The sequence below is a fragment of the Nicotiana tomentosiformis genome, chromosome 12 (assembly GCF_000390325.3).
Source record: "Nicotiana tomentosiformis chromosome 12, ASM39032v3, whole genome shotgun sequence".
NCBI classification, from domain to species: domain Eukaryota; kingdom Viridiplantae; phylum Streptophyta; class Magnoliopsida; order Solanales; family Solanaceae; genus Nicotiana; species Nicotiana tomentosiformis.
In genome coordinates this window covers 111596230-111668318 of record NC_090823.1, presented here as the reverse complement: position 1 = coordinate 111668318, position 72089 = coordinate 111596230, and the positions used below count along the sequence as shown (strand labels likewise).

The following is a 72089-nucleotide window of genomic DNA, read 5'->3' as shown; positions in this document are numbered from 1 at the left end:
TTAACGTAAGATTATCCGTATTTGTAACGGATATTTTCCAATCCGTGTATTTGATCATTGGCAGCCGGATAATGGTCTTCCCACCATGAAGTGCTTGCTCCACCATGAAGTGCTTGCTCCACCATGAATGTAATGCTTGCTCCACCATGAAGGGTGGACGTTTGGCTTGCACTCCCTCTTGGTTGCTATAAATAGGAGCAGCAAATGTTGAAGTGAAACACTCGGAACTCAACTGAAATTACCAAGAACTCAACATACAATTGGCTATACATTGCACTCCTTCCTCTCAGAACTTCCATACGTTCTTCTGAGTATATACTCCTTCGTTCTGCATTGTTTTTAACTTCAAACAAAGCAACTGTAAGTGTGATTTGCTACCGAACTTTGTGTTCGCTGAAACACTGGGGTTTGAAGTACCGCTACACCAGTGTGTTATTCGTTCTATCCTGGGAGGAAATAATCCATTACCTTGGGTACTAGGAGGGGATTAAATTCCTTAAGGAAACACTGTGAATTCAGTGGGCTCGAATTATTTACTGTTTTATTACGTAAATTTATATTTTGCAGAATTAGAATTATTATTTACAAATACAGCTATATTGACGGGAAACAACAATCTTTATACGAGCAATCCAGGCCAATCTCATTGGATGGCAATGAAACGAGTTTTGGGATATTTAGAACATACCCAGAACTTTGAATTGCACTACAGTAATTTCCCTGCGGTGATTGAGGGATACTGTGATGCAAATTGGATCACCGGTTCAACTGATTCTAAGTCCACGAGTGGATATGTATTCACTATTGGTGGAGGAGCGGTGTCTTGGCGCGCGCAGCCATTTCTGCGGTTGGGTAACTTCCCAACCATATTCGCTTCTGTTTGCTGGGCTCGCGCAGTTCGCAAACCCACTTGTCGTTGTTCCTCCTTCTCACTCCCCTGTACACTGGGTGCCGAGTTTCTTTGAACTTCTTCCTTCCCGCTCGCTTCTTGGGTTTCCTCAACGCTAATATATTGATATGTTCTTCATCGGAAACTGCCACTCTAATTGAAGTGCTTGAATTATTCATTACTTAATAAGGCGCCAAATTGTTGAGTTTCTTGTAATTATTTGTGGTATGTGCTAAGTACTGCTGAAAGTTTTAGGGTGTACGTTAAATCTAAAGTGTTTTTATAGATTTGGATTATGAGGAGAGAAGAAGGAAATCACGTGAATACATGGACACGCACACGGAAGTGAGTGAGCATGTGAAACGAACTGAAAAATGTTTTATTCGTTGTGGGGCCTGCTTGACTGTTTCAATAAATGGATCTTTACGGATTAAAACATACTTCTGGGGTTTTAGCCCACGTTGCAGTGATTGGATATAGTAGAAGAATGAGTCTTCTTATTGTTTCTAATTTGGTTCGAGGAAATCAAGGTTTGGTCCACGTGTGGAACATATTTATGTAAACACTAGTTTAAAATGATCAAAATGGTCCCAAATGTATGTGCTTTGGATTCATTTGGTCCTCATAAATAACACCTAAGGAAAAGGTCCTTAATATATCATAAAAGCTTATCATTTTGGTTTTTAGCCCTAAAAAGTGATGACATCCCGTAATAATCTGTCAAAATGAACGGAAGCTTCTTCATGTGCAACCCACGTGAGTACAAAAAAGCCCCTTCTTGTCTGACTTTGTTTTCTTTCATCTTCTTCTTCCCTTTTTATTTATTTTTATCTTCCTCCTATATTGGATATATTGTTGCAAGCTTATATGCTCCTTATTCTTTTGTATTCCTGTGAGTAGCATTGAAACGAGATATATAGAAACAGTTGGCTCCTATATTAAATTAATACTCAAAAAGTAAACATAAAGAGGATCATGCCAAAATGAATCTTGCTTTGGCAGTTCTATTTAGATGGATAAATTGTCTAGATTGCATCTTATTTCATAAGAAATTAGAATCTATTGCAATTGTAGGCATCTATCTACCCTCTCTGAAGAGGTAAAAAATAGTAGTAGTTCCCCTTCATTTGTTTATTGTACTAATAAAAATATGGAAGGAAAATAAAATATTTAATTTATTAATGTGCTATGGATATTGGCGATATCTCATATTTCAAATTTTGACATCTAAAAGAGCAACATAATAGATGGTCTGCAGCTTTTATCGCATTGCAGTAAGATCAGTGGTTAATTTTTTAACTCTGGCTTATTGATCTATAGTAGCTATCAACATTGTTACTCAAATTTAATTTGGACTTGTATAATTTCTGTATAAGCTACCTTGGTGAATTCTAACATGATTTTCTTTGTTAGGGCAGAACCGAAGAGATATGCTTTAAGAAAATTGCGTAAAAGAGACTGGGCCCAGCCCTCATCTATTGAAAACAATTGCACATGTCTATTTTGACTGAAACTTCTTTCGTTGACGATGTTTTATAATGTAACTTCTTTTAATTGTTGAGCACAAATACGAGGGAGCCAACATTTTTCAGTAGTGCAAAGTCGTTGCAATACAGTATATGACAGTCGTCAATCAGGAAATGTAAGTCTATTTGTTTATGGCGTAAAGTGTAAACAAGAGTAGAACACATGTGTTTTTTTGATACATTATCATGTATTCCCGTAGTGATTCTATTGGGCCCAGCCCTCATCTAGTATATTTTATAATCAAAATCTGGAAGAGAAAAAAAATATTCATATTTTCAGTACACTATAATGCCTCAGCAACGTCAACAAATAATTTGAGCTTCAGGGACTCCATTTCGAATATTTATTTCCTTGTATTTTGATTTTAGAGGGGGAACTGTGGAGCAACGGTAAAGTTGGGGAAGCAGCCACGCACTAGAGTAAGTTGTTTGTGGTCTATATCACACCCTTTGGGTGCAACCCTTTCTCGGACCCTATATGAATAGGGTATGCCTTATGCATCAAGTTGCTCTTATATTTTAATTTCCCGCCGTCACTTGTATTAAGCATTACTGATTCTGCTAGCTCTAAATGGAAATTAGCTTGATCCACTACTAACGACGCACTAACTTGACGTTCCCTTGCTTTTTTCCTTTTCCAAATTACTTTACTCCACTTAAAATCAAAACCAACACCAAAACAAGCACTTCCTGCATGATTAAATATATTCACACGAGGCCACATTTTTGTTGAGATATATACTATTAACCATGCATTCAGAGGCGTATCTATGTTAGGAAACAAGGGGCACGTGCACCCATTCTCTTGCCAAGTAAAAGCAGATTTTTCTGCATAAATTTTCAATGGTTTAGCCATATAGAGTAAATGGTACCCATGCTCAAATTTTGGCATTGGTGCCTCCAGTCGAGACCCCATTGTCACAACCCAATTTTTTCTCTATGTGACGTCGTGAAGACACCTAGTCTCTACAACTAGATAAGCCTAACATTTTGCGGAATAATGAAATAAAAATAAAAATTTAACCAACTATTCAAAAATAAACAACAAATCCCAAAATTCGGAACATCGTGAATCACAAACCACAGAAGAAAAAATCTAGTGTCTTTATACATCAGAATCTAACAAGGAAAATACAGAAGATAATGGACATGAGAAAGAATAGAAGGGGACTCCGAGGTCTGCGGACGCGTCGGATATACCTTGAAATCTCCAAAGTTGTCCCGACTCACTGATAATGCGGCTGATAAGGTGCACCTGGATCTGCACACGAAAAATATGTGCAGAGAGTAGCATGAGTACACAACAATCGGTACCCAGTAAATGCCAAGCCTAACCTCGGTCGAGTAGTGACGAGGTCAGGTCAGGGCCCTACTGGCAAATATATAATAAAAATAATATAGAGTGTAATGCCGCGATAAAATAAAGGCTGAAATTTAACAACAATGAAATCATAGAAGGTAGCAGCTCAGTACACAGAAATCACAACAGAGGATCTCCCGAGATACCGTCTCGTAGTCCCAAACGTAAATATGCAAGACAGGGGAATCTCCCAGAATACCGTTTCGTAGTCCCAAAGTAAATATCCTGTACAAGGGAGATCTCCCGGAATACCGTTCCGTAGTCTCAAAGTAAATATGCAGTACAGGGGGATCTCCCAGAATACCTTTCCGTAGTCCCAAAGTAAATATGCAAGTATATGGGGATCTCCCGGAATACCGTTATGTAGTCCCTAAGTAAATATGCAGTACATGGGGATCTCCCGGAATATCGTTCCGTAGTCCCAAAGTAAATATGCAGCGCGAATGATAGAAATACAACTACATTACGAAATTCTTACAATTTAGACTAAGTATCAGTCAGGGAAGAAGCAGGAAATTCACTAAGCATGCTGCACAGAATTCACATAAACAATTAAGACACGTAGACATGTTGTATTAGACTAAACATGATAGCTACACATATTGGAATAACTCAATTAAAATTAAAAATAGATTAGTACTCATTAAAATGGTATAACTCAAAATAACAGAAAACAACATGTTGCTGCTCAGTAAGAAAATCGGGTTTTACCACAACTAGCCCGTGTACGTACTCGTCACCTCATGTACATGACGCTTACATATCACAATAGTTCCAAATCTTAAGGGAATTTCCCCCACACAAAGTTAGGCAAGCCACTTACCTCGAACCAAGCTCAATCAATCGGTCACAATGACTTTCCCACGAATATCCGGCTCCGAATGGCCCAAATCTAGCCAAAAGAAATTACATATTATATATACAACCATAATAGACTCATCTAATTAATGAAATCAACACTTTAACAAAAATTTTGAAATTAACTCAAACATCGCCTGTGGGGCCCACGTCTCCGAATCGGGTAAAAGTCACAAATACGAACACCCATTCCGAAATTAACCCATTCATCCAAATCTGAGCTCCCTATCTCAAATTTTTGGTAAAATGGCAAAACCCCCGTCTTTTGAAAACTTTAACACTACCTAGCGATTCCTTAATCACGATCGCGAAAATAGCCTCACGATCGCGAAGAACAACTTTGCTGCCCCAGAAATTACTCTACGCGATAGCGTAAAACACCACACGAATGTGATGCTCTGGCTCCCCTACTCACGCTATCGTGAACATCCGCACGCGTTCGCGAGGAGCAAAGCGCGTGGTCCAGCTTTGGTACACTTAACCCTACGCGATCGCGACCTTGTCTCTGCGTTCGCGAAGCACCACCTCACATCACTACACGTTTGCATGCCCATGTCCATGAACGCGAAGAACAATTCGATCCTGTGCCCAGCTAAGCCTACGCGATCGCGGATAACCCCACGCGATCGCGTATAAGGAAACCAGAAATCAGACACCAGAAAACTTCAGCAACCTCCTAAGTCCAAAAATCGATCCGTTGGGCATCTGAAACTCACCCGAGGCCCCCGGGACCTCGACCAAACATACCAAAAATTCCTAAAACACCATTTAGTCGAGCTCTCAAATCACATCAAACAACGCTAAAATCACGAATCACCCTCCAATTCAAACTTAAAGAACTTGAAACTTCAAAATTCTACAACCGATGCCGAAACCTATCAAATCACGTCCGATTGACCTCAAATTTTGCGCACAAGTCATAATCAACATTACGGACCTACTCCAACTTCCGGAATCAAAAAACGACCCCGATATCAAAAATTCCACTACCGGCCCAAAACTCCAAAATTCGACTTTCGCTATTTCAAGCCTAAATGAGCTACGGACCTCCAAAACACAATCCGTACACGCCCTTAAACCCAAAATCACCTAACAAAGCTATCGAAACCGACAAAATTCCATTCCGGAGTCGTCTTCACACAGTTCTGACTACGGTCTAAATTCTAAGGCTTAAGCTCTTATTTAGGGACTAAGTGTCCCAAAACACTCTGAAACTCAAAACCAATCATCCCGGCAAGTCACAATAGCAGAAATAGATATGGGGAAAGCAGTTAATAGGGGTTCGGGGCTCTAAATCTCAAAACGATCGGCCGGGTCGTTATATCCTCCCCCTCTTAAAACAATAGTTCATCCTCGAACGAGCATAGAGACATACCTAAAGTGGTGAAAAGATGAGGATAACGGCTGCGCATATCCTGCTCGGTCTCCCAAGTCGCCTCCTCGACCGGCTTTCCCCTCCAATGAACCTTCACGGAAGCAATGTTCTTTGATCTTAGCTTTCTGACCTGCCTGTCTAAAATAGCCACTGGCTCCTCAACATAAGATAGATCCTTGTCCAATTGAACTGAGCTGAAATCCAACACATGGGACGAATCGTCGTGATACTTCAGGAGCATAGAAACATGGAATACCGGATGAACTCCTGCTAGACTGGGAGGCATGGCGAGCTCATAAGCAACCTCCCCAACTCGACGCAACACCTCAAATGGACCAATGAACCTTGGGCTCAGCTTACCCTTCTTTCCAAACCTCATAACGCCCTTCATAGGCGAAACCTGGAGCAAGACTCGCTCTCCAACCATGAATGCCACATCGCGAACATTCCGGTCCGCATAACTCTTTTGTCTAGACTGGGCTGTGCGAAGTCTATCCTGAATCACTTTCACCTTTTTCAAGGCATCCTGAACCAAGTCTGTACCCAATAATCTGGCCTCGCCGGGCTCGAACCAACCCACTGGGGACCGACATCGCCTACCGTACAGAGCCTCATATGGTGCCATCTGAATGCTGGAATGATAACTGTTGTTGTAAGCAAACTCTGCAAGTGGCAAGAACTGGTCCCAAGTACCCCCAAAATCTATCACACACGCACGAAGCATATACTCTAATATCTGAATAGTGCGCTCGGACTGCCCGTCCGTCTGAGGGTGAAATGCTGTGCTCAACTCAACCCGAGTACCTAACTCATGCTGTACAGCTCTCCAAAATCGTGATGTAAACTGCGTACCCCGGTCAGATATAATAGATACCGGTACGCCATGAAGCCTGACGATCTCACGGATGTAGATTCGAGCTAGCTACTCAGAAGAATAGCTAGTCATCACAGGAATGAAATTAGCTAACTTGGTCAACCTGTCCACAATCACCCAAACTGCATCAAACTTTTGCTGAGTCCGTGGGAGACCAACAACGAAGTCTATAGTGATCCTCTCTCATTTCCACTCCAGAATCTTTATCTTCTGAAGCAACCCACCCGGTCGTTGATGCTCATACTTCATCTGCTGGCAATTTAGACATCTAGCCACATACTCTACTATGTCTTTCTTCATCCTCCTCTACCAATAATGCTGCCTCATGTCCTGATACATCTTCGCGGCACCTGGATAAATGGAGTACCGTGAGCTTTGAGCCTCTCGAAGAATCAACTCACACAAACCATCTACATTGGGAACACATAGCCTGCCCTGCATCCTCAATACACCATCATCTCCAATAGTGACCTCCTTAGCATCACCGTGCTGGACCATGTCCTTAAGGACAAGCAAATGGGGGTCATTATACTGACGCTCCCTGATACGATCATAAAGAGAAGACCGAGAGACCACACAAGCCAATACTCGACTCGGCTCAGAAATATCCAATCTCACAAACTGGCTGGCTAAGACCTGAACATCCAACGCCAATGGCCTTTCTGCTGCTGGTAGATATGATAGACTCCCCGAACTCTCTGCCCGGCGACTCAAAGCATCGGTCACCACATTGGCCTTCGCAGGGTGGTACAAAATAGTGATATCATAATCCTTAAGCAGTTCCAACCACCTCTGTTGATGTAAGTTAAGATCTTTCTGCTTAAACAGATGCTGCAAACTCCGATGATCGGTATAAATCTCACAAGGAACACCGTACAAATAATGTCGCCATATCTTCAAGGCATGAACAATAGCTGCTAACTCAAGGTCGTGGATAGGATAGTTCTTTTCCTGCACCTTTAGCTGTCTGGACGCGTAGGCAATCACCCTACCGTCCTGCATCAACACCGCGCCAAAACCAATCCGCGATGCATCACAATATACAGTATAAGACCCCGAACCTGTAGGTAATACCAATACTGGGGCTATAGTCAAAGTTGTCTGGGTCAGCCCGGTCATAGGTGCTGCAATAGACGAGAAACCCTCTATAAATCGGCGGTAATACCCCGCCAAACCAAGAAAACTCCAGATCTCTATAACTGAGGACGGTCTGGGCCAACTCTGCACTGCTTCAATCTTCTTCGGATCCACCTGGATCCCCTCACTCGATACTATATGACCCAAGAATGCCACTAAGTCTAGCCAAAACTCAGACTTTGAAAATTTTACATATAACTTCTTTTCTGTCAAGGTCTGAAGTGCAGTCCTCAGGTGCTGCTCATGATCTTCCCGAGTCTGGGAGTACACCAGAATGTCGTCAATAAACACAATGACGAATGAATCAAGATAGGGCTGGAACACACTGTGCATCAAGTGCATAAAAGCTACTGGGACATTGGTCAGCCCAAAAGACATCACAAGAAACTCGTAGTGACTATACCGAGTCCGAAAGGCAGTCTTCGGGGTATCCGGCTCCCGAATCTTTAATTGATGATAGCCGGAACGAAAATCAATATTGGAAAATACTCTGGCACCCTGTAACTAATCAAATAAGTTATCAATACGAGGCAATGGATACATGTTCTTCACTGTGACTTTGTTCAACTGGCGGTTATCAATACACATCCGCATAGAACTATTATTATTCTTCACAAATAAGACATGAGCACCCCAAGGTGACACACTGGGCTGAATGAATCCCTTATCAAGCAACTCCTGTAACTGATCCTTTAACTCCTTCAACTCAGGAGGAGCCATATGATATGGAGGAATAGAGATGGGCTGAGTGCCCGGCAACAAATCAATGCCAAAATCAATATCCCTGTCGGGCGGCATGCCTGGAAGATCAGCTGGAAATACATCTGGAAAGTCCCCCACTACTGGAACTAACTCCACTACAGGGGTATCAATACTGACGTCTCTCACTTAATCTAGATACGCATCACACCCCTTCTCAACCATTCATTGAGCTTTAAGAAATGAAATAACTCTGGTGGGAGTATACTCTAAGGTACCTCTCCACTCTAACCACGGTAAACCTGGCATAGCCAGCATCACTATCTTAGCGTGACAATCAAGAATAGCAAAATGGGGTGAAAACCAGCCCATGCCCAAGATAACATCAAAATCTACCATGCTGAGCAATAATAAGTCAGCTCTGGTCTCAAAACCACTAAGAGCAATCAAACACAACCGATACACGCGGTCCACAATAAGAGAATCTCCCACAGAAGTAGACACATAAACAGGGAAACTCAAAGAATCCCGCGATACGCCCAAATACGGGGCAAAATAAGAGGACACATAGGAATATGTAGAGCCTGGGTAAAATAATACTGACGCATCTCTATGACAAACTGGAACAATATATGTAATGACAGAATTAGAAGCAACTTCCTCTGTACGAGCAGGAAGGGCATAATATCTGGCATGTCCTTCCCCTCTAAGGCGACCTCTACCTCCCCGACCTCCACCTCGAGCTGGTTGAGCAGGTGGGTTGGCAGCTGGGACGGCAGAGCTACTATGACTGGCTCGGGCCAGGTCTGTTGGACTGGCCGCTAGGAACACCCCGTGCAGGAGGCATACTAGATACTGGCAGTGCATAATAAGGCTCTTGGGGTCTAGGAGGAGCTAGAACACCGCTGGAGGCTAGAAGAGCTGAATGAACGGGGCGACTCACATAACCCCTACTATGGCGAGCTGCTGGGGCACAAGCTCCCGAATAATAACCAGCCTCTCGAGACCTCTTAGCCTCCCTCTCCTCTCTATCCCGGGCAAACATATCCTCGAATCTCCTGGCAATACCCATAACCTACAGATAAGAAATATCCATCTCCAATTCCCTGGCCATGCTACTTCGGATGCTGGGATGGAGACCCTCAATAAACCGTCGAACCCTCTCTCGAACTGTGGCAACTAAGGGCGGTGCATGTCGGGCCAAATCACTGAAGCGAACTGCATACTCTAACACTGTTATAGCACCCTGGCGCAGCTGCTCAAACTCCACGCGCCATGAGTCCCTGAGGATTTGAGGGACATACTCTCTCAAAAACATGTCCGATAACTGAGTCCATGTAAGTAAAGTTGCCTCAGCCAGACTACTCAACTCATAAACATGCCACAACTGATAGGCTACTCCTCTAAGCTGGAATGTGGTAAAAGAAACCCCGCTCGTCTCTGCTACGCCCATAGTACGGAGAATACGATGATACTCCTCTAGAAAACCATGAGCATCATCTGTAGCCAATCCTCTGAAAGTAGGTGGGTGGTACTTCTTGTACCTCTCAAGTCTGAGTTGCTCCGCCTCAGAAGCTGCTGCCCTAACCTCGGGCTGAGCAAGAGCTACCGGCTGTGTTGGTACAATCTCTGGAACCTGATCGACCTGAACCCGCTGTTCTGGAGTACCGACGACGGAAGTCTGTGCTCCTCCCCCGGCCTGAGACGTGGCAAGAGCGAGTGGAATTAATGCAGCCTGAGCTAAGGTGCTGAACATGCTCAGAAACTGGGCTAGAGTCTCCTAGAGGGCTTGTGCAGGAACAACTATCTCAGGTGTCTGTCCTCCAGCTTGAGCTACTGGGGCCTCCTCTGTAGCAGCTCGTGCGGGTGCTCTGGCTGCACCATGTGGACGTCCTCGGCCTCTACTCCGGCCCCGGCCTCTTGCGGCTCTAGTAGGGGGCACGAGTGCCTGGTCATCAAATCCGCTTGTACGTGTCCTCACCATCTATGAGAGAATAGAATACATAAGTTTATAATCTTTGAAGTCAACAAAACTTTCGCACGACAAGGAATCAAAGTAGTGAAATTTTCCTAACAGTTTCATAGCCTCCCGAAGATAAGTACAGACGTCTCAGTACTGATCCGCAAGACTCTACTAAACCGAATTGTGACTCACGACACCTATGAACCTAGAGCTTTGATACCAACTTATCACGACCTAATTTTCCCTTTGTATGACGTCGTGACGACACCTAGTCTCTACAACTAGGTAAGCCTAATATTTTGCGAAATAATAAAATAAAAATATAAATTTAACCAACTATTCAAAAATAAACAACAAATCCCAAAACCCGGAACATCGTGAATCACAAACTACAGAAGAAAATATCTAGTGTCTCTATACATCAGAATGTAACAAGGAAAATATAGAAGATAATGGATATGAGAAAGAGTAGAAGGGGACTTTGAGGTCTGCGGACGCGACATATATACCTTGAAGACTCCAAAGCTGTCTCGGCTCACTGATAGTGTGGCTGATAAGGTGCACCTGGATCTGCACACGAAAAATATGTGCAGAGAGTAGCATGAGTACACAACAATCGGTACCCAGTAAGTGCCAAGCCAAACCTCGGTCGAGTAGTGACGAGGTTAGATCATGGTCCTACTGGCAAATATATAATAAAAACAATATAGAGTATAATTACACAATAAAAGAAAGGCTGAAATTTAACAACAATGAAATTATAGAAGGTAACATCTCAGTACACAGAAATCATAACAGGGGATCTCCCGAGATACCGTCTCGTAGTCCCAAATGTAAATATGCAAGACATGAGAATCTCCCGAAATACCGTTTCGTAGTCCCAAAGTAAATATGCAGTACAAGGGGGATCTCCCGGAATACCGTTCCGTAGTCCCAAAGTAAATATGCAGTATAGGGGGATCTCCCGGAATACCGTTACATAGTCCCAAAGTAAATATGCAGTATAGGGGGATCTCCCGGAATACCGTTCCGTAGTCCCAAAGTAAATATGCAGTACAGGAGGATCTCCCAGAATACCGTTCAGTAGTCCCAAAGAAAATATACAGCGCGGATGATAGAAATACAACTACATCACGAAATTCTTACAATTTAGACTAAGTACGAGTCAGGGAACACTACTAGAAATTCGGCAAAAACCGACCAAGGTCGACCGACCAACTTTGGTCGGTTTTCTTTGGCGCAAAAATGCGGGAAACTATATTTGAGTCCCGCGAAATTTATGTTTCAAGAAATCGACCAAAATAAATAAAAATTAATATTAAAAAAACTGACCAAAATTGGTCGGTTAATTCGGCGGATCATTTAACAAAACCGACCAACTTTGGTCGGTAATTTTACTTTTTAATAAAACTGACCAACTTTGGTCGGTTATTTTCGTGCGAAAATACAATTAAAGAGTATAAATCAAATAAAAGACAGTCTTAAAATAAAATGTACCAATGGTCTAGTGGTAGAATAGTATCCTGCCACAGTACAGACCCCAGTTCGATTCCCAGATGGCGAATTTTTTTATTACATAATTAAAAAACCGACCAACTTTGATCGAAAAAATCCGACCAACTTTGATCGGAAAAATCCGACCAACTTTGGTCGTTTTTTTTTGCAATATTTGTTTTTTGAATTTAATTGACTGACCAAAGTTGGTCGGTAATTTCCGACCAACTTTGGTTGGTATTTCTTTTCGACCACAAAAATACCGTCCACACATAAATGGTCGCATTTTGGTCGGTTTTTGACCATTACCTACTAACGTTGGTCGGTTTTTTTGGTCGGTTTTTACCGGATTTCTAGTAGTGGAAGAAGCAGAAAATTCACTAAGTATGCTGCACAGAATTCACATAAACAATTAAGACACATAGACATGTTGTATTAGACTAAATATGGTAGCTACACATATTGCAATAACTCAATTAAAAATAAAAATAGATTAGTACTCATTAAAATGGTATAACTCAAAATAACACAAAGAAACATGTTACTGCTCAGTAAGAAAATCGGGTTTTACCACAACTAGCCCGTGTACGAACTCGTCACCTCACGTACATGGCGCTCATATATCACAATAGTTCCAAATCTTAAGGGGATTTCCCTCACAAAAAGTTAGGCAAGCCAATCATCCCGGCAGTCACAATAGCAAAAATAGATATGGGGAAAGCAGTTAATAGGGGTTCGGAGCTCTAACTCTCAAAACAATCGGCCGGGTCGTTACACCCATGGACACACATAGTATAATACCATGTATTTAGTTTGTATTTCAGAGCTCTTTTTTTGTTTTAATTCTATTTTTATTCCCTTCTTATAGTTTAGATTATCAAGATTATAGTTCATCTCTTTTAATAATGTGCAAAATTATTAATATGTCATAAAACACTAAAAAATATTACATCTCTTGATATCATGACAAGTATCGTGGTGCACCCATGGTCTTAAAATCTTGGATTCCCTCTGCATGGATTTGGTTTGGATATAGTATTTATTGTGAAAAATTTATTTATTCAATTTTAATAAATTTTTAAATAGATCATATATTCCTCTGTGTCCTTTACTTATATAGCTGATGATTTAGTGTATAGACTTTAACTTATACACGAAAGATTAAATCATCGATTCTTTTAAATATAAAGATTATGTTCACAATCTAATGATGGAATTGGACAAACCATCAGGAATAATTGTAGCACAAGATTAAATATAATTTATCTTGATTATGGGAATGGTTTAATTCCTATTTCTTGTGCTAGTATATTTTGTATTTATTGAATGGACCAAATAGAGATAAGTATTTTATACTGACTTAATAAAATAACTTCTCTAGCCACTAAACATACTTATACTCTTAATATTGATATATTTATTATTAGTTTTGTATATTATTTATTATTTTGATTTATTAAAAAGATTCTTTTGTGGATCAATATGCCTGGTAAATTGGACAATAATGATATACATTGGCGAAGTAATAGTTAGTTGATCGAATCCATGTCTCGGTCTAGAGATTGATGATACACATTTATGAAAGATTATAAGTTTTCATGTGTAAACCTTGCAGGTGGATTTTGTATCAGTCACATGAAATAAGTTAATCGAAAGTGTAAAAGAAATAATCAATGAATTAAATTGTCAGTAATTTTTTTATTTGATTAGTATCTGAATCTTAACAAGGGGAGTTAAATAAGGTTTAATGAAAGAATTTTAAAATTGAACTGAGGAGTGCAGTTTCGAATTTTTAGTGGAATAATTCGTAATTTATTATGATAGTATTAATTCGGATATTTCGAATTAAGTCCATAATAGGAAGTCTCGTTAATTAAATTTTGTGTTCCCTGCCGTGCCCGAATAGTTAGGAATTAAATGGAATCGTATTTCTTGGTGGAAAAGGAAGACCCATGTCACGACCCAAAATTCTAACCTGTCGTGATGGCACCTATCTCAATACTAGGGAAGCCGACAACCTCAATAAGCTACATTTTCTCTTAAGTTTGAAATCATAACATTTGAATTTCCATAGAAAAATGTCACAAATTACAGACATAAGATACATTCCCAAAACCCGATGTCACTGAGTACATGAGCATCTAAATGATAATAACGTCTGGCTGATAAAAAAAACACTGTCTGAAAAATGTAGAATAGTACAACAACAGAACAAAAGAGAGTCAAGGTCTGCAGACGCCAAGCAGCTACCTCGATAGTCTCCACAAATAAAGCTCCGAAAATCTAGCAACTGCCATGTTTGGAGTTACCTGGATCTGCACACGAGGTGCAGGGTGTAGTATGAGTACAACAAACTCAGAAAGTAACAATACTAAATAAAGAGCTGAAGATAGTGACGAGCTTCACAACTGAGTCCAATTACATTAATTTCCAACATAAGATTTAGGGCATGCTTTCATGTTCAATATTTAACACTCAACAGTAATTTCATATCAAGTTCGACTAAAAACAATAAGATAATATCTTTCAGAAATTTCCAACACAGTAATATATGACAACTGTAGTGCAATAAGAATGAAATCATATGCATCCTCTTAGGGCCACAGTCACTCAGCCTTTTATTCACTCAACACTCAGCACTCGCACTCAGTAGGTACATGCGCTCACTGGGGGTGTGCACAGACTCCGGAGGGGCTCCTTCAGCCCAAGATTTATAATCTGCACGGACAACTCACGTTCTGTACAGATAACTCACGTGCTATAGTATCAATATCTAGATCTGTACGGACAACTCATGTACTGCACGGACAACTCACGTACTATAATATAATATCAGGATCCGCACGAATAACTCACATGCTATAATATAATATCTGGATCCGCACGGACAACTCACGTGCTATAATATAATATCTGGATCTACACGGACAACTCACTTGCTATAGTATAATATTTCATAATCATGCCCTCGGCCTCACTCAGTCATAAATCTCTCCAGTCTCTCGGGCTCTCAGTAATCATTAAAAATCAGCCCAATCAACAATGATATGATGCATCAATAATGAACAATAGAGACTGAGATAAAATAAAAAGTAAACTGTGACTGAGGTCAAAATAACAATTTTGCAGATAATTCAATATGTACACGACCTTTGTGGGTCCCTACAGTGCCAACACATAATCTAAACATGATTTGTGGTTTAATTTCTATACTACATGGAGAATGTACAAATAACAACAAATTATTCGATTACACAGCTCCATGAAATTTGACCAAGTCACAATTCCTACGGTGCACGCCCACACGCCCATCACCTAGCATGTGCGTCACCTCAAAACCAATTACATATCACAAACTCCGGAGTTTCATACCCTCAGGACCAAATTTAGGTCTATTACTTACCTCAATCCGAGCGATTCTTTATTCCAATAAGCCTTTTCCTCGCGATTCGGCCTCTGAACGTCTCGAATCTTAGTCAAAATAATTCGATACAATCAACACGAGGTATAGGAATCAATTCCATATGAAAATGCTAAATTTCACAATAAAATCCGAAATTAACTCAAAAATCAATAGTGGGGCCCATGCTACATAACCCGACAAAAGTTACAAAATATGAACGCCCATTCAACCACGAGTCCAACCGTACAAAAATTATTAAATTCCGACTCCGATTCGGCCTTCAAACCCTCAAATCAATTTTTTAAAAATTTCTATTCTAATCCCCCAAATCAGGAAATAAGTGCTGGAAATAATGTTAGATTGATGAATAATGGACCAAACCAAGTTAAGATCACTTACCCAGTCCAATTTGTGAAGTTTGCCTCTGAAAATCGCCCAAACCGAGCTCCTCAACTATTTTTATGTAAAGATTAGCCAACCCCCCCTCCCCCCGTTTATAGGGCCTCAGCTATTTCGAGCGCTACATGTAGTGTGTGGCGCCGCTTGTGGCGCAGTTTCCAGTATCCCAAAAATTTCCAGCGCCAGGGCTAGCGCCCCACGCTACCCTGGGCGCTAATGGCGACGGAAAATCGTTCACAATACATAAATAGGCATAACTCTCTCATACAATGTCCGAATTCGACTATTCTTTATGATATGGCTCCGTAATTTCAATACGGATCTAATGATTCAATATAAACTGAATTTGGAGCTCATTTGCTTAATGTGATATGACTTATTATCGAAGAAACGACGTCGGAATATTCTACATTCGATACCGAAACCTAGCAAATCATGTCCGATTGAACTCAAATTTTGCACACAACTTTCAGAATCGGATTCCGACCTCGATATCAAAAAGTCAACCCCTCGGTCAAACTTTCCAAAAATTTGACATTCGCCATTTCAAGTCTAATTCCAGTACGGACCTCCAAATAATTTTCCGGCATGCTCCTAATTAAGTCCAAAATACTGAGCTATTGGAATCATTAGAATTCAAATCCGAGGTCGTTTACACATAAGTCAACATCCGGTAAACTTTTCCAACTTAAGTTTTTAATTATGAGATTAAGTGTCTCATTTCACTCCGAAATCCTTCCGAGCCTGAACCAACTAACCCGGTAAGTCATAAAATAACTGTAAAGCATAACTTGAGCAGTAAATGGGGGAACGGGGTTATAATACTCAAAACGATCGGCCGGGTCGTTGCATTCTCCCCCTTTTAAACAAATGTTCGTCCTCGAACGGGTTTAGAATCATATCTGGAGTCTCCGCAAGGGATCAACTTTAGGTAGAGTAGGAGCAACATGTCGCTCGCCTTTCGAAACTGGATGCCAAAGCTGCTGAGGCTGTTGTATTGGAGTCTAGTTTGCAACAAAGCGAGCAAGAAATAATAACCCTTAGCCAAGAAATTGGCCCACTAAGGGTTAGATTTGACGAAGCCAGGGCCAAATGGACAGAAGTCCACAACGTTATTCTTGCTGCAAACTTTGTACACATGTGTAACTATTACACACAAGAATAAAAAGAAATTTCTATCTTGCGTATAAATAATTTGTCCCTTAAGAATTTCTCTTTTTTTCTTTTCCTCTTAAGGAATTTCTTACATTGGATCCCCTAAAGGTATTGAGCCCATGCGCCGCCTTTATCCGGGTTCAAACGATCACTCCCAATCGGGGGCTGCCATCCAAAAACAAACTCGGACGACTCGGGCTATCGGAGCTCGGGGGCTCGAGACCTATTATGCAGCGCCCGAACCTTAAAGGCTACGGCCATCCCCATTCAGGGATTGTTATATGAAGCAAGCCCTAATAACTCCTGGTAAAAACCCACTGGGAAATACCCGAACTAAAGGCTATAGCCATATTAAAATGACCCGGAGACGTTCGAGACCCGTAACAAAAAAACAAGGCCTCAATTTCATAACCGGTTCTAAAGGCTATTTTCAGCAAACTATAATCTAAAAAATCATAAGTACTTTGGAGAAAAATGTTTTTGGTTATACCGAACCCCCACGATGCCTTAAATAAAATAATGTTAAATGCAAGGCTTGTTCGAACCTCTGAACATGACCTAACTATTTTATGCTAAGGTATTTTGATCTTTGCAAACATAAAGAATAAAGCAAAGGAAAACAAAATTCTTAAACTGTCCAAGGGATAAACATGACTTGTATATTATATACAGTCTATACAAAGGCCAAACGGCCTTAACAAAAAATACTAAAGTACACAAGTACAAAAAACAAAAAAGCAAATGTTTTTTACAAAGGCACCTAAATAGCCTGGTTTTCCACCCCCGGTCGGGTCCATCGGAACCCTCAGAGTCTTCTTCTTTTTCTTCTTCTTCTTCTTCTTCTTCTTCTTCTTCTTCTTCTTCTTCTTCTTAGGCTAACTTCTTGGCCTCGGCCTCGATACCCTTAGCGGTTTCAATCTCGGCCGATAGATCGTAACCCCGTGCATGAATTTCCTCGAGGGCCTCTCTTCGCCACTACATCTTCTCATAATCAACAATGTCCTTCAAGCGGTCCTGGTCCGCCTCGACATCAGCATTATATTAGGCCAACATCTCGTCGGTATCTACTTTAACCACCACGGCTGCCGACTTGGTCGTTTCAAGCTCCTTGGCCATAATTTCTTGCTCAGAGGAGGCCGAGCTTAGCTGGGACTGGAGCTCTTCAACCTTTTTGGCCTGCACCTCGACCTTTTCTTTTGCCGCTTGAAGCTGGGCCTCAACCGAAGCTAGTTGCGCCCGAGCAGTCTCTTTTTCTGAGGCCAGGCGGTCCATGCCACCCCTCCATTCGTCGGTCTTGGCCTTGATAACATTCATTTCATCTCGCAGTTGATCGACCCTGTCGATATTTTGTTGGACCTGCGGATTTCAACCATTAGTCACCAAGTCTAGTTGATCATCACTAACCTCAAAGACTTTTACCTCTTCTACCAGAACGACATGTTCTTTCTGAGTCGCGTCCAACTCATCCCGAAGACTCTTGGCCTCTTCCTCGCGTTGCTCACTGAGAAGTTTATACATATCTCTCTTCTCAATAAGCACTTTGGCTTCATCCTCGAGGAGACTCATCTCTTCTTGATTATCGGAGGAAGGTCTCGTGGTGAAGTACCGAGGCCTGCGAGTACAAGGAAAATTATTGAGATCATTAAGTAACCAAAGCTGGAAAATGAAAAGGTTTGGTAACACCTTACCCGATACAATGCATGTTGTGCTTCATTGAACAAGCATGGAGATTTCAACTCGTTCATCTTTTCCTGGTCTTCTTTAGTCACCAGGCAGCAGAGGTAACTAGCTATCCCAACAGGCGTGGAAAGGACCCGAGCGTCCCCCAGAACAGAGATAATGATCGACCACTTTCGTCCGAGATCGACACTTGGGGCAGGGAATTAATTGACCAATCTCGGGCTCAAGCTAGACCCACTTGTCCCAGAGGGCAGACTTCTTCTTGGTACTTCTAAATCACCCAATCCAGTGACATCCTCCGTGGCAATAGAGTCCACACCATCAAAAAAGCTTGGGGGGGGGGGGAGAGTTTGCTCCTTGGACCTCCCTCATTTGAACGCTCCTTTGCCGCTTGAGCTTCACCAAACATTGAGTCTGTGAACGAAGTCGATCCTGTTATATGGATGTCACCGGGTGGAGCAGAACTGGTGTCTTGAGAGTTCTCGACCTTAACGGATACATCAACCTCTTGAGTTTGGGAGGGATTGGCCTCTATCATTCCCCCTTCAGTTGATGCCCGTTCTTCAGTGACCGATGGCTCCCGGGCCACTAAAATTTCATCCTCTTCAGACTCGTCCCTGAGCTGATAGAGGGAGTCCGAATCAAGTATTCGGGAGTTGGAGGTTTCTTTTGGCTTGCGGATCAGCCTCCTCCTTGGTTTCGTTTTCTCCGAGCTCGGAGAACTTGAATCTCTTCTTCTCTTCACCCTGTTTCGGAGTAGTGGACTCATGGGGAAGTCGTCACTACCGGAGGTGGGCCTCATTTGGACATCATTGGGTAAACCTGCAAAAAGAAATAAAACAAGTAAGGACTTAATCATGTAAAATAGAAACCAATTATTACTCATGAAAGAGATCTCACAGTGCGAACGGGCCTCTCATCGGCCCTTTGAAAGCTTGCGGCACGAGCGCTCGGAATAAGGCCTTTGTGATACGATGCCCTCTACCCACTCCTTGTGTTGAGGAATTATGTTCGGGATCCGAACAACACCTGCACCATCATAGAACACCTGTAAGAAGAAAGGAAAAGTGCGATAAATAAAATCTTGGAAGCAAACTTATATACTTACGTGACATGTTCCACTTCTCAGGGAACGACATGTGCTCGGCCAGGATCAAGTCCGAGGTCCTCACTCACACGAAATGCCCTAGAAAACCTTGATCCTTATCTTCATCGATACTCGAGAATGTGGCCTTACTGGCCCGACAGGCGAACTTGATCAGTCCCCCCGGTAGAGTCAGGGACTGTATAAATGCATGAGGTGGTCGATAGTGAAAGGGTACCCTTCGATCTTGCTTACGAAGAAACAGAGGAGGACTACGATCCTCTAGAAAGAAGTGTGAATTTGACCAAGGTTTACGTCGTATATTTTGCAAAATTCGACGATAACCGGGTCCAAGGGGCCCAACGTGAAGGGATAAGTGTAAATACTTAAAAATCCCTCGACTTGGGTGGTGATGGCTTCGTCCGGTTCGGGAACCACCACATGTTTTTCATCCCAATTACAATCCATTTTGACTTCGGAGAGAATATCCTTGTTGATCAAGCAGATGTACCTCGAGACATCCTCACACCGGCTTGGTACGGAGAAGGGTTTTTCGACTTTAAAATCAGCATTGACCGGGCACCCCATCCCGGATAAAATTTTTTAGAAGAGTTTCCGGTGCGGGTTCCTCGACAGTAGTACGTGAAGCGGTCTCTTCGATAGCCGGCCACGAGGTAGAAGAAGTTTCTTTTTGGGGAACGATTTTGGAAGTTTTTGCCATTTCTTTATGGAGAGGAAATAAGGAAAAAGAGGAAGTTATAAGAGTATACTCGATGATTTGAGATAAAGACGAATGAGAGTTCTTTTAAAAGATCTCAAAGTAACCAGAATATAAGTGTTTGAAAGTGTTGAAATTTCTTAGGAATGGGGGCAGAAAGTTTGAATGAAATAATGAGGGGGTATTTATAGTTTTTTAGCGACGGTTCACATCTAGGAGTGGCTGACCAGCAACTTACAAGCTTTTAATGCCATTAAGACTTGACTGACGAGACGTTTCGACTGTTTTGTTGTTTCTGTCACGGGGTATCGAAGTCAGGATCAGAAGCTCATGTCGTTTCTTGTCATCTACTCTCCGAAAAATAAGGGGACTATCTGTACACAATCAAAATCAAGCTCACTTACTACATGGTAGGTTAGGCTCGGAACATGACAACCAAGGGCTGAAGATCAATCTCGCGAGCATCGAGTCCCACCGAGCTAGGACCCGGGGTCAGAACGCTTGCCTTCGAGAACATCGAGTCCGTGATCTCAAAGTCGACCTTAGCCCCGATTGAGCTCGAAGAAAAATTGTTAGCATGACCAACAAAAGACCAAAATATCCGTGATTGGTCGAATATTACGGCGGAAATCTCGGGGCTTATAAGTAAGGAACCAACAATCAACTAATCAAGAGATTTTTACCTTTTATAAAATTGTACCTAAAATAGAATTCCTCTACTATATAAAGGGGGCCTGGTAATTCATTGGCGATATTATAACATGCATCCCAAAGCAATACATTGTTATTATTTCTCTTTAAGCTCTTGTTCTTCTGTATCCTCACACTAATTGAAGCGTACCTGGCTCGAGGGTGGCTTCCAAGGCTGATATTATTCAATTCGTGTGGTTTGCATATACTTTGTCATTATTTATTTCAATTGCGATCTAATTTATCATTTTGTATCAAGTTAGTTCACGTATCCTTAAAACCACTTACAAATTCAATTGTTATCCGATTTTGAGGATAAATATAACCCTTCCTCGGACCCTACATGAATGCGGTATGCCTTGTGCACCGAGTTGCTCTTATATTTTAATTTTCTTTAGTGAATGTTCTGATGCCATCACTAGTATCAACAACTACCGATTCTACTAGCTCTAAGTGGAAATTAATCCACTACTAGAGAAGCACTAACTTGAGGTTCCCTTTTCCTTTTCCAAATTACTCTACTCCACTTAAAATCAAAACCAATACCAAAACAACCACTTCCTACGTGATTAAATATATCCACACGAGGCTACATCTTTGTAGGGATTAGGGGTGTACATGAGTCGGGTTGATTCATAATTTTTAATTACCAAACCAAACCAATTGTATCAGGTTATTAAATTTAAATACCAAACCAAACCAATAAAAGTCGGGTTTTTTAATCTCGGTTTTTCTATGGTTTTTCTAGGGTTTTTCGAGTTTGTTTTCCATAAAGTCTTCATAGTATAAAACGTAAAATTTGGGCTCTAAATATTTCTTTAATCCTAGTAAGAGAGAACTATGTAAGATATTTTTTAATAAAATAACATAAATATGAGATGAGTCATGGCATTATACTAAAATATTCAACAATAAATATAATAAAATCGCATAAAATAAATATTATTAATAAGCCATAATGAAAACAAACGTAATTTAAAATTATGACTAATAAGTACTATTATTTATATGACTAACCACTAAAAGAAAAATAAGTTATACATTTTACCAATTATATTTTGCAAAAATACTTTTTGAATAAAAGTATTTTTCTAAATAAACCGTGTTTGATAGTTTGGCCAAACAAACTCTTAAGCAAATGCAATGCGGAGAAAATTATCCCCGTTGAATACAAAAGAATATGATCTACGTGCTTATTACAAAAATTGATATACTCCACCTATATATGAGCTACGAGCTATCAAACAGAATAACTCCACAAGGACACCTCAACATCACTTTCCATATCATCATCCCAGCTGAAACAACTCCCTAAACAGCAAGGATTTGGTGATAACAAACTCCTTTCTTCCATGTATGCCTGCCATTCTTGCGTCCCTAGCATTCCCACTTCACTGCATGAGTTGCTATACAAAACATTTTCTGCAGTCACAATATTCTGCGTGCAATTATACGCTGCGTTCTCTTCTTGTGATGCCACCTTCATTTCCTCATTGCCATTGCCAGTATTAGCGGCTCCTCTAGAATTAACATCAGCTTCCTCTCCTGGCCAGAACACCTCTGCTGCTTTTGCAGCCGCTTGGCGCAAGTCCTTGGGATCCTTTGATGCCGGCACTTGCAACCGCCAAGCGGAGTCTGCGAAGTTTAAAGTGGCCAGCTGTCCTCTAAGTGCCAATGCAGCTACGTCATGAGCGCGCGCAGCCATTTCTGCGGTTGGGTAACTTCCCAACCATATTCGCTTCTGTTTGCTGGGCTCGCGCAGTTCGCAAACCCACTTGTCGTTGTTCCTCCTTCTCACTCCCCTGTACACTGGGTGCCGAGTTTCTTTGAACTTCTTCCTTCCCGCTCGCTTCTTGGGTTTCCTCAACGCTAATATATTGATATGTTCTTCATCGGAAACTGCCACTCTAATTGAAGTGCTTGAATTATTCATTACTTAATAAGGCGCCAAATTGTTGAGTTTCTTGTAATTATTTGTGGTATGTGCTAAGTACTGCTGAAAGTTTTAGGGTGTACGTTAAATCTAAAGTGTTTTTATAGATTTGGATTATGAGGAGAGAAGAAGGAAATCACGTGAATACATGGACACGCACACGGAAGTGAGTGAGCATGTGAAACGAACTGAAAAATGTTTTATTCGTTGTGGGGCCTGCTTGACTGTTTCAATAAATGGATCTTTACGGATTAAAACATACTTCTGGGGTTTTAGCCCACGTTGCAGTGATTGGATATAGTAGAAGAATGAGTCTTCTTATTGTTTCTAATTTGGTTCGAGGAAATCAAGGTTTGGTCCACGTGTGGAACATATTTATGTAAACACTAGTTTAAAATGATCAAAATGGTCCCAAATGTATGTGCTTTGGATTCATTTGGTCCTCATAAATAACACCTAAGGAAAAGGTCCTTAATATATCATAAAAGCTTATCATTTTGGTTTTTAGCCCACGTTGCAGTGATTGGATATAGTAGAAGAATGAGTCTTCTTATTGTTTCTAATTTGGTTCGAGGAAATCAAGGTTTGGTCCACGTGTGGAACACATATATGTAAACACTAGTTTAAAATGATCAAAATGGTCCCAAATGTATGTGCTTTGGATTCATTTGGTCCTCATATATAACACGAACTGGTCCTTAATATATCATAAAAGCTTATCATTTTGGTTTTTAGCCCTAAAAAGTGATGACATCCAATAATAATCTGTCAAAATGAACGGAAGCTTCATGTGCAACCAACGTGAGTACAAAAAAGCCCCTTCTTGTCTGACTTTATTTTCTTTCATCTTCTTCTTCCCTTTTTATTTATTTTTATCTTCCTTCTATATTGGATATATTGTTGGAAGCTTATATGCTCCTTGTTCTTTTGTATTCTCGTGAATAGCATTGAAAGACGATATATAGAAACAGTTGACTCCTGTAGTAAATTAATACTCAAGATCTATTGAAAACAATTGCACATGTTTATTTTGACCGAAACTTCGACGATGTTTTATAATGTAACTTCTTTTAATTGTTGAGCACAAATACGAGGGAGCCAACATTTTTCAGTAGTGCAAAGTCGTTGTAATACAATATATGATAGTCATCAATCAGGATATGTAAGTCTATTTGTTTATGGCGTAAAGTGTAAACAAGAGTAGAACACATGTATTTTTTTGATACGTTATCATGGATTCCTATAGTGACTCTATTGGGCTCGTGCATAGTACGGGCAGCCCTCATATAGTATATTTTATAATCAAAATCTGGAAGAGAATTTGTTTTTCATATTTTCAGTACACTATAATGCCTCAGCAACGTCAACAAATAATTTGAGCTTCTGGGACTCCATTTCGTATATTTATTTCCTTGTATTTTGATTTTAAGCAACGGTAAAGTTGGGGAAGCAGCCACGCACTAGGGTAAGTTGTTTGTGGTCTATATCACATTCTTTGGATGCAACTCTTTCTCGGACCCTACATAAATACGGTATGCCTTATGCATCAAGTTGCTCTTATTTTTAATTTCCCACCGTCACTTGTATTAAGCACTACTGATTCTGCTAGCTCTAAATGGAAATTAGCTTGATCCACTACTAGCGACACACTAACTTGACGTTCCCTTTCTTTTTTCCTTTTACAAATTTCTCTACTCCACTTAAAATCAAAACCAACACCAAAACAAGCACTTCCTGCATGAATAAATATATCCACACGAGGTCACTTGAGATATATACTATTAACCATGTATTTAGAGGCGTATCTATGATAGGAAACAAGGGGCACGTGCACCCATTCTCTTGCCAAGTAAAAGCAGATTTTTCTGTATAAATTTTCAATGGTTTAGCCATATAGAGTAGATGGTACCCATGCTCAAATTTTGGTATTGGTGCCTCCCGTCGAGACCCCATGGACACACATTAATATAATACCATGTATTTAGTTTGTATTTCGGAGCTCTTTTTTTGTTTTAATTCTATTTTTATTCCCTTCTTATCATGTTTTCTTTTTTATCTCCTCCAAATTTTCATGATAAACAATAACTTAAGGAGTCAGAGATTAAACTATGGATTACTTCCATTAATCTTTGTCTTTATCTTGAACCACTATAAATTAGTTTTATTATAAATAATGTATGTGACAATAAGATTTAAGTTCATGATGAGACTTGCTTAAATATTTTTATTCCAAATTATTGCTTAAACATATTTGAATTCCAACATATGCTCTAGAAGAGTTTTGATATTTTCATGCTTCTTTTGGCCACAAAATTTGCATAAGTCTCAATTTTTATAGTATTAAATTTTCATTAGCATTCTACTTTTCCTTTTTATTTTGAATTTTATGTTAAGACAAATATTATGTAATGATTGTCAGATTATAATTAATAATATTAATGACAAACACAAATTTAGATTAGCAAGATTATTGTTTATCTCTTTTAATAATATGCAAAATTATTAATATGTCATAAAACACTAAAAAAAAATTACATCTCTTGATATCATGACAAATATCGTGGTGCACCCATGGTCTTAAAATCCTGGATCCGCCTCTGCATGGATTTGGTTTGGAAATAGTATTTATTGTGAAAAAATTGTGTATTCAATTTTAATAAAATTTTAAATAGATCATATATTCCTCTGTGTCCTTTACTTATATAGCTGATGATTTAGTGTATAGACTTTAGCTTATACACGGAAGATTAAATCATCGATTCTTTTAAATATAAAGATTATGTTCACAATCTAATGATGAAATTGGACAAACCATCACGAATGATTGTAGCACAAGATTAAATATAATTTATCTTGATTATGGGAATGGTTTAATTCCTACTTCTTGTGCTAGTACATTTTGTATGTATTGAACGGACCAAGTAGAGATAAGTATTTTATAATAACATAATAAAATAACATCTCTAGCCACTAAACGTACTTATACTCTTAATCTTGATATATTTATTATTAGTTTTGTATATTATTTATTGTTTTAATTTATTAAAAAGATTCTTTTGTGGATCAATATGCTTAGTAAATTCAATAATGATATACATTGGTGAAGTAATTGTTAGTTGATCGAATCCATGTCTCGGTCTAGAGATTGATAATACACATTTATGAAAGCTTATAAGTTTTTATGTATAAACCTTGCAGGTGAATTTTGTATCAGTCACATGAAATAAGTTAAGCGAAAGTCTAAAAGAAATAATCAATGAATTAAATTGTCAGTAATTTATTTATTTGATTAGTATCTGAATCTTAACATGGGGAGTTAAATAAGGTTTAATGGAAGAATTTCGAAATTGAACTGAGGAGTGTAGTTTCGAATTTTTAGTGAAATAATTCATAATTTATTATGGTAGCATTAATTCAGATATTTCGAATTAAGTCCATAATAGGAAGCCTCGTTAATTAAATTTTGTGGTCCCTGCCGTATCCGAATAATTAGAAATAAAATGGAATCATATTTTTTAGTGGTAAAGGAAGACCCATGTCACGACCCAAAATTCTAACCTGTCGTGATGGCGCCTATCTCAATACTAGGGAAGCCGACAACTTCAATAAGCCACATTTTCTCTTAAGTTTGAAATCATAACATTTGAATTTCCATAGAAAAATCTCACAAATTACTGACATAAGATATATTCCCAAAATCCGATGTCACTGAGTACATGAGCATCTAAATGATAACAATGTCTGGCTGATAAAAAAATACTGTCTGAAAAATGTAGAACAGTACAACAACTGAACAGAAGAGCGTCAAGGTCTGCAGATGCCAAGAAGCTACCTCGATAGTCTCCACAGATAAAGCTCCGAAAATCTAGCAACTGCCATGTTTGGAGGTACCTAGATCTGCACACGAGGTGCAGGGTGTAGTATGAGTACAACTAACTCAGCAAGTAACAATACTAAATAAAGAGCTGAAGATAGCGACGAGCTTCACAGCTGAGTCCAATTACATTAATTTCCAACATAAGATTTAGGGCATGCTTTCATGTTCAACATTTAACACTCAACAGTAATTTCATATCAAGTTCGACTAAAAAAAAGAAGATAATATCTTTCAGAAATTTCCAACACAGTAATATATGACAACTGTAGTGCAATAAGAATGAAATCATATGCATCCTCTTAGGGCCACAGTCACTCAGCACTCAACACTCGCACTTAGTAGGCACCTGCGCTCACTGGGGGTGTGTACAGACTCCGGAGGGGCTCCTTCAGTCCAAGAGTTATAATCTGCATGGACAACTCATGTGCTGTACAGATAACTCACGTGCTATAGTATCAATATCTAGATCCGTACGGATAACTCATGTACTGCACGGACAACTCACGTGCTATAATATAATATCTGAATTCGCACGAACAACTCACATGCTATAATATAATATCTGGATCCGCACGGATAACTCACGTGCTATAATATAATATCTAGATCTGCACGGACAACTCACGTGCTATAGTATAATATCTCACAATCAGGCCCTCGGCCTCAGTCAGTCATAAATCTCTCTAGTCTCCTAGGCTCTCAATAATCATGAAAAATCAGCCCAAACAACAATGATATGATGTATCAATAATGAACTATAGAGACTGAGATAAAATAAAAAGTAAACTGTGACTGAGTACAAAATAACAATTTAGCAGATAATTCAATATGTACTCGACCTCTGTCTGTCCCTACAGTGCCAACACATAATCTAAACATGATTTGTGGTTTAATTTCTATACTACATGGAGAATGTACAAATAACAACAAATTATTCGATTGCACAGTTCCATGGAATTTGACCAAGTCACAATTCCTACGGTGCACACCCACACGCCCATCACCTAGCATGTGCGTCACCTCAAAACCAATCACATATCGCAAGCTCCGGGGTTTCATACCCTCAGGACCAAATTTAGAACTATTACTTACCTCAATCCGAGCAATTCTTTATTCCAATAAGCCTTTTCCTCGCGATTCGGCCTCTGAACGCCTCGAATCTTAGTCAAAATAATTCGATACAATCAACACGAGGTATATGAATCAATTCCATATGAAAAATGCTAAATTTCACAATAAAATCTGAAATTAACTCAAAATTCAATAGTGCGGCCCACGTCACAGAACCCAACAAAATTTATAAAATATGAACGCCCATTCAACCACGAGTCCAACCATACAAAAATTACTAAATTCCGACTCCGATTCGGCTTTCAAACCCTCAAATCAATTTTTGAAAAATTTCTATTCTAATCCCCCAAATCATGAAATAAGTACTGGAAAAAATATTAGATTCATGAATAACGGACCAAACCATGTTAAGATCACTTACCCCAGTCCAATTTGTGAAGTTTGCCTCTTAAAATCGCCCAAACCGAGCTCCCCAACTATTTTTATGTAAAGATTAGCCAACCCCCCACCACCCGTTTATAGGGCCTCGGCTATTTCGATCGCTACATGTAGCGTGGGGTGCTGCCTGTGGCGCAGTTTCCAGTATTCCAAAAATTTCCAGCGCCAGGCCTAGCTACCCTGGACGCTGGCGGCGACGGAAAATCGTTCCCGATACGAAAATAGGCATAACTCTCTCATACAATGCCCGAATTCGACTATTCTTTATGCTATGGCTCCGTAATTTTAATATGGATCTAATGCTTCAATACAAACTGAATTTGAATCTCATTTTCTTAATGTGATACGACTTATTCTCGAAGAAATGACGTTAGAATATTCTACATCCGATGCCGAAACCTAGCAAATCAAGTCCGATTGAGCTCAAATTTTGCACACAAGTCATAAATGACATAATGAACCTATTCAAACTTTCAGAATCGGATTCCGACCTCGATATAAAAAATTCAACACCTCGATCAAACTTTCCAAAAATTTGACTTTCGTCATTTCAAGCCTAATTCCACTACGGACCTCCAAATAATTTTCCGAACGCGTTCCTAATTAAGTCTAAAATACATAGCTATTGGAATCATTAGAATTCAAATCCGAGGTCGTTTACACATAAGTCAACATCCGGTAAACTTTTGCATCTTAAGTTTTCAATTATAAGATTATGTGTCTCATTTCACTCCGAAATCCTTCCGGGCCTGAACCAACTAACCCGGTAAGTCATAAAACAACTGTAAAGCATAACTTGAGCAGTAAATGGGAGAACGGGGTTATAATACTCAAAACGACCGGCCGGGTCGTTGCATTCTCCCCCTCTTAAACAAACGTCCGTCCTCGAACGGGTTTAGAATCATACCTGGAGTCTCCGTAAGGGATCATCTTTAGGTAGAGCAGGAGCAACATGTCGCTCGCCTTTCGGAACTAGATGCCAAAGCTACTGAGGCTATTGTATTAGAGTCTAGTTTGTAACAAAGCAAGCAAGAAGTGGTAACCCTTAGCCAAGAAATTGGCCCGCTGAGGGTTAGATTTGACGAAGCCAGGGCCAAATGGACAGAAGTCCACAACGCCATTCTTGCTGCAACCGAACGCGAGGCTGCCTCCGCTGAAAGAGTGACCAACTTAGAGGCAGCCTTGAACTCCAAAATTGAAGAGCTTGCTGCTACGGGGGAGAAAGACGCCCAGCTGGAAGAGAAGTACAGGAAAACTATCGAGCATAATAGGATTTTTAGTTCAACTGTCCGTGACCTTGGTGTTAGCCTTAAATCTACTAGGTCCGCCCGGGAAAACCTTTTTGCCGAAGTAATCCAACTCAAAGAAGAACTTAAGCGCCGAGTGTCTTCCCTTGTTGTTGAGAAAACTTATGCTATGTATAACATGAGGAGAAAAACCTTGCAAGAGGCCAAAGCTGGTGTCATTAATTTTGATGCCGAAATTGCTAAGGCCCGTGAGCTTGAGTTAGCTGTTAAAAGTGGACTCCTAGCGAGGTCCGATGCACCTGGTTCTTCTGGTTTCGATTTTGAGTTCTCAAGAACTGAAAAAGAATCAAAGGATGATGACGCTGAAGCCCAAACTTGTGAAAATGTGGAGCCATCAGTGGGTCCATCTACTTCTCCCCGGGGCGCGGACAGTTCTCTTCCTCTTGGTTTCGGAGACACTGCAGTTTAGCTTTTCTTTTCTTTTTCCAATTCTTGTACCTGTGCCGTTTTGACATGCTTTTGTAAATAAAACCATCTTTTGCTCAAGTATTGTTTGAGTCTTCCTTTCGTTTGAATATTCATGCAAGTCTTTAATCTTTGCATTTTCTTCCTTTTGCTTAAGAATTTTGCGCAAGTTTTTCTATTTTTCGTCTTATTATGTGAAGCCTAGGGTGTATTCTCCCTGAAAGCATTTTTGGCTCTGGGCATCAACCATTTTTCGTGAGGGCTTTGATAAGTATTTGTGCAACTTTACTTTTTGCGACCTTTCGTATGCGGCTTCAGGTGTATCTTTCCCCGAAGGCATTTTGATTCCGAGCATAAATTCTTCCGGAACCAATCCTTTAACGTGAGGGTTTTAATAAAAGAGGTCCCTCTTATTTTTACGGTGCTCTTGAAGAGGACGTCTCATGTTCATTACGGCATTAGCATTTCGAAGTCAGAGAACCAAGTCTCAGGTTCCGTTATGCAACCAAGGAATCGAATGACGAGGCTATGAACACGAGCCTAGATATATAAGATGAAAGGCGCGAAGCATCCCTTGTCCGGTTGGCCACCCAAAAACAACGGATCGAGAGATATTACAATCGAAGGGCCAACTTTCAACACTTCAATTTCGGGTACTTAGTGTTAAGGAAGGTCACACTAAACACCCGGAACCCAAATGAATGAAAGCTAGGGCCGAACTGGGAAGGACCTTATCAAGTTATTGAGATCACTGGTAAAGAATCGTACAAGCTCGGAACAATGAAGGTGAGCAACTACCGAACAACTGGAACATAACTCAATTGAAGCGATACTACTGTTAAGGTACGACCCCATTCATTTCCTTTTATTTATTTACATTACGAACTAACACTTGCAGGAAATCATCAGAGAACGATACAATCTTTAGTCCTGAAAGCGCGTGTTGCACCCTTTTTCCCTTGAACCGGTTTTGTTCCAAATGGGTTTTCCGACAAGGTTTTAACGAGGCAACAGTAAATCGTACTAACTTAAAATTGATGGCTGGTTACGAATCGGTATCGAAGATCTCGACAACAGTATTCGAGGCCTCTCTACGCTCGGCCCCGAATAATGGAGGGCTTCACCCTTGGATAACTACTTTAGCAAGGAAGAAAACTTTATGATTGAATGATATCGACTCGATCGATGGGATTTACTGTAAGGTCCAAACAGTCAAATGAGCCCTGCCTACATAGACTACTCGAGCCTTGGCACAAAATTTGTACACATGTGTAACTATTACGCACAAAAATAAATATAAATTCCTACCTTGCGTATAAATATCTTGTCCCTTAAGAATTTCTCTTTTTTTATTTTCCTCTTAGGGAATTTCTTATGTTGGATCCCCTAAAGGTATTGAGCCCATGCGCCGCCTTTATCCGGGTTCAAACGATCACTCCCAATCGGGGGCTGCCATCCAAAAACTAACTCGGACGACTCGGGCTATCGGAGCTCGGGGGCACGAGACCTATTAGGCAGTGCCTAAACCTTAAAGGCTACGGCCATCCCCATTCGGGGACTGTTATCTGAGGCAAGCCCGAATAACTCGGGGTAACAACCCACTGGGAAACACTCGAACTAAAAGCAACAGCCATAAAAAACGGCTCGGAGACGTTCGATACCCGTAACAAAAAAATACCTTTAAAATTTCATAACTGTTTCTAAACGCTATCTTCGGCAAACTATAATCTAAAAAATCATAAGTACTTTGGGAAAAAATATTTCTAGTCATACCGAACCCCCATGATGCCTTAAACAAAATAATGTCAAATGCAAGGCTTGTTCGAACCTCTGAACATGACCTAACTATTTTATGCTAAGGTATTTCGATCTTTGCAAACATAAAGAATAAACCAAAGGAAAATAAAATTCTTAAACTGTCGAAGGGAAAAACAAGCCTTGTATATTATAAACAGCCTTTATAAAGGACAAATGGCCTTAACAAAAAATACTAAAGTACACAAGTACAAAAAACTAAAAAGCAAATGTTTTTTACAAAGGCGCCTAAATAGCCTGGTTTTCCACCCCCGGTCGGGTCCATCGGAACCCTCAGAGTCTTCTTCTTCTTCTTCTCTTTTTCTTCTCTTCTTCTCTTCTTCTTCTTCTTCTTCTTCTTCTTCTTCTTCTTCTTCTTCTTCTTCTTTGTAGGCCAACTTCTTGGCCTCGGCCTCGAGCCCCTTAGCGATTTCAATCTCGGCTGATAGATCGTAACCCCAAGCATGAATCTCCTCGAGGGCCTCTCTTTGCCACTGCCGCTTCTCATAATCAACAATGTCCTTCAAGCTGTCCTGGACCGCCTCGGCATCAGCCTTATATTGCGCCAACATTTCATCGGCATCGACTTTAACCACCAAGGCCGCCGACTTGTCCGTTTCAAGCTCCTTGGCCATAATTTTTTGCTCAGAGGCGGCCGAGCTTAGCTGAGACTAGAGCTCTTCAACCTTTTTGGCCTGCACCTCGACATTTTCTTTTACCGCTTGAAGCTGGGCCTCAGCCGAAGCTAGTTGCGCCCGAGAAGTCTCTTTTTCTGAGGCCTGGCGGTCCATCCCGCCCCTCCATTTGTCGGTCTTGGCCTTGATAACATCCATTTCAGCTAGCAGTTGATCGACCCGGTCGATTTTTTGTTGGACCTGTGTATTTCGACCGTTAGTCACCAAGTCTAGTTCATCATCACTAACCTTAAAGACTTTTACCTCTTCCACCAGAACGACATGTTCTTTTTGAGCCGCGTCCAACTCGTCCCGAAAACTCTTGGCCTCTTCCTCGCGTTGCTCACTAGGAAGTTTATACATATCTCTCTTCTCAATAAGCGCTTTGGCTTCGTCCTTGAGGAGACTCATCTCTTCTTGATATCGGAGGAAGGTCTTGTGGTGAAGCACCGAGGCCTGCGAGTACAAGGAAAAATATTGAGATCATTAAGTAACCAAAGCTGGAAAATGAAAAGGTTTGGTAACACCTTACCCGATTCAATGCATGTTGTGCTTCATTGAATAAGCAAGGATATTCCAACTCGTTCATATTTTCCTGGTCTTCTTCAGTATGTAACTAGCTACCCAACAGACGAGGAAAGGACCCGGGCATCCCCCGGAACAAAGATAATGATCGACCACTTTCAACCGAGATCGACACTCGGGGCAGGGAATAAATTGACCAATCTCGGGCTCAAGCTAGACCCACTTGTTCCAGAGGGCAGACTTCTTCTTGGTACTTCTAAATCACCCAATCCAGTGACATCCTCCGTGGCAATAGAGTCTACACCATCAAAACAGCTTTGGGGGGGGGGGGGAGTTTGCTCCTTGGACCCCCCTCATTTGAACGCTCCTTCGCTGCTTGAGCTTCACCAAACATTGAGTCCGTGAACGAAGTCGATCCTGTTATATGGATGTCACTGGGTGGAGTAGAACTGGTGTCTTGAGAGTTCTCGACCTTAACTGATGCATCAGCCTCTTGAGTTTGGGAGGGATTGGCCTCTATTGTTCCCCCTTCGGTTAATGCCTGTTCTTTAGTGAACGATGGCTCCCGGGCCACTAAAATTTCATCCTCTTCACACTTGTCCCTGATCCGATAGAGGGAGTCCGAATCAAGTATTTGAGAGCTGGAGGTTTCTTTTGGCTTGCGGATCAGCCTTCTCCTTGGTTTCATTTTCTCTGAGCTCGGAGAACTCGAAGCTCTTCTTCTCTTCGCCCTGTTTCAGAGCAGTGGACTCATGGGGAAATCATCACTACCGGAGATGGGCCTCATTTGGACATCATTGGGTAAACCTGCAAAAAGAAATAAAACAAGTAAGGACTTAATCATGCAAAAGGGAAACCAAATATTACTCATGAAAGAGATCTCACCGTGCGAACGGGCCTCTCATCGGCTCTTTGAAAGCTTGCGGCACGAGCGCTCGGAATAAGGCCTTTGTGATACGATGCCCTCTACCCATTCCTTGAGTCGAGGAACTGTGCTCGGGATCCGAACAACACCTGCACCATCACAGAACACCGGTAAGAAGAAAGGAAAAAGGCGATAAATAAAATCTTGGAAGCAAACTTATATACTTACGTGACATGTTCCACTTCTTAGGGAACGACATGTGCTCGGCCGGGATCAAGTCTGAGGTCCTCACTCATACGAAATGCCCTAGCAAACCTTGATCCCTATCTTCATCGATACTTGAGAATGTGGCCTTACTGGCCCGACAGGAGAGCTTGATCAGTCCCCCCCGGTAGCGTTAGGGACTGTATAAACGCATGAGGTGGTCGATGGTGAAAGGGTACCCTTCGATCTTGCTTACAAAAAAATAGAGGAGCACTACGATCCTCTAGAAAGAAGGGTAAATTTGACCGAGGTTTACATCGTATATTTTGCAAAATTTGACGATAACCGGGTTCAAGGGGCCCAACGTGAAGGGATAAGTGTAAATACTTAAAAATCCCTCGACTTGGGTGGTGATGGCTTCATCCGGTTCGGGAACCACCACATGTTTTTCACCCCAATTACAATCCATTTTGACTTCGGAGAGAATATCCTCGTTGATCGAGCAGACATCCTCATACTGGCTTGGTACGGAGAAGGGCTTTTCTTCTTTAAAATCAGCATTGGTCGGGCACCCTTCCAAGATGAAATTTTTTAGAGAAGGTTCCGGTGCTGGTTCCTCGACAGCAGTACATGAAGCGGTCTCTTCGGTAGCCGGCCGCGAGGTAGAAGATGTTTCTTTTTGGGGAACGATTTTGGAAGTTTTCGCCATTTCTTTATGGAGAGTAAATAAGGAAAAAGAGGAAGTTATAAGAGTACACTCGATGGTTTGAGATAAAGACGAATGAGAGTTCTTTTAAAAGATCTCAAAGTAATGAGAATATAAGAGCTTGGAAGTGTTGAAATTTCTTAGGAACGGGGGCAGAAAGTTTGAATGTAAAGTTTGAATGAAAAAATGAGGGGGTATTTATAGTTTTCCAGCGATGGTTCACATCTAGGAGTTGGCCAGCAACTGACAAGCTTTTAATGCCATTAAGACTTGACTGACGAGACGTTTCGTCTGTTTTCTCATTTCTATCACGGGGTATCGAAGACAGGATCAAAAGCTCATGTTGTTTCTCGTCATCTACTCTCCAAAAAATGAGGGGGTCTATCTATACACAGTCAAAATCAAGCTCACTTACTACATGGTAGGTTAGGCTCGGAACATGACAACCAAGGGCTGAAGATCGATCTCGCGAGCATCGAGTCCCACCGAGCTAGGACCCGGGGTCAGAACGTCTGTATTCGAGAACATCGAGTCCGTGATCCCGAAGTCAACTTAGCCCCGATCGAGCTCGAAGAAAAATTGTTAGCATGACCAACAGAAGACCAAAATATCCGTGATCGGTTGAATATTACAGCGGGAATCTGAGGGCGTATAAGTAAGGAACCGACAATTAACTAATCAAGGGATTTTTACCTTTTATAGAATTGTACCTAAAATAGAATTGCTCTACTATATAAAAGAGGCCTGAAAAATTATTGGCGATATTATAACACGCATCCAAAAGCAATACATTATTATTATTTCTCTTTAAGCTCTTGTTCTTCTGTATCCTCACATTGATTGAAGCGTACCTGGCTCGAGGGTGGCTTCCAAGGTTGATATTATTCAATTCGTGTGGTTTACATGTACTTTGTCATTATTTATTTCAATTGCGATCTAATTTATCATTTTGTATCAAGTTAGTCCACGTATCCTTAAAACCACTTACAAATTCAATTGTTATCCGATTTTAAGGGTAAACATAACCCTTTCTCGGACCCTACATGAATGCGGTATGACTTGTGCACCAAGTTGCTTCTATATTTTAATTTTCCTTAGTGAATGTTCTGATGCCATCACTAGTATCAAGCACTACCGATTCTACTAGCTCTAAGTGGAAATTAATCCACTACTAGCGAAGCACTAACTTGAGGTTCCCTTTCTTTTTTCCTTTTCCAAATTACTCTACTCCACTTAAAATCAAAACCAACACCAAAACAAGCACTTCCTACATGATTAAATATATCCACACGAGGCCACATCTTTGTAGGGATTAGGGGTGTACATGGGTCGGGTTGGTTCAGATTTTTTAATTATCAAACCAAATTAATTGTATCGAGTTATTAAATCTAAATACCAAACCAAATCAATAAAAGTCGGGTTTTTTAATCTCGATTTTTCTTGGGTTTTTCGGATTTTCTTTCCATAAAGTCTTCATAGCATAAAACTTAAAATTTGTGCTCCAAATATTTCTTTAATCCTAGTAAGACAGAACTATATACGGTATTTTTCAATAAAATAACATAAATATAAGATGAGTCATGACATTGTACTAAAATATTCAACAATAAATATAATAAAATCGTATAAAATAAATATTATTAATAAGCCAATATTAAAACAAACGTAATTTAAAATTATGACTAATAAGTACTATTATTTACATGTAAGATTATTCAACTCAACATGTAAAATGTCACCATCTTTTCCCCATCCTGAGTGCATCATAGTAGGACCCCTAGGTCGCTTAGATTGCTCTTCATTAGCACTAGAGTCTGCAATAACCAAATATAAAAAAGAGAGTCATCCATAATTAGTAAAACTCAATTAATTCTTCTTTTTCTTCTTTTAAAAATTCACATATAAACACTCCATTAATACCAAGGGATTAGAATAATAGAGTGATAGAGGAAAAGCTGCCAGAAATGAATTCTTTCCTGGATAACGTATCTGCTAGACTATTAGATGCCTAAGCTAGATCCATTAAACATATCTTAGCGATAACGTTGGTGTGCTCACAATCTGTCTCATGTTTTCAATTTGTATATGAAGAGCTAAGTGTAATTGGCCAATGCACTGCAGAAGATAGCTTCTAATAGCAAAGCAGGTGCTACCTTCATAAGAACAGAATATAGGTGTCTCCACATTCATGATACTATTTGTATGTTTAAGTGGTGTTTCTGCTTCTGTGGGGGACTTATAAGTATATTGTTTTAGGAACAATGATAGAGATGAGTGGTCAAGGTACAAGTACTCTTGGTGGATTTGCTTGAATTGATATTTTATATTTAGGTCTACTTGGTTGCTTGGGAAAAAGTGTACAAATACACAAAGTGTAACTATTCAATAAAGATAAGATATTATACAGAATAAGTACCTAGGAAATTTTCTGTTTCATGTGAATCATTTCTTGATTTACCGGATCGGATAGCCTGTCCTTCATTTTGTGGCCAGTTTTAAGGTGGTTGAGGCATCGCCGCATCTCCCATTTGTTCTTCTTGTTGCTCCGAAAAATCAGGCAGAAGTATTTCTTGACTGGACTTTTTCTGTCTTTTTCTTGCCATCACAATAAAGTTGCTCAAAAACTATAGTTCCTGCAAAATTAAAAAATATTTTCTACTATCCAAACGGATAAAATAATATCAAACTAGCAAGCCAAACAAAAAGGTACATACGCATATGAGATTTAAACAACTAAAAAGCATAATAAGAAATCTCCATCTCGATGATCTATGTTTAATAACAATCTTTACTAAAATAGTGACAAAAATAATAAACGTAACTAAGATATGTCGTCTTCTTCATCATATGTTTCATTCCTTTCCAAAGTAAGTGGGTCAATTTTTATTCCCGGCACACCTTCTCTAACCCATTTAATATCCTCTTCATTTTTAAATATAGTATCATCTAGCTGTTGTTCGGGCCACAATTCTATGTGCTCTTCCATTTGCTCATTTGCTGGTTTGTTTTCACCTATATTATAAAAACCTCTTGGTTTAATTTCAACTATAATCTGCCATTCTTTTACCATTGGATGATGGACATAAAACACCTGTTGAGCTTGAGAAGCAAAAATGAAAAGTTCATTTGACGGGTGCTGCCTTTTGTAGAGTAGCTGAGAAAAATTAACAAGGGTAAATCCATAATTATCTTCCACAATAAGCCCCTTGTTGTTGTCCACCCATTCGCATCTAAATAGTATAAACTTGAGGTTTGCGGTATAATACAACTCAATTATGTCCGTGAGAATTCCATAAAAGGTGACTTCTACTAATATGGGATTCATGTCTCTTGCGCTTGCATAGCTCTGAGTGGCAGCCTTTACCATAACTCCACTATTTTGTGTTTTTAGCTTTGCATCACGAGACTTTTAGTATCTAACTCCATTATTTATATATCCGCTCATCCTTTTTGCTTGCTTTGATGGGCCAATAGCTAGATTTTGAATTTCTTCTGGTATTTGCTCACCTATCTTCTCAACCTATAAATAAGCAAGAACTAATTAAAAATTGATACTATAATATATATATATATATATATATATATATATATATATATATATATATATATATATATATATATATATATGTGTGTGTATGTGTGTATCTAAAAGTATTTTAGCTGGTTCACAATTACATATTTTCTAAACCATATGTGAAATTTTTCATTGTGAATCTGATCCACATCATGTCTTGATAGACGAGGATTTTGCTTCTTGATTTCTTTTATATGCTCACTGCAAAAGTAAAACACATAAAAACTTAATAAAAGAAACTATAAATATTATTACTTAATAATTAATTATAAAGCAGAATATTATTGAATACTTACTCGCGGTATGGCGTTATGGTAGCAGAATTAAATAAAACATATCGGTGTGCTTGGGCATGAGTAATGTCATCAAGCGTAAACCCGTAAATTTTAGTTGACTGACGACCCTCTTGATTTGGAATCTCATTATACAAACCATAATTTCTTAAAGGTCGATTTAACTTTGTCTCCACATCATGTAGATATCTTGAGCAGAATGTCATGCACTCTTCTATCCAATATCCCTCTGTAATTGAACCTTCTGGATGGCTTCTACTCCTCACATAATTTTTAAGAGTAAGCAAGTACCTAAAATAATAAATAATATTATAGTTCAATATAATAGTTCATAAGTACAATAAATAAGAATAATGAAACGGTACCTTTCAAATGCCCACATTGAACGGTATTGTGGAGGTCCACCAATCTTTGCTTCTTCAGCTAAATGGATGACTAGATATTCCATGATATCAAAAAAAAATGGAGGAAATATTCTCTACAAATGACAAAGAGTTATTGCAACTCGATCTTGGAGCTTTTCTAATTCACCTATGTTCATAACTGTTGAACAAATGCCCCTAAAAGAATTACTTAATTCTATCATTGGCTTAAGGACATTCATTGGAAGGAGACGTCGCAAAGCAATATGAAGGAGTTGTTGCATTAAAATATGGCAGTCATGACTCTTCAATTCATGCACAGTGCGTTGCTTAAGATCAACACAATGTGATAAATTTGATGGATATTGAAGCATATCCATCTGGTACTTGCACATCTCTTAAAACTTGTAAGAGCATATCTTTTTGTACATTGCTCAAAGTGAAACATGCCGGAAGTAGATAGTATTTGCCATTAGCTCTTTTTTTAGGGTGCAAAGCCTTTCGAATCCTCATCTCTTGTAAATCCAAACGAGAATTCAGATTGTCTTTTCCTTTTCTGTCAACATTTAGTAATGTCCAGAATATATTGTCAAACATATTCTTTTCAATATGCATTGTGTCAAGATTATGACGAATCATATTGTCTTTCCAGTAGTCTAACTTAAAAAATATGCTCTTTTTCTTCCATAAATATTGCAACATGGCATCGTCAACATCATCAGAATTCTTCCATTTTCTTTTCTTGGATTTGGCCGATAGATGTTTTCCGAATTTATTTTTAATACCTTTCAATTGCTTAAGAACTTCAATACCTGACAAACATTTAGGTGCTGCCTCTAACTCCTTAAAACCATCAAACGAAACTTTATCTTTTCGAAACTTGTGCCCATGGGATAACCAACGCATATGCGACATAAGCAATATTTTCGCCCATATTTCAATCTCAGAAATTTAGTCTTGGTCAGACAACATGGACAAGCATATCTAGTTTTCACACCATATCCTGATAAGTTACCTAGTGCTGGAAAATCACTGACTGTCCAAAGAAATGAAGCACGCATTTGAAACATATGATTCTTTGACGCATCATAAGTGTCAACACCAACCCACAATTCTTTTAACTCATCAATTAACGGTCGTAGATAGACATCAATATCGTTACCTGGTGCATGAGGGCCATCAATAATCATTGATAATATCATGTATGGTTGCTTTATGCACAACCAAGGTGGCAAGTTATATGGAACCAAGACAACTGGCCATGTGCTATGTGAGATAGACATAGACTTGAATGGATTAAATCCATCTGAAGCCAATCCAAGTCTAACATTTCGAGGATCTTGAGAAAAATCTTGATGCGATTCATCAAATTTTCTCCAAGCAATACTATCAGCAGGATACCGTATTACCCCGTCTTTAGTGCGACCTTCCGCATGCCATCTCATATCAGTAGATGTTTTAGATGACATGAATAATCTTTGAAGCCTCGGTATCAATGGGAAGTATCTAAACACCTTTGCTGGAATTTTTGAGGTTTCCAAACTACCAGATTCACCTACAAATTGTTTGTATCTTGGAGCTTTGCAAAACTTACAATCAGTTCGATCTTTTGTCTCACTCCAATGGATCATATAATCATTTGGACACGTATGTATTTTTTTGTATTCAAGTCCTAAATCTTTAATAATTCTTTTTGCATCATTAAAGGACTTAGGTAATATTTCAGGAAATACATCTTTTAACAACTCTAACAACATGGAAAATGAATTGTTACTCCACCCATTGAGACACTTTAAATGTAATAGACGAACAAGAAAAGAAAGAAGTGAATATTTGCTTCCAGGATATAATTCACGCTCAGCTTCTTTTAATAAGTTAAAAAACTTTTCAGTTTTCATATCAAATCCCACATTATGTTGATTTGACCCACCAAAACTATCACCACGAGTGTCCATATTAATAAAGTCACTAGTAGGAGGAACTCCAAAAGCATCATGCACCAAGCCTTGTATCTCATCACCTATATCTAATCTATCCACAGACATTGATGAAGATGATGTCTCACCATGAAAAATCCAATTAACGTAACTAGGTAGAAATCCATCAACCACAATATGTTCAACAATCAACTCTTTTGGGATAAATTTCATATTACGACACTTCCGACATGGACACAAGATTTCAGATGCATTAGGCCTATCTAATGAGGCAAAGTGAAGAAACCTTTTGACTCCATTCTTATATAGAGGATCATTCCTATTCAATATGTTTATCTAACTCTTATCCATTAAGAATAACCTATACATATAACAAAAAAATAAACTAAAAAAGAGTACTTATAGATAGAAACTAGAAAGAGTATATCACAGAATAAGAATATATATATTATAATTTATACTTTACTAATGACTATACAACTGTATTCATTTGGAGCATGGCAAAAAACATATCTAGTTTCCTTATTTTTTTCAAGAAAATCTTACAAACTAGTTCACTCTATCGCCACAATATTTAATATTTTATCATGACTAAGCATAATCAAACTATAGAATACCATAATTGACATCTTGAGTAAATATAACTTTTAAAAAATAAGTATCAAATTGATGTTTGATTGAACTTGATTTAGATCTATTTTAGATTGAACTAGTAAATGAGATCATACTAATCCAATCTTTTTAAATAGTACCATTATTTCTATACATAAAGTTTAAGCATTACAAACATACTTTGCAAGCAAACTTAAAGAGCTTAAAAACTAGGAAAGAAGAAACCTAGTAAGTATTTTTAGAACACAAAAATCACATATTTGAGATATGGAAAAAGCAAAACAAATTAAACAAATGCCCCAAAAAAATAAACTTTCTTCCATCCATCAATTTGTCAAACTCTGTCTCATCCCCAAATAAATTAGAGTTGCTTATAAAAATCTATGTCCATTGTGCTCGTTTATTATTTATCTGTTCTTTTATATATAAATCGATATACTATTTCTATGTTGGTCAAATAACCTACTCGACTCTCTTCTTTTATCATGTTAAAAAGACTAATATTCTTCAAAAATAAAATCTGAACAACTAAGAACAACAACAACAAACCCAGTATAATCCTACTAGTGAGGTTTGGGGAGGACAGTGTGTACGAAGATCTTACCCCTACCTAAAAGGTAGGGAGGTTGTTTTCGACAGACCCTCGGCTCAACGCAAGACATAACTATAATGAATAACCAATTAGTACTATTATTGAATAGGGAATCAACCCGCAAACTCAACAAAATGAACAAAGTATCCGATAATCAAGATACCAGAATCCAATTAAACTCTAAGCACAATCTATCACTAAATAATAAAATCTTTTGAAATGGATTAAACTATAATTACCCTAAAAAACCAAAACCAATCTAATAATCAATATCTAAAAGATATTTTGTATAAAATAACACAACTGTGTAGACAACAGAAACTTTTATTTGATAAAAAATAATATTAATATATTTATTAAAAACAGCAAAATGAGGTACTCCTCACAAAGATTAACACCAAACTTTCTCTCTCACACACACACACAATTGTAACGACCCGGCCGGTCGTTTCGAGAGTTATAACCCTGTTTTCCCCATTCCTATTTCTTTTTATGTCATTCAGCTATATTATGTTATATCGGGTTAGTTGGTTCAAGTCTGGAAGGAACTCGGGGTGAAACGAGACATTTAGTCTCATAATTAAAATTTTAAGTTAGAAAATAGACCGGATATGGACCTATATGTAAACGATCTCGGATTTAAATTTTGATGATTCCAATAGCTCCGTATGGTGATTTTGGGCTTAGGAGCATGTCCGAAATATTATTTGGAAGTCCGTAGAGGAATTAGGCTTGAAATGCCGAAAGTTTTATTTTGAGAAGTTTGACCGGGGGGTTGACTTTTTGATATAGGAGTCGGAATCCGATTCTAAAAATTGGAACACCTCTGTAATGTCATTTATGACTTGTGTGCAAAATTTGAGGCCAATCGAACGTGATTTGATAGGTTCCGGAGTTGTTTGTAGAAATTAGAAATTTTAAAGTTCATTAGGCTTGAATTGGGGTATAATTCAAGGTTTTAGCGTTGTTTGAGGTAATTTGAGGATTCAAATAAGTTCGTATGATGTTTTAGGATTTGTTGGTATATTTGGTTGAGGTCCCGAGGGCGTCGGGTGAGTTTCGGATAGTTAACGGATCAAAAATTAAACTAGAACAGATGCTGCAATTTCCTTTTGTTGGAAATTTGCTTCTGCCCAGCGATCGAACCCAACGATCGAGCCCAGCAATCGCCCAGCGATCAAGCCTGGAATCGAGGGCCACGATCGGAGACACGATCGAGCCCTGAATCGAGGGGCACGATCGAAGACATGATCGAGCCCAGGGTCGAGGGTCACGGTCGAAGGCCAGGATCAGAGGCATGATCGCAGGCCTAGGATCGAGAATCAGGATCGAGGGCCAGGATCGAGGCCCAGGATCGAGGGCCAAGATTGAGGGCCAAGATCGAGGGCCAGGATCGAGGACCTCTATCGAAGACCGAGGATGTCTAGGCGGAATTATTAATAAAATAGGGACTTCGTCACATTCGCCATTTTTGGCAAATTGGAGCTTGAGGAGAGCCGTTTTTGGTATATTTTGAAGGAAAAACTTGAGGTAAGTCCCTTGTTATCATTTGTACTCCAAAATATTAAATTATCATCGAATAATCCGGCTAGATTACATGATTTTGAAGTGTAAATCGGAGATTGGAACTTAGAAATTTAGAAATATGATTTATACATTTGAGGGTCGAGTTGAGGTCGGATTTTGGTAAAATTGGTATGGGTAGACTCGTGATTGAAAGGGATTTCGAATTTTATAATTTTTGTCGGGTTCCGAGATGTGGGCCACACAGGCAATTTTTGAGCCAATTTCGAGTTTTGGTCTAATTTTGAAGCTTTTCTTGAGGAATTCATTCCATTAGCATATATTTATGATATTATACTGATTGTGAATAGATTTGGAGCATTTGGAGGCCGAGTCCAGAGGCAAGAGCATTGCGGGGTAGAGATTTGACCGGTTTGAGGTAAGTAACGATTGTAAATCTAGTCCTGAGGGTATGAAACCCCAGATTTTGTATCATTCTACTATTTTTAGTAACACACATGCTAGGTGACGGGCGTGTGGGCGTGCACTGTTGGGGATTTGTGACTTGGTCCGCCCCGTAGCAACTGTAAAGTTTCATACTTTGTTGAAACCATTGATACTTATATGATTTAGAAAGATTTTTTGTAAATTGGGCTGAATGCCATGTTTGGGCCTTGCGCCAATGCTGTTTGGACCCTTAGGGGTTGTATCTTACCATCCTCTCATTATTTTCGATTGAAAATCTAGACTCAGTCATGGTTACACTTGTTTACCGCATAACTCCATTTTATGACTCTATTTTGATGCATATAAATGTTTTGGGCCGAATGCCTTGTTTTACTGAAATGCCCGAGTGGCTTGATTTGTGAGGATGAGTGTGGATCGGGGCTTCCCTCCTGCAGCATACTTATGACTGAGTGAGGCCGAGGGCCTGATTGGTGAGGATGAGTGTGGATCGGGGCTGCCCGCCTGCAGCATACTTTATTATTATCGCACGTGAGTTGTCCGTGCAGATTATAGCACTTGGGCTAAAGGAGCCCCTCCAGAGTCTGTACACACACCTAGTGAGCGCAGGTACCTACTGAGTTCGATTGCCGAGTGATGAGTGACTGGAAGGCATGAGTGACTGCGAGGTATGCCCGAGTGGCAAGAGTTATTGTGAGGTATGCCCGAGTGGCAAGAGTGACTGTGAGGTTTGCCCGAGGGGCTGTTTATGATTTCATCATTTTGCTCACCTTTGCATTGAGCCTTTGTTTGAAAAACTATTGGAAAAATGTCTTTAAATGATTTTTACTGGAACTGGGTTTAAACGAGATATTTGATTCAAATCCTGATTTTTAAAAGCATGTGGTATTTTACTGAGATTTCTTGGTATGAACGTTATATGCTTTACTTCTCGTCACTACTGCTCAGTCTTTATTTATTGTTGTTACTTACTGAGTTGGCGTACTCACGTTACTCCCTGCACCTTGTGTGCAGATCCAGGTGTGGCGGGACACGGTAGCGGTTATTGAGTGTTCTGGTTGCAGATTTTCTTGGAGATAGCAAGGTAGTTGTTTGGCGATCGCAGCCCCTGCCCTTCTCCCTCTTATCTTCCTCTAGTAGTATTTAGCTATTTTTTTCCAGGCTGAGTTAGCCTTGATATTGTTAGACAGATTATAGTAGATGCTCATGACTAGTGACACCCCGATGTCGGGCTTTTCTTTTCCGCACTTCTGTTTTTCTTTGATTTGAACTCTTTAAATGGAGGTTTTTATGTTAAATAACCTTGAAATTATCTTTGAAATAAAAATATCGTTTTGTTTTGAAAATGAGTCGGCTTGCCTAGTTTTACGATAGGCACCATCACGACAGGGGGATAGTTTTGGGTCGTGACAGATTGGTATCAGAGCCTAGGTTACATAGGTCTCACGAATCATGAGCGTGTTTAGTAGAGTGTTGCAGATCGGAACAGAGACGTCTGTACTTATCTTCAGGAGGCTGCAGAACCTTTAGGAAACTCCACATTCTTGAATTCTTGTCGTGCGAATCTGTTGATTCTAGTAACTGAACATCTGTTGTTTCATTCTCTCACAGATGGTGAGGACTCATGCTACCGGTCAGGAGGGCCAGCTACCAGTACCACCAGCCAGGGCCGCAAGAGGCCTAGACCGCGGTAGAGGACGTGGCAGGGGCAGAGGTGTAGCCCGTACAGCAGTTGGGGCAGTACCTACAAATCCACCGGTTGTCCCAGATCAGGACCAAGTTCCAGTTGTTGATGCACCAGCTCAGGCACCACATGTACCTATTGTGATTCCAAGCCTTCAAGAGGCCCTAGCTCAGATTGTGACAGCGTGTACTGGCTTTGCTCAAGCGGTCTCTATTTTGACGGCCGCAACCACTTCTCAGGACAGGGGAGGCACTCAGACTCCCATCATTCGCACACCCGAGCAGGTTATTCAGGGACTTCAGACACCAGAGGCACCACCAGCCCATCTGGTTGTTGTTGCTCAGGATTATGTATTTCCTGCTATGCCTGAGGATGATCAGCGTAGGTTGGAGAGGGTTGGGAGACTTCATCCACCACCTTTCAGTGGCACAGAGAGAGAGGACGCTCAGGACTTTTTGGACAGGTGTAAGAGGATACTCCGTACTACTGGTATTTTGGAGACTTGTGGGGTCTCGTTCACTACCTTTCAATTTTCTGGGGCTGCACTCAGATGGTGGGAGACTTACGAGAGGCGTAGGCCTGTTGGCGCAACACCCCTTACTTGGCAGCAGTTCTCCGTGGTCTTTTTGGAGAAGTTCGTGACTCGATCCCGCAGAGAGGAGCTGCGTAGACAGTTTGAGCGGCTACGCCAAGGTGATATGTCTGTGACGCACTATGAGATGCGGTTCTCCGAGTTGGCTTATCATGCTATCTGGTTGCACGGACAGAGAGAGGATCATGAGGTTTATTGATGTCCTCACTTATCAGCTACAGTTGCTCATGACTAGAGAACGAGTTTCGGGTGCTACCTTTGATGAGGTTGTCGACATTGCTCGGCAGATTGAGATGGTTCGCGGTCAGGATAGGGTTGAGCGGGAGGCCAAAAGGCCTCGTGGTCAGGGTGGATTCAGCGGTGCTCCTTTTGGGGGTCAATTCCAGCACGGTAGAGGTCATCATTTCAGACAGGCTCAGTCAGCTCGGCCATTTCATCGGGGTGCATCATCTGGCCAGGGTTCTCATAGTTCTCATCAGGGCCACTCATCACTTAGTGCCCTTCCAGTTCAGAGTTCGTCCCGTGCTCCACCTGTTCAGGGCTCTTCCATGCCAGGTTCTTCTACCAGTTATCCCGCTGCTAGGGGTTCCCTTCAGTCTCCGCCGCCAACACCATGGAGTTGGTTTGAGTGTGGGGAGCTTGGGAATATGTGGAGGCAGTGTCCTCGTCATCATGGAGGTCTATCTCAGCAGAGGAGTCAGCCTCCGATTACTGCCCCAGCTACCTCACCATCCGCCCAGTCAGCTCGGGGTGGAGGTCAGTCAGCTAGGGGTCGCCCTAGAGGGGGAGGCAGATTAGGGGGGTGGTCAGGTCCGTTTCCATGCTCTCCCTGCCAGACCAGATGCTATTGCTTCAAATGCTGTGATTACAGGTATTGTCTTAGTTTTCCACAGAGATGCCTCAGTATTATTTGACCCTGGTTCCACGTATTCATATGTGTCCTCGTATTTTGCCCATTTTCTAGATATGTCCCATGAGTCCTTAGTTTCATCTGTACATGTATCTACTCCTGTGGGCGATACTATTATTGTAGACCGCGTATATCGGTCATGTGTGGTGATTATTGGGGGTCTGGAGACCCGAGTAGTTCTATTGTTGATCAGTATGGTTGACTTTGATGTGATATTGGGTATGGATTAGTTATCTCCATGTCATGCTGTTCTAGATTATCACGCTAAGATGGTGACGTTGGCTATGCCGGGAATTCCGAGGGTTGAGTGGAGCGGTTCTATAGATTATGTACCAAGTAGGGTGATTTCATATTTTAAGGCTCAGCGCATGGTTGAGAAGGGTTGCCTATCTTATTTGGCTTTTGTGAGGGATGTTAGTGCAGAGACTCCTGTCATTTATTCTGTTCCGGTGGTACGTGATTTTTCGGATGTGTTTCCTGCAGACCTACCGGGCATGCCACCTAATAGAGATATTGACTTTGGTATTGATTTGGTGCCGGGCACTCAGCCCATTTCTATTCCACCGTATCGTATGGCACCGGCAGAGTTGAAGGAATTGAAAGAACAGCTTCAGGAACTCCTTGATAAGGGGTTTATTCGGCCTAGTGTGTCACCTTGGGGTGCACCGGTTCTATTTGTGAAAAAGAAGGATGGTTCCATGAGAATGTGTATTGATTACAGGCAGTTGAACAAGGTCACAGTCAAGAACAAGTATCCTTTGCCTCGTATTGATGATTTATTCGACCAGCTTCAAGGAGCGAGGGTGTTCTCCAAGATTGATTTGAGGTCCCGTTATCACCAGCTGAAGATTCGGGATTCAGATATTCTCAAGACAGCTTTCAGAACCCGATATGGCCATTATGAGTTTATGGTGATGTCTTTTGGGCTAACCAATGCCCCAGCAGCGTTCATGCATCTGATAAACAGTGTATTCCAGCCCTATTTGGACTCATTTGTCGTTGTATTCATTGACGACATCCTGGTGTACTCTCGTAGCCAGGAAGAGCACTCTCAGCATTTGAGGGTTGTATTGCAGAGATTGAAGGAGGAGAAGCTTTATGAAAAGTTCTCTAAATATGAGCTTTGGCTCAGTTCAGTAGCATTCTTGGGGCACGTGGTGTCCAGTGAGGGTATTCAGGTAGATTCGAAGAAGATAGAGGCGGTGCAGTGTTGGCCCAGACCGTCCTCAGCCATGGAGATTAGGAGCTTTCTTGGTTTGGCGGGTTACTACCGTCGCTTTGTGGAGGGATTTTCATCTATTGCATTGCCCTTGACCAAATTGACCCAAAAGGGTGCTCCATTCAGGTGGTCGGATGACTGTGAGGAGAGCTTTCAGAAGCTCAAGGCTGCTTTGACCACAGCTCCAGTGTTAGCTTTTCCATCAGCTTCAGGTTCTTACACCGTGTATTGTGATGCCTCAAGGATAGGCATTGGTTGTGTTTTGATGCAGGAGGGTAGGGTGATTGCCTATGCCTCGCGCCAGTTGAAGACCCATGAGAAGAACTATCCTATCCATGATCTTGAGTTAGTAGCCATTGTTCACGCCTTGAAGATTTGGCATCATTATTTGTATGGCGTTCATTGTGAGATCTATACTGATCACCGGAGTCTGTAGTATCTGTTAAAGCAGAAGGATCTTAATTTGCGTCAGTGGAGATGGTTGGAGCTTCTTAAGGACTATGATAACACTATCTTGTACCATCCGGGGAAGGCCAATGTAGTGGCCGATGCTTTGAGTCGCCGGGCAGAGAGTTTGGGGAGTTTAGACTATCTTCCAGCAGTGGAGAGACCTTTGGCATTAGATGTTCAGACCTTGGCAGGCCATCTTGTCAGATTGGATATTTCGGAGCCTAGTTGGGTATTGGCTTGTGTGGTCTCCAGGTCTTCTCTTTATGACCGCATCAGGGAGCGTCAGCATGATGACCCTCACTTGCTCGTTCTTCAGGACAAGGTTCGGAGAGGTGATGCTAGGGATGTGACTATTGATGATGACGGGGTGCTAAGAATGCAGGGCCGGATATGTGTGCCTAATGTAGATGGGCTTCGAGAGATGATTCTTGAAGAGGCCCACAGCTCGCGGTATTCCATCCATCCGGGTGCCGCGAAGATATACCAGGATTTGAGGCAGCACTATTGGTGGAGGCGGATGAAGAAGGATATAGTTGAGTTTGTGGCTCGGTGTCTAAACTGTCAGCAGAGACCAGGTGGCTTGCTTCAGAGGTTAGAGATTCCAGAGTGGAAGTGGGAGCGGATCACTATGGACTTTGTAGTTGGGCTCCCACGGACTTCGAGGAAGTTCGACGCTATTTGGGTTATTGTGGATCGGCTGACCAAGTCCGTGCACTTCATTCCAATTGGTACTACTTACTCTTCAGAGCGGTTGGCTAAAATTTACATCCGAGAGATCGGTCGCCTGCATGGTGTCCCAGTTTCCATCATTTCAGATAGGGGTACTCAGTTCACATCGCAGTTTTGGAGGGCCGTGCAGCGAGAGTTGGGTACTCAGGTTGAGTTAAGCACAGCTTTTTACCCTCAGACGGACGGGCAGTCAGAGCGTACTATTCAGATATTGGAGGACATGTTGCGTTCTTGTGCCATTGATTTTGGGGGTTCATGGGACCAGTTTCTTCCACTCGCGGAGTTTGCATATAACAACAGTTATCAGTCGAGTATTCAGATGGCTCCATACGAGGCTTTGTATGGGAGGAGATGTAGATCTCCGGTTGGATGGTTTGAGCCGGGTGAGGCTAGGATCTTAGGTACAGACTTGGTCCAGGACGCATTAGATAAGGTGAATTTGATTTAGGAGTGGCTTCGCACGACGCAGTCTAGGCAGAAGAGCTACGCGGATAGGAAGGTTCGTGATGTGTCTTTTATGGTTGGGGAGAAGGTTTTGCTGAACGTATCACCCATGAAGGGTGTTATAAGGTTTGGGAAGAGGGGCAAGTTGAGCCCCCGGTTCATTGGGCCTTTTGAGGTTCTTCAGAGGATAGGAGAGGTCACTTATAAGCTTGCCTTGCCACCTAGCTTGTCGAGTGTGCATCCAGTGTTTCATGTTTCCATGCTCCGGAAGTATATTAGAGATCCGTCCCATGTATTGGATTTCAGCACGGTTCAGTTAGAGGGTGACATGACTTATGGTGACATGACTTATGATGCGGAGCCGGTGGCTATTTTGGATAGGCAGGTTCGAAGGTTGAGGTCAAAGAATATAGCTTCAGTGAAGGTGCAATGGAGAGGTCAGCCTGTGGAGGAGGCCACTTGGGAGGCCGAGCGGGAGATGCGGAGCAGATATCCACGCCTATTCGAGACTCCAGGTATGTTTCTAGACCCGTTTGAGGACGAACGGATGTTTAAGAGGGGGAGAATGTAACGACCCGGCCGGTCGTTTCGAGAGTTATAACCCTGTTTTCCCCATTCCTACTTCTTTTTGTGTCATTCAACTATATTATGTTATATCGGGTTAGTTGGTTCGAGTCTGGAAGGAACTCGGGGTGAAACGAGACACTTAGTCTCATAATTGAAATTTAAAGTTAGAAAATAGATCGGATATGGACCTATATGTAAACGACCTCGGATTTGAATTTTGATGATTCCAATAGCTCTGTATGGTGATTTTGGGCTTAGGAGAGTGTCCGGAATATTATTTGGAAGTCCGTAGAGGAATTAGGCTTGAAATGCCGAAAGTTTTATTTTGAGAAGTTTGACCGGGGGGTTGACTTTTTGATATAGGAGTCAGAATCCGATTCTAAAAATTGGAACACCTCTGTCATGTCATTTATGACTTGTGTGCAAAATTTGAGGTAAATCGAACGTGATTTGATAGGTTCCGGAGTTGTTTGTAGAAATTAGAAATTTTAAAGTTCATTAGGCTTGAATTGGGGTGTAATTCAAGGTTTTAGCGATGTTTGAGATGATTTGAGGATTCAACTAAGTTCGTATAATGTTTTAGGATTTTTTGGTATATTTGGTTGAGGTCCCGAGGGCCTCGGGTGAGTTTCAGATAGTTAACAAAAATTGAACTAGAACAGCTGCTGCAATTTTCTTCTATTGGAAATTTTCTTCTGCCCAGCGATCGAACCCAGCGATCGAACCCAACAATCTCCCAGCGATCGAGCCTGGAATCGAGGGCCATGATCGGAGACACGATCGAGCCCAAAATAGAGGGGCACGATCGAAGACATGATCGAGCCCAGGGTCGAGGGTCACGGTCGAAGGCCAGGATCGGAGGCATGATCGAAGGCCTAGGACCGAGAATCAGGATCGAAGGCCCAGGATCGAGGCCCAGGATCGAAGACCGAGGATGTCTGGGCAGAATTATAAAAAACAGGGACTTCGTCACATTCGCCATTTTTGGCAAATTGGAGCTTGAGGAGAGCCGGGTTTTGGTATATTTTCAATGAAAAACTTGAGGTAAGTCCCTTGTTATCATTTCTACTCCAAAATATTGAATTATCATCGAATAATCCGGCTAGATTATATGATTTTGAAGTGTAAATCGGAGATTGGAACTTAGAAATTTGGAAATAAGATTTATACATTTGAGGGTCGATTTGAGGTCGGATTTTGGTAAAATTGGTATGGGTAGACTCGTGATTGAAAGGGCTTTTGAATTTTATAACTTTTGTCGGGTTCTGACAATTTTTGTCCCAATTTCGGGTTTTGGTCTAATTTTGAAGCTTTTCTTGTGGAATTCATTCCATTAGCGTATATTGATGGTATTATACTGATTGTGAATAGATTTGGAGCATTTAGAGGCCGAGTCCAGAGGCAAGAGCATTGCGGGGTAGAGATTTGACTGGTTTGAGGTAAGTAACGATTGTAAATCTAGTCCTGAGGGTATGAAATCTTGGATTTTGAATCATTCTACTATTTTTAGTGACGCACATGCTAGGTGACGGGCGTGTGGGCGTGCACTGTTGGGGATTTGTGACTTGGTCCGCCCCGTAGCAACTGTAAAGTTGCATATTTTGTTGAAACCATTGATACTTATATGATTTAGAAAGATATTTTGTAAATTGGGCTGAATGCCATGTTTGGGCCTTGCGCCAATGCTGTTTGGACCCTTAGGGCTGTCTCTTACCATCCTCTCATTATTTTCGCTTGAAAATCTATACTCAGTCATGGTTACACTTGTTTACCACAGAACTCCGTTTTATGACTCTATTTTGATGCATATAAATGTTTTGGGCCGAATGCCCTGTTTTACTGAAATGCCCGAGTGGCTTGATTTGTGAGGATGAGTGTGGATCGGGGCTGCCCGCCTGCAGTATACTTATGACTGAGTGAGGCCGAGGGCCTGATTGGTAAGGATGAGTGTGGATCGGGGTTTCCCGCCTGCAACATACTTTATTATTATCGCACGTGAGTTGTTCGTGTAGATTATAGCGCTTGGGCTGAAGGAGCTCCTCCGGAGTCTGTACACACCCCCAGTGAGAGTAGGTACCTACTGAGTGCGAGTGCCGAGTGCTGAGTGACTGGGAGGCATGAGTGACTGCGAGGTATGCCCGAGTGGCAAGAGTGATTGTGAGGTATGCCCGAGTGGCAAGAGTGACTTGCCCGAGGGGTTGTTTATGATTTCATCATTTTGCTCACCTTTGCATTGAGCCTTTGTTTGAAAAACTGTTGGAAAAATGTCTTTAAATGATTTTTACTGGAACTGAGTTTAAACGAGATATTTGATTCAAATCCTGATTTTTAAAAGCATGTGGTATTTTATTGAGATTTCCTAATATGAACGTTATATGCTTTACTTCTCGTCACTACTGCTCAATTTTTATTTATTGTTTTTACTTACTGAGTTGGCGTACCCACGTTACTCCCTGCACCTTGTGTGCAGATCCAGGTGTGGCTGGACACGGTAACGATTATTGAGTGTTCTGGTTGCAGATTTTCTTGGAGATAGCAAGGTAGTTGTTTGGCGATCGCAGTCCCTGCTCTTCTCCCTCTTATCTTCCTCTAGTAGTATTTAGCTATTTTTTTCCAGGCTGAGTTAGCCTTGATATTGTTAGACAGATTATAGTAGATGCTCATGACTAGTGACACCCCGATGTCGGGCTTTTCTTTTCCGCACTTCTATTTTTCTTTGATTTGAACTCTTTAAATATAGGTTTTTATGTTAAATAACCTTGAAATTATCTTTGAAATGAAAATATCATTTTGTTTTGGAAATGAGTCGGCTTGCCTAGTTCCACGATAGGCGCCATCACGACAGGGGGTTTGTTTTGGGTCGTGACAACAATAAATGCAAGATCCAATTTTTTCAACCAAAGCAGACAACAAAAAGAATAACCAATTAGTTACTATACAATAATCAACCCTTTAATCACCAAGAAACCAATAATCTAATTGAACTCTAAGCATAATCTACCACTAAATAATGAAAATCTTATATCCAGCTTTATAAATGTACTAAACAACAAACACCCAGAAACACACCAAAAAAATCAAAATCAATCTACCAATCAATACCTAAAAGAGAAAATTGTTAACCCAAATCCGAACAATTAAGAAAAAGAAAGAAATTTGTTAACCCAAATCCGAACAACTAAGAAAAAGAAAGATATCTGTTAACTAAATTGGGTACCTTGAATTTGTAGAAAATAAGCTTTGTGAATCTCAGCAGCAAAAGCCTCAGCAGCAGCAAAATCCTCAGCGATTTTCGTCTCCAAGTATCTATTATAGCACAGTGGAATGCAAAAAATTAGGTTTTTTTTGTAGAATTCTAACTAAGTAAAGGAAAACTATATTTTTTAGAATTGGGAGGAGGGAAGCAAAATTCTTACCGCCAAAATTTTTTCCTTCTAAATCTCCAATACTCTCCATACATAGCTCCTTTTGAGTCTTGGGGTGGAGGGAGCGGACTTGAGAAATTTTGGCGAAACCCAATTTGAGATTTTGAGCCAAAATTAATTTTAGATTGAGAGAAGAGAGGGGATGGGTCCTGAGGTGCTTCTAAGGGCGCTACGGCTAAGTGCTAACATATGTTTCTCAATTGTAGTCTACCATAAATGTTGGTTCCTTGATTTCATATATATTTTTATTTTATTTTAAATATTTCATCTTTAAATCCAATATCTAACAAGTAGTAATAATAATAATATATATTTTGAATAAACATTGATATTTTAATTAAAAGCTTAAATCGGCAGAATGTTTTAAAAGGCGGGGCATATGACGTGGGCATTTCACTTAATATCGGGCGAGTCGTAAGTGTAACGACCCAATCGATCGTTTTGACTTTTAGAACCCCGTTTACTTAAATAAAACTTTCCGAATATATTTTTAATGATTTATGACTTGCGGGGATTGTTGGTTCGGGATTTGGGTGTGTTTGGGTTGAAATCGGAACACTTGGTTCCTTAAGTTAACCTTAAAAGGCCAAGTATGACTTGGGTCAACATTTTGAGAAAACAACCTCGGAATCGGGATTTGACGGTTCCAATAAGTTCGTATGATGATTTAGGACTTGGGCGTATGTTCGAATCGAGTTTTGGATAACCCAGGAGTGTTTTGACGCTTAATAGTGAAAATTAACTATTTGAAGGTTTAAAGTTCTTTAAAATTGATTTGGAGTAGGTTTTTGAGTAATTGAAGTCCGTTTGGAATTTCGAGTTTGGGAATAGTTCCGTATAGTGATTTAAGACTTGCACGCAAATTTTTAAATAAATTGCGTGATTTAAATAAATTGTTAAAAGAAATTATTCATCCTCTCGAATTTATCTTATAATAAACATACTCTCATTCTCGGAGGTACATAAGAAAAATGTCCTCCTTTCTTGTGGAGCGGGCTGAACGCCTCGGCATGATAGATGCATCTATGGATCGTGTCGCACGCCCCTCGACAGTGTACATGACATCTGGATCGGGTCGTACGTCCTCGGCAGAAATCGTGCTTAATAATAATAATTACACGATACCTTAATAGTTTATTTCAGCTTGCAAAGCTAATTGATAAATTAAAAATCTTTGGAATTTAATGAATTATTATTCCTGCTTGTTAAGGAATTAATGTTATTCCTATAAATGAGACTAATTGATAAATTAATTTTTTTTTATTGAAATTGAATTGCAACTTGTAAAGCTATTTGATAAATTGGAAGTTTTATTGAAATTGCATGATTTAAATAAATAAATTGGAAAAATTATTGTGTTTGAAGGATTTTTATTATTTCTGCTAATTGAATAAAATTATTGTTAACTCGTGAACCATGCTGATTTGAATAATTATAATTTATTCCAATTATTATTATTGACCCATAGTGAGTGTCAAAGTCGGCTATCTCGTCTCTACCACTTCGAGATTAGGCTTGATATTTACTGGGTACACGTTGTTTTCGTACTCATACTACACTTGCTGCACATTTTATTGTGCAGGTACATATATGTATAGCGGCCTTGTGGGCGCAGAGGTGTGGTTAATAGTTGTGGGGACATAGGTGAACTGCATTCTATATTATGATCCGCAGCTAACAGAGTCTCCTTCAGAGTTATTATATTTTCCTGTCTAATTTGTATTCTGGACAGATGCTGTATTTTATTTTAATTCTCTAGTAAATGCTCATGCACTTGTAACACCGGATTTTGGGAATGGTTGTGAATTATTTAGAAATTTAGTTGCTAAAAATATTTATCATTTACTCTATGAGTTTTATCTTTACTATTTCATTGAAGAAATTTTTATTTCAAAAATACTAAAATGGGTAATTAAGTTAATTGATTATAGTTGGCTTGCCTGACAGTGGTGTCCAGCACCATCACGGCCTTTTTGAATTTTGGGTCGTGAAAGTAAGTCTCATGAATCTTTAAATTTTTAAGTTCAAGAAATCAATATATCTCATCATATTGCAGCAGGAACATTGGGCATATATATATATATAAAAAAAACATAAAAATATAGAAAGTACATTAAAAGTTTATGAAAATCAAAGGATTAAGGAAACTCATAAAAAACCAAAATATCTAACATGTTTTACAAGTATAAACAAAGCAATAATGTTAAAATTGTTATCAAACTACATATTTGATTACTTCCCTAAAAGGCTAGAAGTTATAAATTATTATCAAACTACACATTTAATTACCTTCCTAAAAGTAATAATCAATAAACTTTATCAATATTATAATTCAAAATATTACTCCTTCAGAAATAAATACAAAGTATTAAAGTCTCTTTTGGTAGACAAAAAACTAAGAAATAAAAATCAATAGCGAGTGAAGGTTCGACTATCTATATATTCAGAGAAAATATTCAAATAATATTAACCCTCACGATGTTCTCACTTAGTAAATATACAATACTATGACTCGCTATTTGAGTTAAGATCATTCATTTGTTAATGTATTTTGAGGGTCAACACTATTAATTAGAAAATTTAACAGATGATTTACCTAATACTTATTGAGCGAGCACGAACGCTGAGCGATAGGCGTGTAAGGCGCATAATATTATGTTTGAGATGCATGTAAACCTCACAAATTAAGCCCTACACTTGAGCCGCTTCAAGGCATTCTGTAAATGCCTCGCCCAGGAGTTAGTCCTGGACGAGCCTTTTAAAATATTAAGCAACAAGAAGAGAAATATTCTATATTGTAGGTAATTATCACAATATTTTAACAAATTAAATATTAAATATAAAGGGTGTGATATTTTATTAAATATAAAGAATGATTTAAAATTTAGAAAATATAGAGAAATTTTCAATTGTAGATGTAAATGTTCGTGATTACCGACAAATAATATGACATTTAAAGTAAGGTCATATTTTTTTGTCATTTGTATCAAAAATATTTTTACAACATTTGATATAAGTGTCGTATTTTTACTACAGTTTGGACCAAATGTCATTATTTTTATGATATTTTATACCAAATGTCGTCCTTTTTACGACATTTTGTATCAAATATCTAATTTTTACGATATTTTGTAGCAAATGTCATACTTTTTACGACATTTCTTAAAAAATGTCATTACGTTGACGACATTTTGTATCAAATGTCATCGTTTTTATGATATTTCCTATCAAATGTCATTTTTTTACGACATTTAATATCAAATGTCATTGTTTCTACGACAATTAATATTAAATGTCGTAGTTTTTATGATATTTTGTCATAAATATCAAAAAAAAGAAAATTTTCCGACATTTATTTCAATAGTCACTAAATAAATGTCGTCGTATCCTCAATTTCTTGTAGTGACCGATTCTACTAGCTCTACGTGGAAATTAATCCACTACTAGCGAAGCACTAACTTGAGGTTCCCTTTTCCTTTTCCAAATTACTCTACTCCGATTCACTTAAAATCAAAACCAACACCAAAAAAGCACTTCCTACATGATTAAATATATCCACACGAGGCTACATCTTTGTAGGGATTAAGAGTGTGCATGGGTCGGGTTGATTCAGAATTTTTAATTACCAAACTAAACTAATTGTATCGGGTTATTAAATTTAAATACCAAACCAAACCAATAAAAGTCGAATTTTTTAATTTCGGATTTCTATGGTTTTTCTAGTATTTTTCGAGTTTTTTTTCCATAAAGTCTTCATAGAATAAAACGTAAAATTTGGGCTCCAAATATTTCTTTAATCCTAAAAAGACAGAAATATGTAAGGTATTTTCAATAAAATAACATAAATATGAGATGAGTCATGGCATTGTACTAAAATATTTAACAATAAATATAATAAAATCACATAAAATAAATATTATTAATATGCCATAATGAAAACAAACGTAATTTAAAATTATGACTAACCACTAAAAGAAAAATAAGTTATACATTTTATTAATTATAGTTTGCAAAAATACTTTTTGACTAAAAGCATTTTTCTAAATAAACCGTGTTTGATAATTTGGCCAAACAAACTCTTAACCAAATGCAATGCGGAGAAAATAATCCCCGTTGAATACAAAAGAATATGATCTACGTGCTTATTACAACAATTGATATACTCCACCTATATATGAGCTACGAGCTATCAAACAGAATAACTCCACAAGGACACCTCAACATCACTTTCCATATCATCATCCAGCTGAAACAACTCCCTAAACAGCAAGGATTTGGTGATAACAAACTCCTTTCTTCCATGTATGCCTGCCATTCTTGCGTCCCTAGCATTCCCACTTCACTGCATGAGTTGCTATACAAAACATTTTCTGCAGTCACAATATTCTGCGTGCAATTATACGCTGCGTTCTCTTCTTGTGATGCCACCTTCATTTCCTCATTGCCATTGCCAGTATTAGCGGCTCCTCTAGAATTAACATCAGCTTCCTCTCCTGGCCAGAACGCCTCTGCTGCTTTTGCAGCTGCTTGGCGCAAGTCCTTGGGATCCTTTGATGCCGGCACTTGCAACCGCCAAGCGGAGTCTGCGAAGTTTAAAGTGGCCAGCTGTCCTCTAAGTGCCAATGCAGCTACGTCATGAGCGCGCAGCCATTTCTGCGGTTGGGTAACTTCCCAACCATATTCGCTTCTGTTTGCTGGGCTCGCGCAGTTCGCAAACCCACTTGTCGTTGTTCCTCCTTCTCACTCCCCTGTACACTGGGTGCCGAGTTTCTTTGAACTTCTTCCTTCCCGCTCGCTTCTTGGGTTTCCTCAACGCTAATATATTGATATGTTCTTCATCGGAAACTGCCACTCTAATTGAAGTGCTTGAATTATTCATTACTTAATAAGGCGCCAAATTGTTGAGTTTCTTGTAATTATTTGTGGTATGTGCTAAGTAGTACTGCTGAAGCTTTTAGGGTGTACGTTAAATCTAAAGTGTTTTTATAGATTTGGATTATGAGGAGAGAAGAAGGAAATCACGTGGATACATGGACACGCACACGGAAAATGTTTTATTTGTTGTGGGGCCTGCTTGACTGTTTCAATAAATGGATCTTTACGGATTAAAAACCCACGTTGCAGTGATTGGATATAGTAGAAGAATGAGTCTTCTTATTCGTTTCTAATTTGGTTTGAGGAAATCAAGGTTTGGTCCACGTGTGGAACACATATATGTAAACACTAGTTTAAAATGATCAAAATGGTCCCAAATGTATGTGCTTTGGATTCATTTGGTCCTCATATATAACACCTAAGGAAAATGTCTTTAATATATCATAAAAGCTTATCATTTTGGTTTTTAGCCCTAAAAAATGATGACATCCAGTAATAATCTGTCAAAATGAACGGAAGCTCAACCCACGTGAGTACAAAAATGCCCCTTCTTGTCTGACTTTGTTTTCTTTCATCTTCTTCTTCCCTTTTTATTTATTTTTATCTTCCTCCTATATTGGATATTTCTTCGTCTACGGCCTCTTTTACTGTTGGTCTATCTTGCACAATCTAAAACACCAATTGAGTATAGCTTTTGGTTATCTTTGATTTCAAAGAGAATCTTTTCTGATAGTTAAGAATGATACATCAGAGTTTCAAGTGGATATGAATTTAATCTTCTTGAAGTGGATTTAAGGGAAAAAAAATCACTACAAGAAATTCACTATTTGAGACGGACATTTCCGTCACTGTTCCGTCACATTTTAAGGTTTGTGACAGATTTGTGACGGAATCGCTGGCGTCTCATAAGCTTGGGTCGCAAATTACTTTTGACGGATTTACTTTCCGTCACAAAATTTTGGGACACAATTGTGACGGATTTTGCTGTCACTACATTTTGGAACTCCACTGTGTTTGATTCCGTCACAATTATTGACTGATTTGTTACGACTCTGTCCGTCATTAAATCTGTGACATAAATTTTTCCGTGACAATTTTATTTTTCTGAGCACCCCACTGAGCACCCCATTCTTGATAGAAAGTTCCGTCCCAAACAGTATTTGTCACGGCAAATTTTGCATCACTAATTTAATGATTGGTTAAATAGTTGTGACAAACTAAATCCGTCACAAATTTAACTTTTAAACTTCACATCTAATAAATAATAAATACATTCAATAAGCTAAAACCATAAAATAATTAACAATGAAAACAAAAATATAACAAAAATAACTTCAATACATTAACCAAAAGTTTGAAGTTAAAACATACAAACTTCACATGTTCAATTAACAAAGTCTGCCAATATTGAACATTAATCCAGTAACAAAAGTAGCAACATTCAATAATTAAGCATGAGTTAATCCCTCTTAGATTGGTCTATCTTGCACAATCTGAAACACCAATTGAGTACAGCTTTTGGTTATGTTTGATTTCAAAGAGAATCTTTTCTGATAGTTAAGAATGATACATCAGAGTTTCAAGTAGATATGAATTTAATCTTCTGGAAGTGGATTTAAGGGAACAAGAATAAAGAGATTGACTTATAATTAATTTTTACTCCATATGTTAAAATTTAATGATCAAAGGCAACCTCTTGCTAGCAATCATGATCCTTTTTCGGCGAAGCCGTCACACCTTAAATCTCCGACGCTCGTAAATTCAGAAGTAGCTATTGTATAGGGTAAAATATGTTATGATACGTGATCGTCCAAAAAAGGACACGTGGAATCCAAGACGGGGATGACCAAAGACCGAAGGCAACTGTTTCGTTTGTCACCGTAAAGAATAACGCTCATAAAAATGTGATAAATGCTATTCGTCCAGTAGCATTTAATAGAGAATATTCCATGTCATTAAGAGCAATTATCCGTTACAGGGAATTTGACATTTATATTCATCGCTACATCTTCATCAGTGTCCCTCATAATTGACATTAAAAAAAGGTACGATCCTAAGACCTCATTCCCTAGACATAGCTATAAATAGTGAGCTCAGTTATAATTGTAAAGAATACGACTTTTATAGCAAACTTATGCTGCATTCTATACAAAGTTTAATATCATTTTATCTTCTTACTTTTTGATTTCGTTGTTGTTGTGCCCGGAAACCATATTCCCTGAACTGTTGCTTCTGCTGTTTCGTCTACCTCTTAAGGCTAAGTATTGCATAATTCTTCGATTATTTATTATTTCAGGATCAAATTAATTCATTTGTTTAGAAACCACGTATAAATTCAACGGTACCGTTTTACGGATATAACTAATTTGATCCTGAAATAATAAAATAATCGAAGAATTATGAAATACTTGCCTTAAAATGTAGATGAAACAACAGAAGCAAATGTTCAAAGAACAGGGTTTCCGGGCACAACAACAACAAAATCAAAAAGTAAGAAGATAAAATGATATTAAGCTTTGTATAGAATGTAGCGTAAGTTTGCCATAAAATTCGGGTCCTTTACAAAGATAACTGAGCTCACAATTTATAAGTATGTCTAGGGAAGAAGGTCTTAGGATCGTTCCCTTCTTTAATGTCAATTATGAGGGATATTGATGAAAATGTAACGGTGAACATAAATGCTAAATTTCTTGTAAGGGGTAATTGCTCTTAATGCAATGGAATATTCTCTATTAAATGCTAACGGGCGAAGAGAATTTATCACATCTTTATGAGGGTTATACTTTTTGGTGAAAAACGAAACAGTTGCCTTCGGTCTTTGACCATTCCCCCCGTCTTGGGTTCCATGTGTACATTTTTTGGACGGCCACATTTCATAGTATATTTTACCTTAAACAGATATTTCCCCTGCTTTTCGGTGACATAACTTTGTGTTACCGGAAAGTTGGTAGAAACACTCTTTTGGTAGAAATTACTATAATTCTCTCTGAAGGCTTCTGACGGTTGATTAGACGCACGTATCTTCACATTAAATGCCCCGAACACGCATCATCCCATGGCTCAACATAACTTTTTCCGATTATCGAGGTAATTATGGCCATGAATTTAGTCGCCAAAACTTTTACTTATACGTACCAACCTTCTCCCTTATACTTCATAATTTTTCAAGCTTGCCTTATCTAATTTGCATCTTGCTCTTCATCTTTTCTCTAGTTCTCTTCAAACAAAAAACCTTCAACTTCTTCCATACAATGGCTTCTTCCTCAAAGCGTACTCGATTTTCAAAGAGCAAGAACAAGGCCGAGGACTCTGCTCCTCCAACAATGGGATCCATCATCCCTAGAAGTCTTATTACCACAAAAGACTTTGAAGAGAAATTTTCTACTGATAACTCTCGTACATGGGGCCGTCAATAGGTATCGTTCTTCCATACGTCCTTCTAGCATTCCTGATATGAAGAAAGACTGCCTCTGCCATGACTTGGATATTATTGCTCCTGATCTATCGGAGCATGTCACCCTACCTAACGAGGGTTTTATATATTTTTACACGTATACCTTTACTTTGGGTGCCTTCTCTTTGAGCGGAAAGCTTGACTCCGTGATTGTGGAGTTTTGCCTCTGCTACTAAGTAAGCCCTTATGTGTGGAGGACGGATGCTTGCCTTCGGTGTTTGTGCTAGGAGACTAGAGAGGAGCTAACCTTAGCTCATATGATGAATCTTTATTCTCCTAAAATCTTTCGCGGAGGAATGATAAACCTCTGCAAGCGTGGCCACCATGGTCTATTGTCTTGCATGGATGATAAAGACGACCGTGGGTGGATGAAATGGTTCATTGTAGCTGCCACCAACGACATCATTCCGGTAACGACTTCATCCTTTTTGTCCACTTGGAATCGTACTTGTAAGATCTTTGTTTAATATTTCCTTTTACTAAATATGTTTCTATAGCTATATTGATCCTCCATCCTTCGCCTGTTTCAGCAACTCGATGGATCCCACCGGTAGTTGAAGGTTTGGATCAGTGGGTACAAAGGATCTTGGATGTTACGATGCCCTAGACTCGCTTGTGGAAAGAACTGGCCCCTAAATACGGGTGGAAGGCCAAGAATCATGGTAATTCAAACTAACCTTGTTTTAATTTATCATGTGAAGAACTTGATTGATCCGTTCTAACTTGTCTATGAAATTAGGTCTACCCGCGGGCTCTGTTGTTGTTCTTAGGGAAAATGTCTTGGTTGATCTTGATGATGCAGCGAGGTTGTTTCAGGAGACGCTTAATCGAACATGTGTCTCTGGGTCTGCTTCGGGAGCAAATGTTTCTTTATAGAGTCCTCGGCCGAAAGACAAACAACCAAATAGAAGATGCTCCTCCGCAGCCGGGGAAAAGAATAAGAGGGCGAGGACCGATGCCCCGAGTCATCTACAATAGCGATGGTAACTGGCCCTCCTTCCAGGCCTGTCATTGATACCATGACGATCAACGATGATGAAGAAGCTAGTGATAAGGGAGCTTCTCTACATAGAAGATGACGATCCTCATCATCTTAACAAGATGCTCGACCTTTTAAGATAATTACACTAACCGAGGATGATGCCTCGACACTTTGGGGAGAGTTTGATTTGGTAGATAATGTCAACTCCCGTTTTCGGTCTCAATTGTTGTGCCCAGTACTGCGGGGCTGAGTACCGAGTCCCTTCCGTCTTTGGTTGGCGAGCATCCAACAACCAGCACTGCATTTGATGCAGTTGCTTCTCACTCTTCAACTCCATCAGCTTCATGTCCATCTTCACCAACACCAACAACTGCTACATCACTTCCATATGCATCCACTCTTCCGCCAACAATTGCTATATCATCTCCACAGGCCGCACCTAACCACAAAGAAGGTGTGCCTCTTCCACAGTCCCCAGTTCATGGGAATTTAGGGCAAAATTATGATGCCCCTTTTGAAGATCCACAAAGGAGGAGGAATGTTATTCTTTCAGTCTCTATCATATGCAACTTGCTATCCCGGCCGGTGGAGCTTGCTAATTATCTGAAGCCTTTGGATTTAGAGAAAGAGTGAGTAAAGATTCAGGCACTCCCGGGAGAGTGTTTGTTGAATAACGCCATGCGCAACGCCTCAACAGTACGTTCCTTTCTTCCTTTATTACACCTTCTATTTTTGGGTATGAACATATACTGAATTTTACCCTTCTAACTTTGTAGGCCAACTTTCTTACTTACGAGGACCTTCAGAGGTTGATTCATGAAAAGGAAGAGATTACCTCCGCACGGGATCAACCTTTGGTAGAGCAGGATCAATATGTCGCTCACCTTTCGGAACTAGAAGCCAAAGCTACTGAGGCTGTTATATTGGAGGCTCATTTGCAGAAAAGTGAGTAAGAAGTGGTAACCCTTAGCCAAGAAATTGGCCCACTGAGGGTTAGATTTGACGAAGCGAGGGCCAAATGGACTGAAGTCCACAATGCCGTTCTTGCTACAATCGAACGCGATGCTGCCTCCGCTGAAAGAGTGACCAACTTAGAGGCAGCCTTGAATTCCAAAATTGAATAGCTTGCCACAACGGGGGTGAAACACGCCCAGCTGGAAGAGAAGTAAAGGAAAACTATCGAGCATAATAGGCTTTTTAGTTCAACTGTCTGTGACCTTGATGTTAACCATAAATTTGCTAGGCCCACCCGGGAAAAAACCTTTTGGCCTAGGTAACCCAAATCAAAGAAGAACTTAAGCGCTGAGCAGCTTCCCTTGTTGTTGAGAAAACTTACGTTATGTAGATCATGAGGAGAAAAACCTTAGAAGAGGCCAAATCTGGTGTCATTGATTTTAATGCCGAAATTGCTAAGGCCCATGAGCTTGAGTTAGCTGCTAAAAGTGAACTCCCAGTGAGGTCTGATGCACCTGGTCCATCTGGTTCTGGTTTCGAGTTCTCGGGAATTGAAGAAGAATCAGAAGATGATGATCTTGAAGGGCAAACTGGTGAAAATATTGAGCCATCGGTGGGTCCATCTACTTCTCCCCGGGGCGCGGACACTTCTCTTCCTCTTAGTTCCGGAGACATTGCAGTTTAGCTTTTATTTGCTTTTTCCAATTCTTGTACCTGTGCCGTTTTGACATGTTTTTGTAAATAAAAACATCTTTTGCTGAAGTATTATTTGAGTTTTCCTTTCATTTGAATATTCATGCAAGTCTTTAAGCTTTGCATTTTCTTCCTTTTGCTTAAGAATTTTGCGCAAGCTTTTCTATTTTTCGTCTTATTATGTGAAGCCTAGGGTGTATTCTCCCTGAAAGCATTTTTGGCTCTTGGCATCAACTATTTTTCGTGAGGGCTTTGATAAGTATTTGTGCAAGTTTACTTTTTTTGACCTTTCGTATGCGGCTTCGGGTGTATCTTTCCATGAAGGCATTTTGATTCAGGGCATAAATTCTTCCGGAACCAACCCTTTAACGTGAGAATTTTTATAAAAGAGGTCCCTCTTATGTTTACGGTGCTCTTGAAGAGGACGACTCCTATTCATTACTGCACTAGCATTTAAAGTACTTGTTTAACTTTCAAATGTCAAAGTTAATTCATTGTTCAGAGAAGAAACAAGATAAAAACAAAAGGATTTCATTTCATTTCATTCCTTCTATTTTCAAAAAGACCTTTCCCATGGTGGGCGCCAAACTATTTATCTGTAAAACGATACAGTTAAATTTATACGTGGTTTCTAGACAAATGAACTAATTTGATCCTGAAATAATAAAATAATCAAAGAATTATGCAATACTTAGCCTTAGGATGTAGACGAAACAACAGAAGCAATAGTTTTGGGAACTTGATTTACGGGCACAACAACAACGAAATTAAAAAGTAAGAAGATAAAATAATATTAAGCTTTGTATGGAATGTAGCATAGGTTTGCCAGAAAATTCGTGTCCTTTACAATGATAAGTGAGCTCACTATTTATAGCTATGTCTAGGGGAGGAGGTCTTAGGATCATGTCCTTATTTAACGTAAATTATGAGGGGACATTGATGAAGATATAATAGTGAACATAAATGCCAAATTCCCTGTAACGGGTAATTGCTCTCAATGCCGTGGAATATTCTCTATTAAATGCTACCAAGTGAAGATCATTTATCACATCTTTATGAGCGTTATTCTTTCCGGTGACAAATGAAATAGTTGCCTTTGGTCTTTTGCCATCCCCCATCTGGGTTCCATGTGTCCCTTTTTTGGACGGCCACGTGTCATAGCATATTTTACCCTATACAGTGTGTTACCGGGAAGTTGGTAGAAACACTCTTTTGGCTGGAATTACTATAATTCCTTCTGAAGTCTTCTAGTGGTTGATTAGACGCACGTATCTCCGCATTTAATGCCCCGAACATGCGTCATCCCATGATTCAGCACAATTTTTGCCGATTATCGAGGTAATCATGGCCATGAATTTAGCCACCAAATTTTTACTTATACATATCAACCTTCTCCCTTATACTTCATAATTTTTCAAGCTTCCCTTATCTAACTTGCATCTTGCTCTTCATCTTTTCTCTAATTTTCTTCAAACAAAAAACCTTCTCCTTCGTCCATACAATGGCTTCTTTCTCAAAGCGTACCAGTTTTTCAGAGGGAAAGGACAAGGCCGAGGACTTTGCTCCTCCAATAGTGGGCTCCATCATACCTACAAGTCTTATTACCACAAAAGACTTCGAAGAGAAATTCCCTACTGCTAACTCTCATACATGGTCCGTTAGTAGGTATTCTTCTTCCATACGTCCTTCTAGCATTCCTACTGTAAAGGAAGATTGTCGCTGCCATGACTTGGATATTATTGCTCCTAATCTATCGGAGCGAGTCACCCTACCCAAGGAGGGTTTACATATTTTTACACTCTTCCCTTTACTTTGGGTGCGTTCTCTTTGAGCGGAGAGCTTGACTCAGTGATTGCGGAGTTTTGCCTCCGCTACCAAGTATGTTTGGAACAAGTAAGTCCTTCTGTGTGGAGGACGGTTGCTAGCCTTTGCCGTTTGTTCCAGGAGACCGGAGATGAGCTAGCCTTAGCTCATATAATGAATCTCTATTCTCCCAAAATCTTCCGTGGGAGGTTGGGGATGATAAACCTCTGAAAGTGTGGCCACCATGCTATGTTGTCTAGCATGGATGATGCTAATGATCGTGGGTAGATGGAACGGTTCGTTGTAGCTGCCACCAACGAGATCATTCTAGCAACTACTTCATCCTTTCTGGCCACTTTGAACCACACTCGTAAGCTCTTTATTTAATATTTCCTTCTACTAAATATTTTTCTATAGCCGTATTGATCCTCTATCCTTTTCCTGCTTCAGCAACTCGATGGATCCCACTAGTGGTTGAAGGTTTTGATCTGTGGGTACAAAATATCTTGGATGTTGCTGTTCCCGAGGATGATGTCTTGGCCGATCCTATTGATGTAGAGAGGCTACTTCAGGAGGCGCTTACTCGAACAGGTATCTCTGGGCCTGCTTTGGGAGAAAATGTTTTTTATGGAGTCCTCGGCCGAAAGACAAACAATAAAAGAGAAGACACTCCTCCGTAGTTGGGGAAAAGAATAAGAGGGCGAGGACTAATGCCCCCGAGTCATCTCCGGTAGCGATGGTAACTGGCCCTCTTTCCATGCCGTTCATAAACACCGTGACGATTGACGATGATGAAGAAGATAGTGATGAGGGAGATTCTCTACATAGAAGATGACAATCCTCATCATCTCAACAAGATGATCGACCTGTTGAGATAGTTACACTAACCGAGGACGATGCCTTGGCACTTTGGGGAGAGTTTGATTTGGTAGATAATGTCAACTTTCGTTTTCGGGCCCCAATTGTTGTGCCTAGTACTGCTGGGTTGAGTACCAGGTCCCTGCCATCTTTGGTTGGCGAGCATCCAATAACCATCATTGCATTTGATGCAGCTGCTTCTCACTCTTCAACTCCATCAGCTTCATCTCCATCTTCACCAACACCAGCAACGGCTACATCACTTCCATATTCATGCACTCTTCCGCCAGCAATTGCTACATCTTCTCCACCGGCCACACCTGACCACGAAGAAGGTGTGTTCCTTTTCCACAGTCCCCAGTTCATGGGAATTTGGGGAATAATTATGCTGCCCCTTCTGAAGATCCACAAAGGAATAGGAATATTATTCTTTCGGTCTCTACCAGATGCAACTTGCTATCCCAGCCGATGGAGCTTGCTAATTATCTGAATCCTTTGGCTTTAGAGAAAGACCTGAAAAAGATTCAGGCACTCTTGAGAGAGTTTTTGTTGAACAACGCTATGCACAATGCCGTAGCGGTACGTTCCTTTCTTCCTTTATTACTCCTTTTATTTTTGGGTATGAACATATCCTGAATTTTATCCTTCTTACGAGATCAAGGAAGAGATTAATTCATGAAAAGGAAGAGATTACCTCCACACGAGATCAACTTTTTTTAGAGTAGGAGCAATATGTCGCTCGCCTTTCGGAACTGGAAGTCAAAGCTGCTGAGGCTGTTATATTGGAGGTTCGTTTGCAGAAAAGCAAGCAAGAAGTGGTAACCCTTAGCCAAGAAATTGGCCCGCTGAGGGTTAGATTTGATGACAAGTCCATATTGACTGAAGTCCACAACGCCGTTCTTGCTGCAACCGAACGCGATGCTGCCTCCGCTGAAAGAATGACCAACTTAGAGGCAGCCTTGAATTCCAAAATTGAATAGCTTGCTGCTACGGGGGTGAAACACGCCCAGCTGGAAGAGAAGTATAGGAAAACTATCGAGCATAATAGGCTTATTAGTTCAACTGTCCGTGACCTTGATGTTTGCCTCAAATCTGCTAGGTTTGCCCGGTAAAACCTTTCTGCCGAGGTAACCTAACTCAAAGAAGAACTTAAGCACTGAGCGACTTCCCTCGTCTTTGAGAAAACTTACGCTATGTACATCATGAGGAGAAAAACCTTGGAAGAGGCCAAAGCTGGTGTCATTGATTTTGATGCCAAAATTACTAAGGCCCGTGAGCTTGAGTTAGCTGCTAAAAGTGGACTCCCAATGAGGTCCGATGCACCTGGTCCTTCTGGTTCCGGTTTCGTGTTCTCGGGAACTGAAGAAGAATTGGAGGATGATGATGCTGAATGCCAAACTGGTAAAATTATTGATCCATTGGTGGGTCCATCTACATCTCCATGGGACGCGGGCACTTCTCTTCCTCTTGGTTCCGGAGACACTGCAGTTTAGCTTTTCTTTTCTTTTTTCAATTCTTGTAGCTGTGTTGTTTTGACATGGTTTTGTAAAAACATCTTTTGGTCAAATAAAAATATCTTTTGGTCAAGTATTATTTGATTCTTCCTTTCATTTGAATATTCATGGAAGTATTTAATCTTTGCATTTTATTTCTTTTGCTTAAGTATTTTGCGCAAACTTTTCTGTTTTTCATCTTATTATGTGAAGCCTAGGGTGTATTCTCCCTGGAAGCATTTTTGGATTTGGGCATCAGTCCTTTTTTGTGAGGGCTTTGATATGTATTTGTGCAAGTTTACTTTTTGCGTCCCTTCGTATTCGGCTTCGGGTGTATCTTTCCTTGAAGGCATTTTGATTCCGGATATAAATTCTTTCGGAACCAACCCTTTAATATGAGGTTTTTATAAGAGAGGGTCCTCTTATGTTTACGGTGTTCTTGAAGAGGACGTCTCTTGTTCATTATGGCACTAGCATTTGAAGTACTTGTTTAACTTTCAAATGACAAAGTTAGTTCATCGGTCAGACAAGAAACAAGATAATTTCATTTCATTTCATTCCCTCTATTTTCAAAAAGTACATAAGTATTTTCTATGCTGAAAAACAATTTCCATTACTTGTGGCTAACTCGTACAATTTGTTTCTACGGGGCTGGCCGCATAGTCCCCAGTCCCGATGATGTAATTATATTTCCAGTTTTTTGTTTCTCGATCGACGTAGTAGTCATTGTTATCGTATCCTCATATCATTCCCCTCCAGTGTTCGAATGCGAAGAGTTCGAATTGGAACACTGGAAGTCTTGTATCTTCGAACATTCCACTAATGCATTGCTAGATAATCCTTAACTTGGTAACACACTTTTATTCCCATTAGGAGTTTATGCTATCGAGCGAAGGGAAATCTAACAACCCTCTAGTGGTTTGTGCTCGTGAAAGATCGGGTAACCTTTGTTGAATAGCAAACTTAACTTCCCGGTGGGAATTTGCTATAGAGCAAAAGATTATCTAACCATCCCCGAGTGAATCTTTGCTTGTGTGCCTTGCTATTAAAGGTCTTAATGCTGCTTTCTTTGTAGTATGATTTTTGTTTCTGCCTCGTTAAAAACCTTGCCAGAAAAACCCAATTGGGACAAAAGCTGAACCAAGGGAAAAAGAGTGCAACACATACTTTCTGATCGGATAATGTTCATCAGCAATAATATTTTTGAGGTGTGCCACATTCCAATTGTTGGGCAACTTTTCTCCATTTTGGTTTTCCAACCCGTATGAACCTTTTCCGGTGATAGCTGAAACCCGGTAGGGGCCTTCCCACGTTAGACCTAGTTTCCCCGCGTTAAGCTCTGGGGTGTTTTGAGTTACTTTCCTTAGGACCAAGTCTCCTACTTTGAAATAACGACGGTTGGCTCTTCAATTATAATACCGCTTCATTCTCTGCTTTTGAGCTACCATTCTTACATGCGCCAAGTCCCTGCATTTATCGAGCAGCTCCAAGTTGACTAACATTATTTCGTTGTTCGATTCTTCATCTACCTGAAATTATCTCAAGGTAGGTTCCCTTAATTCCACCGGGATTAAAGCTTCTAAACTGTACACGAGGGAAAAAGGGGTTTCCCCTGTGCTCAACTTGGCCGTAGCTCAGTATGCCCATAGAACTTCGGATAATTCCTCGAGCCAGTTACCTTTAGCCTCTTCCAACCTTTTCTTGAGGTTTTGAATAATCACTTTGTTCGTTGACTCCGCTTGACCGTTTACGCTTGGATTATGGGGTGAAGATGTGATCCTCTTTATTTTTAAATCTTCAAGGAACTTTGTAACTTTTGCGCCGATAAAATGTGGCCCATTATCGCATGTTATCTCTTTTTTTATTTCGAACCTGCAATTATATTTTCCCACAAGAAATCCACCACTTCGCGTTTTCTGATATTCTGATAAGGAGATGCTTCCACCCACCTAGAAAACTAGTTAGTCAAAATTAAAAGAAATCTTACCTTTTCGGGAGCCGGTGGCAGTGGTCCAGCGATGTCCATCCCCCATTTCATGAATGGCCACGGGGACAGAACCGCATGTAAGGGTTCTGCTGGTTGATGCAGTAGTGGTGCGTAGAGTTGGCACTTATCACATTTTCATATGAAGTCTTTGGCGTCTTATTTCATGCGGGGCCAATAATATCATGCCCTTACCAACTTCAGCACTAAGGAATCTGCACCCTAGTGGTTACCGCATATCCCTTCGTGAACCTCTCTTATGATATAGTTAGCTTCGGATGCCTCTAAGCATCGGGCTAGCGGGCCTTGAAAAGATTTTCTATACAATTGGCCTCTCTTGAAGCTATATCGCGCTGCTTTGGCGCGCAACGCCCAGGATGCTTTGGGGTCTTCAGGTGGCTTCCCGTGTTTCAGGTAATCGATAATTTGATTTCTCCAGTTCCAGACCAAATTAGTCGAATTTACCTCATAGTAACCATCCCTCGAAGGCGTGATTAAGACTACATCGAGTTCGGACCCTTTTACGTTGGAA

General features: G+C 39.9%; 4 protein-coding genes across 7 annotated transcripts; all 4 read right to left on the bottom strand.

Annotated features, from left to right (window-relative positions):
• Nucleotides 1-18173: 18173 nt before the first annotated feature.
• Nucleotides 18174-19951, bottom strand: LOC138903223 (cilia- and flagella-associated protein 58-like). Its single transcript, XM_070191156.1, has 5 exons — nucleotides 19921-19951; nucleotides 19176-19634; nucleotides 18828-18891; nucleotides 18537-18744; nucleotides 18174-18488 (listed from the first exon to the last, which is right to left on the bottom strand). The coding sequence occupies exons 1-5, from the start codon at nucleotides 19949-19951 to the stop codon at nucleotides 18174-18176; spliced, it is 1077 nt and encodes a 358-aa protein (XP_070047257.1).
• Nucleotides 19952-22355: 2404 nt separating this feature from the next.
• On the bottom strand, nucleotides 22356-23297 carry LOC104085669 (dehydration-responsive element-binding protein 1F-like). The gene has a single exon (XM_070191843.1). It carries the CDS (start codon nucleotides 23235-23237, stop codon nucleotides 22545-22547), a length of 693 nt encoding a protein of 230 aa, XP_070047944.1. The 5' UTR covers nucleotides 23238-23297; the 3' UTR covers nucleotides 22356-22544.
• Nucleotides 23298-36716: 13419 nt separating this feature from the next.
• Nucleotides 36717-54646, bottom strand: LOC104095075 (uncharacterized). 4 transcript variants are annotated; one of them, XM_070191602.1, is made up of 6 exons: nucleotides 54453-54646; nucleotides 54254-54342; nucleotides 39336-40494; nucleotides 38974-39261; nucleotides 38779-38878; nucleotides 37375-38623 (listed from the first exon to the last, which is right to left on the bottom strand). In XM_070191602.1, exons 3-6 carry the CDS (start codon nucleotides 39416-39418, stop codon nucleotides 38513-38515), a joined length of 582 nt encoding a protein of 193 aa, XP_070047703.1. In that variant the 5' UTR covers nucleotides 39419-40494; nucleotides 54254-54342; nucleotides 54453-54646; the 3' UTR covers nucleotides 37375-38512. The 4 variants fall into 3 exon arrangements, 2 of the variants coding, with proteins under 2 accessions (XP_070047703.1, XP_070047702.1); XR_011412599.1 differs by lacking the exons at nucleotides 54254-54342; nucleotides 54453-54646 and adding an exon at nucleotides 36717-36917 and having other exon boundaries at nucleotides 37520-38623; nucleotides 39336-48210; XR_011412598.1 differs by lacking the exons at nucleotides 54254-54342; nucleotides 54453-54646 and having other exon boundaries at nucleotides 39336-48210.
• Nucleotides 54647-58640: 3994 nt separating this feature from the next.
• Nucleotides 58641-59340, bottom strand: LOC104101516 (dehydration-responsive element-binding protein 1F-like). The gene is made up of 2 exons (XM_070191155.1): nucleotides 59179-59340; nucleotides 58641-59114 (listed from the first exon to the last, which is right to left on the bottom strand). The coding sequence occupies exons 1-2, from the start codon at nucleotides 59338-59340 to the stop codon at nucleotides 58641-58643; spliced, it is 636 nt and encodes a 211-aa protein (XP_070047256.1).
• Between the last annotated feature and the right edge of the window lie 12749 nt (nucleotides 59341-72089).

Bases quoted from the DNA above. Each gene is read 5' to 3' on its own strand.
- LOC138903223 (XM_070191156.1), bottom strand. From the start codon at position 19,951: ATGTCGTTCCCTGAGAAGTGGAACATGTCAC. The intron at 18,892-19,175 runs GTCCAAGGAGCA...TGGTGACTAAAG, and splicing joins GGAGCGTTCAAATGAGGGAG to AAGACCAGGAAAAGATGAAC. The intron at 18,489-18,536 runs GTTAGTGATGAT...TGAAATCCGCAG, and splicing joins AAGAGGTAAAAGTCTTTGAG to GTCCAACAAAATATCGACAG.
- LOC104085669 (XM_070191843.1), bottom strand. From the start codon at position 23,237: ATGAATAATTCAAGCACTTCAATTAGAGTGGCAGTTTCCGATGAAGAA.
- LOC104095075 (XM_070191602.1), bottom strand. From the start codon at position 39,418: ATGGAATATCTAGTCATCCATTTAGCTGAAGAAGCAAAGATTGGTGGA. The intron at 38,879-38,973 runs GTAAGTATTCAA...TTACTTTTGCAG, and splicing joins ACCATAACGCCATACCGCGA to TGAGCATATAAAAGAAATCA. The intron at 38,624-38,778 runs GTAATTGTGAAC...GCTTATTTATAG, and splicing joins ACATATGGTTTAGAAAATAT to GTTGAGAAGATAGGTGAGCA.
- LOC104101516 (XM_070191155.1), bottom strand. From the start codon at position 59,340: ATGAATAATTCAAGCACTTCAATTAGAGTGGCAGTTTCCGATGAAGAA. The intron at 59,115-59,178 runs GTTTGCGAACTG...ACCCAACCGCAG, and splicing joins GGAGGAACAACGACAAGTGG to AAATGGCTGCGCGCTCATGA.